Source organism: Henckelia pumila, chromosome 2, assembly GCF_033568475.1.
Source record: "Henckelia pumila isolate YLH828 chromosome 2, ASM3356847v2, whole genome shotgun sequence".
NCBI lineage: Eukaryota > Viridiplantae > Streptophyta > Magnoliopsida > Lamiales > Gesneriaceae > Henckelia > Henckelia pumila.
In genome coordinates this window covers 3,145,973-3,206,850 of record NC_133121.1, presented here as the reverse complement: position 1 = coordinate 3,206,850, position 60,878 = coordinate 3,145,973, and the positions used below count along the sequence as shown (strand labels likewise).

The 60,878-nt window shown below is 34.9% G+C and overlaps 6 protein-coding genes and 1 pseudogene across 9 annotated transcripts; all 7 read right to left on the bottom strand.

Annotated features, from left to right (window-relative positions):
- Positions 1–13,203: 13,203 nt before the first annotated feature.
- On the bottom strand, positions 13,204–14,186 carry LOC140885095 (E3 ubiquitin-protein ligase RSL1-like). Its single transcript, XM_073292024.1, has 2 exons — positions 13,452–14,186; positions 13,204–13,374 (listed from the first exon to the last, which is right to left on the bottom strand). Exons 1-2 carry the CDS (start codon positions 14,102–14,104, stop codon positions 13,221–13,223), a joined length of 807 nt encoding a protein of 268 aa, XP_073148125.1. The 5' UTR covers positions 14,105–14,186; the 3' UTR covers positions 13,204–13,220.
- A 753-nt stretch (positions 14,187–14,939) lies between these two features.
- On the bottom strand, positions 14,940–20,712 carry LOC140880355 (beta-galactosidase 3-like). Its single transcript, XM_073284715.1, has 18 exons — positions 20,336–20,712; positions 20,136–20,231; positions 19,911–20,023; positions 19,745–19,811; positions 19,545–19,637; positions 19,126–19,269; positions 18,895–18,983; positions 18,706–18,811; positions 18,214–18,301; positions 18,009–18,127; positions 17,471–17,635; positions 17,126–17,304; positions 16,926–17,035; positions 16,600–16,709; positions 16,212–16,322; positions 16,013–16,123; positions 15,419–15,621; positions 14,940–15,334 (listed from the first exon to the last, which is right to left on the bottom strand). Exons 1-18 carry the CDS (start codon positions 20,531–20,533, stop codon positions 15,217–15,219), a joined length of 2,220 nt encoding a protein of 739 aa, XP_073140816.1. The 5' UTR covers positions 20,534–20,712; the 3' UTR covers positions 14,940–15,216.
- Positions 20,713–26,022: 5,310 nt separating this feature from the next.
- Positions 26,023–27,132, bottom strand: LOC140885336 (uncharacterized). The gene is made up of 2 exons (XM_073292302.1): positions 26,857–27,132; positions 26,023–26,447 (listed from the first exon to the last, which is right to left on the bottom strand). The coding sequence occupies exons 1-2, from the start codon at positions 27,130–27,132 to the stop codon at positions 26,211–26,213; spliced, it is 513 nt and encodes a 170-aa protein (XP_073148403.1). The 3' UTR covers positions 26,023–26,210.
- A 2,001-nt stretch (positions 27,133–29,133) lies between these two features.
- Positions 29,134–32,570, bottom strand: LOC140882014 (uncharacterized). Of its 3 annotated transcripts, none has more exons than XM_073287726.1 (5): positions 32,481–32,570; positions 31,218–31,670; positions 30,708–30,736; positions 29,682–30,611; positions 29,134–29,537 (listed from the first exon to the last, which is right to left on the bottom strand). In XM_073287726.1, exons 2-4 carry the CDS (start codon positions 31,561–31,563, stop codon positions 29,691–29,693), a joined length of 1,296 nt encoding a protein of 431 aa, XP_073143827.1. In that variant the 5' UTR covers positions 31,564–31,670; positions 32,481–32,570; the 3' UTR covers positions 29,134–29,537; positions 29,682–29,690. The 3 variants fall into 3 exon arrangements, with proteins under 3 accessions (XP_073143827.1, XP_073143828.1, XP_073143825.1); XM_073287727.1 differs by having other exon boundaries at positions 29,134–29,503; XM_073287724.1 differs by having other exon boundaries at positions 29,136–29,506.
- Positions 32,571–33,906: 1,336 nt separating this feature from the next.
- Positions 33,907–36,109, bottom strand: LOC140882304 (AAA-ATPase At3g50940-like). The gene is made up of 2 exons (XM_073288239.1): positions 34,945–36,109; positions 33,907–34,826 (listed from the first exon to the last, which is right to left on the bottom strand). Exons 1-2 carry the CDS (start codon positions 35,959–35,961, stop codon positions 34,167–34,169), a joined length of 1,677 nt encoding a protein of 558 aa, XP_073144340.1. The 5' UTR covers positions 35,962–36,109; the 3' UTR covers positions 33,907–34,166.
- A 4,537-nt stretch (positions 36,110–40,646) lies between these two features.
- Positions 40,647–42,743, bottom strand: LOC140882825 (AAA-ATPase At3g50940-like; annotated as a pseudogene).
- Positions 42,744–52,937: 10,194 nt separating this feature from the next.
- Positions 52,938–54,735, bottom strand: LOC140883672 (very-long-chain (3R)-3-hydroxyacyl-CoA dehydratase PASTICCINO 2). 2 transcript variants are annotated; one of them, XM_073290232.1, is made up of 2 exons: positions 53,921–54,735; positions 52,938–53,206 (listed from the first exon to the last, which is right to left on the bottom strand). In XM_073290232.1, the coding sequence occupies exon 1, from the start codon at positions 54,610–54,612 to the stop codon at positions 53,947–53,949; it is 666 nt and encodes a 221-aa protein (XP_073146333.1). In that variant the 5' UTR covers positions 54,613–54,735; the 3' UTR covers positions 52,938–53,206; positions 53,921–53,946. The 2 variants fall into 2 exon arrangements, with proteins under 2 accessions (XP_073146333.1, XP_073146332.1); XM_073290231.1 differs by lacking the exon at positions 52,938–53,206 and adding an exon at positions 53,221–53,468.
- Positions 54,736–60,878: the final 6,143 nt, after the last annotated feature.

Below are 60,878 nucleotides of genomic sequence, written 5' to 3'. Positions count from 1 at the left end.
CATGTTATTATCTTACATGTAGGAACATGAATTTAATGTAAAACGATATTCGTGATAGATCGAATGTTACTTTTGAAGGTAAACGATCTACTTGATGCATACAGGTATTTGAAAAGGTACGTCCGATTTTTTATTCTTTAATTATAATATCTTATTTATAGTATTTTGTTCAAGGAAAACAATTATGAAAATTGTCTGATTAATGTTGTCCGTTCTTTTAAGAGAACGTGACAGTGCCAATGAACACAGTTGATACACTGTAGTTTAATTTTTCAAGGAAGAATATGTCATCTCGTATGAAGCGAGATGTGAATCATAAATTCACCACAAAATATTGAGATATACGTCATAATCAAGTATTGTACTAAACGTACATCGGTATCTCGTATCACTATCGTACCTGAAGTACGTAAAAAGATTTATTGATATCTATCAAGCAAAATATAAAAGTTTGTGGAGACCATTGATATCTATCCAAATCATATGTTTCATCGTATGTTGATTGAATGTTTGAAAGATCTATAAGATCGCTTGATTGACGATAAAAAATATGATGTGCTTGATATTATAAAATAGTGATACACAATAATGACGTATATGTATTTTTGAATCTAGTAGATATTGATTTGGTTTAAATAGTATATTACAAATCAATATTTCTAAAAGAGCTAAAGAGCTCCAAAAGTATCATTGATACAAATACTTTCAGAGTTTGGCATAATGGATTGAATTGAGCATTCAAATTATATAAATAGTTGAAAAACTATTGATAGTGCACAAAGCTGTTAATGAACAAGCCAAAAGTTTCTGGATCGATAAATATGGATGTTTTTGAATCAAAGATTCAGAAGATTTTATGAATTCTTATTGGCTTATCAAATTTGATATCACTATCATTAGCTCAAATTGATAGAGAATCCCCATATTATCTGGAATGAATAAATAACGTGGGTCCACAAAGCGCAACATGATGTTTGCGAAAATACGTATTGAAAAAATTTCCAGAATATGTAATCAAGACAAGCTTGATCAAAAGAGGATATGCATATCAATTTCATGATTATAAATACATTGGTTTAGTTGGTTTATTTTATCTCCAATCAACTATTAAACCATGAGAATAAATGCGTCATCTTTGGGGATATCTGAAAGATATATTATAAATATTATTTCAAATGCTCATGTACTGAAAGTTAATGTTTGTGCGAAAAATGCACTACAATAAATCTCTTGAAGGGATTTTAAATATGTTGGAAATATATTGAATCTTATGATCAATTATCTTGAGAAATGATATTTATGACGCTACATTCTCATTTATTATTCTTGTAAAACAATGTTTCCAACATTGAGGGGGAGAAAATAGAAGCTACAAGAATATTTGAGATCGATCCCAATGAAATATAAAGTGAACATGATGATCAAAATTTAAATCTCAAATACATTATTTGATCTTGTGTATAAGATCGTTTAGCTTCATTTATGTTCAAGTTGAATAATTTAAATCGTCTTTAGTGACGACGAACCTCTTAAATTAATATTTCGAGATTTGGGTTGTTTTATCAGAATTATTAAGTTATTATGGAGTTTTAAATAATTAATTAGGTATGATTTTATTTCTAAATTAGTTAATATCCTATTTTAATTCTATTTATCAAATTTTAAAAAAACCTACCCTATCTCTCAACCCTAATCAGCCGACTCCCACCTTCTTCCAAACCCTCTTCATGCCTCCATCTCAGAAAAAATAGTCCTCCATAGCCTATCAACTCGTTCTTTGAAGATTTATCGAGTTTTTGGTCCGTTCGTCGTCCCGGAGCCCTTATACGCATCAACCTACTTCAAACAATTATAAAGGCATGTTTGATTCCTTTTCTTCTACACTATATAAGCTATTAAATCTCTTTTCATCAGAATCACCACGATTTTTACGTTAGAAAATCTGGAAATTTGAAGCATGCATGTTTAGTCATGTTTTTATTCATGTTTTGCTTGTTTTTCATGCTAAAGCTCACGTTTTTGCCATGGGAGACGGGCTGGCTACTGGTCCGAGGTTCATAGGGGTGTGTTAGGGTTCTTAGACTTGGGTTGGCTCGGTGTTTAAGGTTGGAAAGGGATGGAACCGAAGCCAGTCCTTCTGATGCGCAGCAGATCGCGCAGATTGAGCGGGGTTGGGAGATTGGCTCGTTCTCGGTCCACAGAGCGTGTTTTAAGGTGATTCCAGTTGGGTTAGAACCTCAAGAAATTGGCAAAGGTATTACAGGTAGTTCTCCGGCCAGTGGTGGCCGGAGATTTCCGGTCGATCGGCCGGAATTCCGTGCTTGCGTTCTGCGCGCGAGCAGAAACAAGGCCTGTAGTGTTTTGGTTCGTTCTCCTACTACAAGAATTGGTTTGAGGTCAAATTTGTTGGGTTAGAACCGTCTTGATGTTGTATAAGTTTGGATGGTGGTTTCAAAGCCATAGGTGGTCGGAGTAGGCAGCACGAACGTTTTTGGTGAAGCCGCTCAGCTGGGCGCAGGTTTAGAGAAGAAGGAAGATAGAATTCACGGTTAGGGTTACGGAGATGGGTTTTTTGGCGGGCCGGGTTGGGTCAGGTCCGTCGGGTCATGAGTCAAGTTAGTTGGGTCTGGGTTTGGGTTAAGTGAGTCGGGCTCGGGTATTTTTATTTTTAAGTTTTAAGTTTAATTAAGTGTTAAATGGGCCTAATTAAATCCAAAAATTTAATTGGGTTCCATTTAATTATTTGGATTAAATTTAATTATTATTGGGCTTAAATAAATTTAATTAAGTTAGTCCAATAATTTTTATGGGCTTGGGAGCCCATGGAAGTTATTGGGCCAATCTTTGGGCTTTCGGGCCTATTGGGCCAGATTAAGTTGTTATTGGGCCAAGTATGTGCTAATGAGCTTTAATTGATTTATTGGGCTTAGAAATGTGTTAATGGGCTTAAGAATATTAATGGGTCAGTCTCAGTGTTAATGGGCCAAAATTTAAGAAAATAGGCTTGAGTGTTAGAGCCAGCAGTACAGCACAAACCATGAGAAATTGCATGTGTCCTAAATATATATTTAATTATTTTATGCATGAATGTTATTTTAGTATTTATATGTTAGTATAAAAAATTAAATTAAATATATAGGAAGGACACACATTTTATTTAAGTACATGCATTCATGAAATAATTTTATGGCATGATTTAATGTTTAAGGTTGAGCTAAAAAATAATTTTATGTTGGAAGTTGAAGTAGTGTGACAATTTAAGGGGGACCAGTCCCCACATGTTAAGGGAAGTTTACTGTCAATTTAAGGGTAGTTTACTACCAGTAAGAGGTGATTCGTCACCGCCGCGTACGTTGGTTTTAAGAGACTGATCAGTCGAACTTTTAAGTTTAAAGTTACACTACAGATATGACCATGCGATGTTAGAAAATGTTATGCTCAACAATGTTATGTATGTAATATATGATTATATTTAAGTTCAATTTCAAGTAAGATTTTAAGTTATAATTCATAATTTTTTTTTAAGCATGCTCATTCATGTATATGTTATTTATTAGTATTCCAGTGATTTAAATTATTTTAAACCCTTGTTATGTTAGCATGTTGGGCCTCTAGGCTCACTACACTTATATGGTGCAGGTGAGTACGTAGAGAAAGATGTAGTTCCTACCGGTGGTGAGGACGTATGAGCGGACATGCAGTGATCCCCCGTGACCGCCGGCTGAGTCTTGAGAACATTTTAAAGAATTTTTAAACTCTGTTTCTTATTTATTTCTTTTAAGTCTTTCTAGTGGTGAATTTTATAATTATTTTTTAAATAATTTTTATTGCATGCAAACTTTTAAGTGGATGGTTTGACAGTATTCTATTTAAGTTTGACTCAGTTATTTAAGTAAGAATGTTGCATTTTATTTATGTTATTTTTAAATCTGTTTATTTTGTGCATATATGTATGGGCATGTATGTACATCTATTTTACTAAGTATAATTTTAAAAAAAAAAATTCCGCATATATTATTTTAGTATGTTTGGGTAGTTTCAATTGGTATCAGAGACGCGTTCTTGGAGGGGTCATCACTGCTATGCGAGCTCAGAAATCCACGCTACCGGTCTGTAAGTTTTAATTGCTTTTAGTATGATTTAGTAGTATCATGTTTAAGACTTAAGCATTTATGTTAGCAGAAAATCTTTAAGTACTTAGTTATGCATGTCGATTTACGTAAAGAAATATGTGGTGGTGCAGAATGCCTCCGAGACTAGTTAACAGACGCGGGGGAACTCCACCTCCACCTTCGCAGAATCCGCTTTCCGCATTGGAGCAAGCCAATGCAAACATGATGGCCGGGATTACTGCTCTGTTGGAGCAGCAGGCAGCACGTCCGAGACTGTCTCACGATGAGGACGTGGCGGAGAGGTTCCAAAAGAAGGGACCTAAGGAGTTCGCAGGTGCCACAGATCCACTCATTGCTGAGGGGTGGATCCGTTCTTTGGAGAGCATATTTGCTTACATGGGGTTGACTGATGCGGACAAGGTGAGATGCGCAGTGTACAAGCTGAAGGGTGATGCAGACTTATGGTGGGAGAGTACATCACGGGGAGTGAATCTGACTACTATGCTATGGGCAGATTTTCGGAGAATGTTTTTCTCCAAGTATTTCACTGAAGACGTGCGCAGTAGGATGATTCGAGATTTCATGAGTCTCCGGCAAGGAGACAAGAAAGTTGTGGAGTACATCTGTCAGTTCGAGAGGGGCTGTCACTTGGTGCCATTGATTGCTAACAGTGCACCTGAGAAGATGAGACAGTTTATCGAGGGACTCAGGGCAGAGATCAAGCATGACGTTCGTATGTCGGACGTCCTTACTTATGAGACGGCAGTCAGTAGAGCCTTGCGTTCGGAGGATGGTAGGAGAGAGATCCACAGGGAGCAGCAGGGTAAGAGGCAGTTTCAGTCTGGATATCAGCGACCATCTTCGCAGCCTCCTACGAAGAAGCAGTATACTGGGCCGTCTAAGGGCCCGAACCAGCAGAAGCCACAGCAGCAGAGACAGCAGTCTAGGGGCGGGGCCCCTAATGCTGGAGGATATCCTACTTGCCCGAAGTACCAGAAGATGCATCCAGGACCATGTCTTCTAGGAGCGGGCGTCTGTTTTCATTGTAAGGAGCCAGGGCACCAGATGGCCAATTGCCCGAGGAAGAAGAACACTACAGGGAGAGTGTTCGTGATGCAGCTGAGGAGGCAGACCCAAATACCTCCTTGATCACCGGTATATCTTACACCTAGTATTTTATGATTTATTTCTTTGGTTAAGAATTTTGATTTCTCTTTGTGGAATAATTTGATATTTGGGATTTCCTATCTGCATGTTAGAATAGGAAGCATGTTTTACTTGTGACTAGAATTAAGGGTTATTAGTGACTCATCTTTGGGGGAAAAGTTTAGTAGTGGTATGAAGTTGTTGGGATTCTTCTGCGTGCAGGGAGAATTCTAGTTGGAGGCAACTCCACGTTTGCATTGCTAGATTCAGGGGCTACGCATTCGTTTATCTCCCTAGAGTTTATCAGACGGATAGGCATCACACCTGAGATTGCCGACAGTGGTTATGATGTCACTATGCCGTCAGGACAGATTATTTCTACCTCTAGTGTCATTCGAGAGCTGGAGTTGGAGCTACAAGGGCACTCCATTCGCGCAGATGCAGTGGTTTTGCCGTTGAGCGGATTTGATTTGATATTGGGTATGGACTGGTTGACAGTCAATGGAGCTTCGATTGATTTTCGTCGGAGGACAGTGTCAGTGAAACCGTCGGGAGGCGACCCGTTTACTTTTCATGCATCTCAGAGCAGTGATATTCTTCAGGTGATATCTCTTATTCAGGCGAGGAAGCTGTTGAAACGGGGTTGCCGAGGTTTCCTAGCGAGTATTGTCACGGCCTCAGAACCAGCTAGTAGATCATTATCAGCGATAGAGGTGGTTCGTGATTTTCCGGACGTCTTTCCGGAGGATGTTGCAGGGATTCCACCAATGAGAGAGGTGGAGTTCAGTATCGACTTATTGCCAGACACTGTGTCTATCTTAAAGGTACCGTACAGACTTGCTCCTATCGAGATGAAAGAGTTGAAGGAGCAGATTCAGGAGTTATTAGAGAAAGGCTTTGTTCGTCCTAGCTTTTCTCCATGGGGAGCTCCAGTGTTATTTGTGAAGAAGAAGGATGGCAGTATGAGACTGTGCATCGATTATCGAGAGCTCAACAGAGTCACGGTGAAGAATAAGTACCCACTGCCGAGGATAGAGGACTTATTTGATCAGTTGCGGGGAGCTTCAGTGTTCTCCAAGATCGATCTGCGATCTGGTTATCATCAGCTGCGAGTTAGAGATGCAGACGTGTCCAAGACTGCTTTTCGGACACGTTATGGGCATTACGAGTTCTTAGTGATTCCATTTGGGATGACCAATGCTCCAGCGGTTTTCATGGATCTCATGAACCGGGTATTTCAGCCGTATCTTGATCAGTTCATCATAGTCTTCATTGATGATATCTTGATCTACTCTAGGAGCGTTGAGGAGCATAGGCAGCATCTACAGACAGCCTTGCAGACTTTGAGGGAGCATCGTTTGTATGCCAAGTTCAGCAAGTGCGAGTTTTGGCTTGAGCAGGTGGCATTTCTTGGCCACATTATTTCTAGAGATGAGATTGCAATGGATCAGTCGAAGGTTGAGGCAGTGCAGAAATGGGGTATTCCGAAGAATGCTTTGGAGATTCGCAGTTTCTTGGGTTTGACAGGATACTATAGAAAGTTCATCAAGGGTTTTTTCTCTATTGCAGTACCCTTGACTTCCTTAACCAAGAAGAATGCGAAGTTTGTTTGGAGTCCAGACTGTCAGAGGAGCTTCGATCAGCTGAAGGAATCACTCACTACCGCACCGGTTTTGGCGATGGCAGTACCACACGAGGAGTTAGTGGTGTACACCGACGCGTCTAAGCTAGGTTTAGGCGCAGTACTTATGCAGGGTGGTAAGGTTATTGCTTATGCGTCGAGGCAGTTAAAGATTCACGAGCAGAACTACCCGACACATGACTTGGAGTTAGCAGCAGTGGTCTTCGCTTTGAAAATCTGGAGACACTATCTGTATGGCGAGAAGTGCAAGATTTTCACTGATCATAAGAGCCTCAAGTACTTCTTCACTCAGAAGGAGTTAAACATGAGGCAACGGAGATGGTTGGAGTTGGTTAAGGATTATGACTGTGACATTAGCTACCATCCAGGTAAAGCTAATGTAGTGGCCGATGCTTTGAGTCGAAAGTCGTCAGTAGTATCGTGTTTGACAGTGCAGTTACCACTGCAGAGCGAGATTCAGAGGTTTGATTTGGAGTTTTACTCGAGTGGTCATGCACCGAGCTTGTCATTGTTGACGGTGCAGCCGATTCTACGAGATCGGATCAGAGATGGACAGTCTACGGATGAAGAGTTGCAGCGTTTGAGGCAGAGATATGAGGCCAAGGGTGGTCTTCTGTATACAGTTGTGGATGGCATTGTTCAGTACCGTGGTAGGATGTGGGTATCGAACGTCGATCAGTTGAGAGTTGAGATTCTAGCAGAGGCTCACACATCTCCGTTCTCCATTCACCCCGAAAGTACGAAGATGTACCGAGATTTGCAGCTATTGTATTTGTGGCCCGGGATGAAGAGAGACATCGAGAGAGTTGTGTCAGAGTGCTTGACTTGTCAGCAGGTCAAGGCTGAGCATCAGCGTCCAGCAGGACTTCTTAGACCTCTTCATATTCCGGAATGGAAATGGGAGAACATTACAATGGACTTTGTAGTTGGTTTACCGAGGAGTGCCAGAGGTTGCACGGCTATTTGGGTGATCGTGGATAGACTCACCAAGTCAGCACATTTCTTGCCAGTGAGGACTACCTACTCCTTGACACAGTATGCAGAGCTTTACATCAAGGAGATTGTTAGACTGCATGGCATACCAGTGTCTATCATATCCGATAGAGATCCGAGATTCACATCCGCGTTTTGGAAGAGTCTACATACAGCATTGGGGACCAGATTACTGTTCAGCACATCTTTTCATCCCCAGACAAATGATCAGTCTGAGAGGGTGATACAGGTTCTTGAGGATTTACTGAGAGCCTGTGTCATCGATTTTCAGGGCTCATGGGAGACGAGATTGCCGTTAGTGGAGTTTACCTATAACAATAGCTTTCAGGCGTCTATAGGTATGGCTCCTTATGCAGCTTTGTATGGGAGGAGATGCAGATCTCCTCTTCATTGGGATGAGTTTGGAGAGAGAATCCTATTGGGTCCTGAGATAGTGCAGCAGACTGCTGATATTGTGACCCAGATTTGGGATCGCATGAGGACTGCTCAGAGTCGTCAGAAGAGTTATGCAGATACTCGACGATGAGATTTGGAGTTCGCTGTAGGTGATCACGTATTCCTGAAGGTGTCACCTATGAAGGGAGTAGTGCGATTTGGCCGGAGAGGCAAGCTTAACCCTAGATATATAGGGCCATTCGAGATCTTGGAGAGAGTTGGCACGTAGGCCTACCGTTTAGCTCTACCACAAGGGCTAGCGGCAGTGCACAATGTATTCCATGTATCCATGCTTCGGAGATACATCTCGAACCCGTCACATGTGTTGGATTTTGAGCCTCTTCAGTTGATACCGGAGTTAGCATTTGAGGAGAGGCCTATACGGATCTTGGCTAAGGAGGAGCGCAGTTTGAGGACGCGGGTCATACCGATGGTCAGAGTCCAGTGGCTGAATCACTCGAAGGAGGAAGCTACTTGGGAGACCGAGGCAGACATGAGGACTCGCTACCCGGAGTTGTTCGGGTAAGTACTTTAATTTAGAGGACGAAATTCAAATTAAGGGGGGGGGGGGGGGGAGAGAATTGTAACACCCAGTATTTTTAGTACGTAAATTCGCATGCATAATTAGGAATTTTATTTATGTAGAATTTTAGATTATGGGTTAAATAATTATGTGAAATTATGTGTGCATGTTTTAAGTTATTTTTAAGCATTTAACCCATAATTAGTGATTCTTCATGATTTATGAAAATTAATTGTTTTGATCGCGTAGACGGGATCGTGGACGGACGAGATACCAAAATATTTAGCCAAAAATATTTTATGAGTTTTATGAGCCTTAAAATAATATTTTAAGATATTTTGTCAAGAAAAATTTAGTATTTAGTTATATATTTATTTAAGGGTTTATTTTTAGCCAAAATAAGTCATTTTAATAACTTTTATTAAATTTTAAAAATCCCTTAAATTAATATTTCGGGATTTGGGTTGTGTTATCAGAATTATTAAGTTATTATGGAGTTTTAAATATTTAATTAGGTATGATTTTATTTCTAAATTAGTTAATATCCTATTTTAATTCTATTTATCAAATTTAAAACAAACCTACCCTATCTCTCAGCCCTAATCAGCCGACTCCCACCTTCTTCCAAACCCTCTTCACGCCTCCATCTCAGAAAAAATAGTCCTCCATAGCCGATCAACTCGTTCTTTGAAGATTTATCGAGTTTTTGGTCCGTTCGTCGTCCCGGAGCCCTTATACGCAACAACCTACTTCAAACAATTATAAAGGCATGTTTGATTCCTTTTCTTCTACACTATATAAGCTATTAAATCTCTTTTCATCAGAATCACCACGATTTTTACGTTAGAAAATGTGGAAATTTGAAGCATGCATGTTTAGTCATGTTTTTATTCATGTTTTGCTTGTTTTTCATGCTAAAGCTCACGTTTTTGCCATGGAAGACGGGCTGGCTGCTGGTCCGAGGTTCAGAGGGGTGTGTTAGGGTTCTTAGACTTGGGTTGGCTCGGTGTTTAAGGTTGTAAAGGGATGGAAATGAAGCCAGTCCTTCTGATGCGCAGCAGATCGCGCAGATTGAGCGGGGTTGGGAGATTGGCTCGTTCTCGATCCACAGAGCGTGTTTTAAGGTGATTCCAGTTGGGTTAGAACCTCAAGAAATTGGCAAAGGTATTACAGGTAGTTCTTCTGCCAGTGGTGGCCGGATATTTCCGGAAGATCGGCCGGAAGTCCGTGTTTGCGTTCTGCACGTGAGCAGAAACAAGGCTTGTAGTGTTTTGGTTCGTTCTCCTACTACAAGAATTGGTTTGAGGTCAAATTTGTTGGGTTAGAACCTTCTTGATGTTTCTAAGTTTGGACGGTGGTTTCAAGGCCATAGGTGGTCGGAGTAGGCAGCACGAATGTTTTTGGTGAAGCCGCTCAGCTGGGCGCAGGTTTAGAGAAGAAGGAAGATAGAATTCACGGTTAGGGTTATGGATATGGGTTTTTGGCGGGCCGGGTCGGGTCAGGTCCGTCGGGTCATGGGTCAAGTTAGTTGGGTCCGGGTTTGGGTTAAGTGAGTCGGGCTCGGGTATTTTTATTTTTAAGTTTTAAATTTAATTAAGTGTTAAATGGGCCTAATTAAATCCAAAAATTTAATTGGGTTTCATTTAATTATTTGGGTTAAATTTAATTATTATTGAACTTAAATAAATTTAATTAAGTTAGTCCAATAATTTTTATGGGCTTGGGGGCCCATGGAAGTTATTGGGCCAGTCTTTGGGCTTTCGGGCCCATTGGGCCAGATTAAGTTGTTATTGGGCCAAGTATGTGCTAATGAGCTTTAATTGATTTATTGGGTTTAAAAATGTGTTAATGGGCTTAAGAATGTTAATGGGTCAGTCTCAGTGTTAATGAGCCAAAATTTAAAAAAATGGGCTTGAGTGTTAGGGTCAGCAGTACAGCACAAACCATAAGAAATTGCATGTGTCCTAAATATATATTTAATTATTTTATGCATGAATGTTATTTTAGTATTTATATGTTAGTATAAAAAATTAAATTAAATATATAGGAAGGACACACATTTTATTTAAGTACATGCATTCATGAAATAATTTTATGGCATGATTTAATGTTTAAGGTTGAGCTAGAAAATAATTTTATGTTGGAAGTTGAAGTAGTGTGACAATTTAAGGGGGACCAGTCCCCACATGTTAAGGGTAGTTTACTGTCAATTTAAGGGTAGTTTACTATCAGTAAGAGGTGATTCGTCACCGCCGCGTACGTTGATTTTAAGAGACTGATCAGTCGAACTTTTAAGTTTAAGGTTACACTACGGATATGACCATGCGATGTTAGAAAATGTTATGCTCAACAATGTTATGTATGTAATATATGATTATATTTAAGTTCAAGTTCAAGTAAGATTTTAAGTTATAATTCATAATTTTTTTTTAAGCATGCTCATTCATGTATATGTTATTTATTAGTATTCCAGTGATTTAAATTATTTTAAACCCTTGTTATATTAGCATGTTGGGCCTCTAGGCTCACTACACTTGTATGGTGCAGGTGAGTACGTAGAGGAAGATGTAGTTCCTACCGGTGGTGAGGACGTATGAGCGGACATGCAGTGATCCCCCGTGATCGCCGGCTGAGTTTTGAGAACATTTTTAAGAATTTTTAAACTCTGTTTCTTATTTATTTCTTTTATGTCTTTCCAGCGGTGAATTTTAGAATTATTTTTATTAAATAATTTTTATTGCATGCAAACTTTTAAGTGGATGGTTTGACAGTATTCTATTTAAGTTTGACTCAGTTATTTAAGTAAGAATGTTGCATTTTATTTATGTTATTTTTAAATCTGTTTATTTTGTGCATATATGTATGGGCATGTATGTACATCTATTTTACTAAGTATAATTTAAAAAAAAAAAATTCCGCATATATTATTTTAGTATGTTTGGGTAGTTTCATATACCCTCTCAAAATTTTCTTTTTTAAAATTTTTTTAGCTTATTTTTTATTTTTTATTTCATTTTTTGGACTTTTTTTTGGACATCGTTTTTTTTTTCTCGTTTGGGAGGAAGACATAATTTGTATTTCATTTTTACTCATTTTTCACATGTTTGATTTTTTTTTTTTCTACTTCTATTTATTTTTTAAAAAATTACAATAGGAAATAAGAATATTTGAATATAAAACATTCGATTTTTTATCATTTGCATTTCAGTTTTTCTAATTTTTTTGTTACCGAACTTATTTATTTTTGGATTAAAACGTATGATTATTTATTTTTGTTTTCAAATTGACATATTTTATTAGTTGATGTATTATTTTAATATATATTGTTAAAGGATAAATTATAATAAAAAAATTGATAATATAAAAAACTAAAAAAAAATAGATTGTATTAAAAAAAAGGTAAAAAAAAAAAACAAAAGACAAATAAAATCAAATCAAATTCTATATAAAAAAAAATTAAAAAAAAAAAAAAGGAAAATAGGCACCCCCTACTGTGGCCACAGTAGGGGATCCATTCCCCTCCACTTCACCTTTTTAATTCAATGTTTGAAAAGATCTAGATTACCCTCTTCTATTACTTCTATTTGATTTTTTTTGTCCATATATCAACGCTTTACTTGTTATAAAATATAGATTTACACCCAAAAAACTTAAATTTAATATTTCTTTATATTAACAAAAAAATTCCATATTTAAAGTATTTGGTCATTAATTTTTTGTAATGTGTAAATATAAAATAAACTAACTAAACTATATCTATCTATTTTTAGAGGGGAAATTTAAATACAAAATTTGTTTAAATTTCCTTTATTTAAAATACTTAATAATTTTGGTGTGTCAAAATTTTAATTTAACCAGCTGAATATAAAATATGAAACAAATTAAAATTTGAGATTAAAATTAAGGTATTAAGTTATTATCTCTACAAAATATATAATATACCTAACAAACATTTTTGTCAATAGAGACTATTAACAAACATTTTTTTTTTCTGATTTACGTAATAAAATAAGAGCAATGCTACATGTATAACCAAATTTGTACAACAATTTTTACATTACAAAAAATTCAATACAAAATTTTAATTTATCAAATCTCATGATACATTGAATGCAAAATATGACGATATCATATCAAAATCTCACGAGATAATAACAAAATATCACGACATAATTGTTGTAAATATCGTTGTACGATATTTTGGTTGTACCTCTAGCATTATTCATAAAATAAAGACGGTTATCAGAAACTAAATAATTAATTCATGATCATCTTTTCCAACATATAATATACATCTCCAATTTTTTCTAAATTTTTTAACATAATTTTTATATATTTCCGTTTCCCTCAATTTTCGGCTATATGGATCTTACAGCTTCAGCCATAAAATAAATAAACAAATGGCGAAAATTCCATAATAAAGACAAACAATCGCATAAATAGTGGATTCACCATCGTAGAATGGTCCATTCCTGCAAGGACAACATTGTTGTCCGCATGTGTAGCAGAAATCCATCCCGCATCTACATTCGGAACATTGTGTCAAATTTAGTACTAAATACTTGCCAAAATTCAAATTTGAGTCGATAAATGTACTAACCTGCACCGCACTGATTTACAGCCTCCGAGCCGTTCGACGAAATGCCTACAAGAAGGGCACCTTCTCCACCCCATCCGCTCCACCAGCCCTCCGAAAGCCAGGTCGTTCGCATCCCTCACTTCACCCATGTCTTCACACCGAAACCCCGCGTGCCAACCCGTTTTACACCTGAAACAGAACCACCTCTTGCAATTCGGACACCTCGACTTCCTCGGATCCTCGCCACACTCGTCCAAGATCACCAGGTTGCAGTTTCTATACGGGCAGTAGCATTTATCCACACCCGAAATCGCAGCTTCGCATAGCACGTCGCACCAGCGCGTGAAAAGGGAGGGGCCGACGAGCGTGGCGCAAGCGAGGGGGTCCAGCGTGTGATCGCAGTTCAGAGCCGGGCATTTGATGCGTCCGGCATTGTCATCCTCGAGCTTCACGCGGATGTACTTGATCACACAGTCGGTGCAGAAGGGGTGGGCGCATTTGTCGCCGTTCTCGAATCTTTTATCGGGAACTAAAGTTGGCTCGATGCAGATTTCACAGGTGAATTCTTGATCGCTATCACCCGCGTGATCACGTAGCATTCCTTCTACATGGTGTTGAGCATTAGCCGGGTCGGAAGGCGACGGGTTATCTGCAAGTGTAGGAGAGTTTTCCATAGTTCTTTCCTTTGCTTTTGACTCAAGTGTGACAATTAAGCTTTGCGTCGATGATGTATAATCTTTTTGTTGAATAAAGACAGTTAACCAATTGCAGTTCCGAGGTATGAACCAAAGAGCAGTTGTCTTAGGACAAGTTTTGCCTTATGTAGCTACTGATTAATTCTACTACCCCTTAAAAGAATCCCCAATATCTTCAAATGGAAAATGGTCCCAAATTTTGATTTATTGTCATTGCCATATATGCTATATCGAAATTAATATTTTTGGTGTGGCCGGCCATACAAAAACAGGTACGATCCACATGGTTCAAACTACATTACATGTCGTGTAGCATAGAATTTTTCCTGAAACATTAACATTCACATCATGTATTAGTTAGTCTACTTGAATTATTAACACCCAACTATATAGTAATTCCACGACCTTCAACTATTTAAGGTCATGTCCATTGAAATATGTTACATGATCACTACTGTGTGTACGAAAATTGGTGGTGAGTATTGTGAGGAACTCCCCAAAATTTTAATATTATAATTATAATATAATATTCAATATAATATAATATTTAATATATAGTCAAAAGATAAGCAATTGGACACTAAATCAAAATTAATTAACATCAAAGTATTATCGTAAACTGTAAAAATTGATGATTAATACTGCAATTTGAAATGATTTTATTCAAATATGAGTCGTACCATAATTATAAAAATTAATGAAGGACTATACTGTAATTTAGAATTGAATTTTTTTTTTTTAAAAAAAAAGGCAAAAACCCCACATCAAAACCATCATTTGCCTCTATTATAGAGATTCCTAATAATAGGAATAGATAAATAAATAAATAATACAATAAATTTGACAGATCATTTACAAGTTTTTTCAGGTGCAATAAGTAAAGTTTGAAATAATATTGAACGCACATTAGGCTTGAATATCTCCACACTTTACAAATAAATAGATCAAAGAATGGAGTTGTATATTCACACAAAACACAGTAATTATCTTCTTTTTTTTTCCTTTTCAGACAGTGTCTCATTTTAACCAACCTTTACACTCTTTCACAAGTATGTATACGTAGTCTATATATGATTTGCTTCTTCTCATTTCTATACATATGTAAGTGATCTTTGAACAAGAGATATTCTGGAAGCATCCCCACCAATTTCCTCGAAAACAACCAACAAATTCTGTGTCGGCTTCAACCATGACCGAGGGATGTGATACCTGAGAAACCCGAGTGAAAGAACTGCGAGAAAACAACTGAAAACGATACAACGTATTATGCATATGTACGAAGAAAGTGTTTACCATCTTTGCGTCGGTTTTCCACATCCGTATTGGCACTTAGGCTGTCTATATGTTCCTGCATAGCTGCAGCCGTTGCAAGTGCCTGTAGCAGAAGCAGTCCAATATCTTCCGATGCTCTGTCCATTGATCCACACTTGACCTTTGCCCATAGAACTTAGGTCCAATGCCAATGGCTCGTTTCCTAATGGTGCGTTGAAATAAGTCTGCAAGAAAGGTGCCAATCTTATATATAATGCTCGAGACAACTGAAATCATGAAGCAGAACATGTAGCTTCAAGTTTTGTACTTCATTCCCTTTTTAATTATCATATCCAAACGCAAAAGTGAGTGCTTTGGTATCCGACTTGCCTTAATTTTTAGGCAAATGTCCCTAAGAAGGTCGACGTAGCCACTTGATCATGTGGTTCAAGTCATTAAATAATTACAGGTTATTTGGAAAATCTATAGTTTACAACAGTAATGGGTTCTTCTAAATTTATATCGTAGAGAAAACCAAATAACTAACATTATTTGTTGTTTAGCATTTTATTAGCTTTCTTCTTGTGAAATTCTAAATTCTAATGCTTGACTTAAGGCTAAAGCTAATATGAGTACCTTATACCAAGTCAGTGGCTGGTTGTTTGCGACCAAGGATTCTTGTATCCAATCAATGGATGAAACTTGCCCTGGTGAAGCTAAGTTCATGGCTTCTCCTTTCAGCCCAATCTGAATGCATAAACAAATTACATCCCCGTTTGCAAACTTAAATGTTCATTGAATAAATAGACGCGATAAAAAATGAAGAATAAATTACCTTGTATGACCATTTTTGTTGGGATAAATCCCACACTCCATGATCTAGTCCATGTATTGTAACTGGTCCCGAGATTCCAGTGCTCCAAGTTTCAAAATGATGGCCGTCGTTCTTTATATACAAAAGGGAGACACTCGTGTGAGTGTGAATCTGAATAAATAACTACAGGCAGCTAGGAAGTATATTCATGGTGGGGAAATTTTTTTAGAGCCAATGAATCAACAGTTGTTGAAGAAGGGGTCTTTAACAGAGATAATTTGTTTTCTAGGAAGAGAATCACACCCTGTGACTCTAATCCAAGAACAGGTGTCCTGAAAACCTGTAGCATTACTACCGGGTTGATTTCAGAAAGTGCAATGTTACAATATAAAAGATCAAGAAAACTAACTGGTAATCCAACTGCCACACTAAGCAACACAATCGTGTTCATTCCAGCGTGCAAGTTGACATAGCTTGAGAAAGTAACTCTCCAGTTTCCACGAGATCCATAGACTGAACCTGTAATGAGATATTATTTCAGCATATAGATACTGGCAAATTCTCAAATGTTATGTTTTCTGTTTTGCAAGAGTGTAAAATAATGTAACATTTACTGGAAAACAATGACCAAGTTCAGCAAATTCTAGGTCCATCTCCACTTATAGTAGAATGATCTGATTATCCTAGCGGTTGTTTTTAATTTCCATAACCAAAAAGAAGAAAAGTTCGTAGAACCTGAAGATTGTCCATTAATAAACACATGCAAGACATGGCCTGCAGAAGCCACAGTGAGAATCGGCTTCTGCCCTCCATGTAGAAAAGATTCAGTAGGACCAATGTTGATGCTGCAATGATTCAACTTGTATAAATAAATACATGAAATTAATGACAAAATTCAAGAGCCGTTGTCTTAGATTGTTTATTTAGTTATTTACCTGGTTGTGTACCATAAATAATCAGTAGCATCTCTAGTGACATTTAACTGCTCCAAGAGACCAAACACGGTGATTTTTGAATCAAAGTTAGTGGTGGACGTGTCTTCGCTGAACGTCTCCCACAAGAGCGTTTTAACATTTGTAGGCAACATTTGTGCTTGGGAAGTTCGAGCTGCAACCTAAATGGATTAAATCAAATTGTGAGAAGCAGAAGATGATAAGCAGGGAGGAATCCACAAGAACTTGAAAATTGTAACCAGAAAAAAAATACCAAAATGTGGAAGGGAACGTTTCAAGAAATCAATTGTAGCTTTACTTCTCTGCACAGGAAAATGCTTAGCTTACCTTGGCAGTGTTAAAAACAACGCTTCTGCAATTGGGAAGTATGCTGATTGACCAAGGTGGTAGGTCGTATTGCACGTTATTGAATTTCACCGTTACAGATGTCTCCGAGTGGTAATTTGATAGAAAAGCAGCACACTGGCCGGATTTTGAAGAAAATACATGTGCCTGAAGACAAAGCATCAAAAGTCCCAATAAAGAAAGAAGCAAAAAAATGATCTCATACCACAAAAGACCAAAACTACCAGAAAAATTAAGAAATATTTTCTTCGGTCCCGAATTGGATGCCACAAGTGTTCAAACTATTTAATTTTTCTACTTGGTTAACACTTAACATATTGGTTATTTGATTATTTCTTATTACAAATACTTTCAAGTGATAATACCTGTCATGTCGATTAATATAATTCAATTATTTAACAATAATTAGTTTGAAGTTCACAATTGAGCTCAATAGGTTAAGTTAGGACTATTGTATTTTCCAATGCCTCTTCCTTTAAATGAAATGCAAAGAATTACAATATCAAGCAATAACACAAACCTGCTCATAGTTTCCTAATTTAGTAATGGTAGGATCCGAAGCAATCAAGGCAGGCTCACATAGCTTTATGGCCTTGTGAAGCTCCTTTAAATGATCATATTTTGGCTGCCTAGGTAAGCCTGCCCAAATATCAGGGAACCAATTAGCTAGGATAAAGAGCATAATACAAAAGAAAAAACATGGGCTTGAACTACTTGTCCCTCACCATATTCATCAATTGGAGCATCATAGTCATAGCTGGTAGTGATGAAAGGACCTCCGGCAGTTCTTCCAAAATTTGTTCCTCCATGATACTGTCGGAAATAAACTAAGATGAGTTCATGAATGTCCTATAGCATATTAAAAACTACATATCTTTATACAGAATAAACCATTTAATATTGTTCCATAAGACCTGGCCAAATATTTGAATACTCGATCTAATCATTAACATTCCAAACAAAGGAAACTCAAATATAATAGATAAATATCTATCAAATCTATCCATATATTATATGCAAATCAGTAAAAGACTCCACACCCACTAAATCAGTACTGTTACAATGAACTATATCAAATTTTAGCAGTTATTGGAGAACCATGATTTTTTCATACTCTTTAATTGATGTGGATGTGATCTAAAGTTTTATTAGACTCCAAAATATTAAAAGCTTGAGTAAAAAGTCATGACTTGAGCAGCCAAGAGATGTTTACAAACCATGTAGTAGTTTACAAAGGAGCCTCCTTTCTGAATGAACCTAGCAACTGCAAATGCCAAATCTTCTACAGGACGATGATGAATAGGCCCACCAAAATCTTCAAACCTTGAGAAGGAACAGCAACAAAAAACATGGCGTTCATATGTCAGTCATAAAAAAAATGAGGGATGGGAGAACTTCAATTGTACCAGCCAGTCCAAGCCTCGGTCCATATTGTGGGCTTGTACGGTTTGTTCGGGGAAAAATAATCGCAGTATAAACCATTGCATGTGTTTATCTGTTACCAAAATTTGAAGGATCTCAACAAAACACAAATTACCACAATTACAAGAAATTTGATAGCATTGTTCAACTAAATGATTTAAATGAAATATGATGTCAATATTTTCTAGAATATACACAAAAAGAAAGAGTATTACCACCGGATCTGGGGCATCGTCCTCCTTGCACATAAGCCATGGAACCCCGGTGTTCAAGTCGACAGCCATCTTAGCTGCCCAAGTCATATATGCATGACCAGCAGCACCAAAATTCTTGCTCTCAAAACCATACTCGTTTTCGATCTACATCATTAACATCGAGCTCACAAGAATCAAGGACACTCATTCCAAATATTAGAACATATCATGGATTTAATCACTTGTGTGTTTTGAAATATGTAAGGTAAGTTCACAAAGTACATGTTCTGTTTAGTTTGTTGGTATAACTTTTTTTATTTTTTGACAAAAGTTTGATGGTATACATGACTTAACTTGTGTAATTAGGCATAACTTGTGTTTTCTCAAAAAAAGAAAAAAAAAATTTAACAAGAATGTTATATTTTTTTTACTGAACATACCTGGGAGAGAATGATAGGGCCACCTTGAGACTGAAACAATCTTTCATCCTTCATCATTTGGACAATTTTTTGAGTAAACCTTTGCATTGCCATCTTCAAGAAACCAAATTCAAATTTATCAATAATGTTAGAGCAAAACGAGAAAAATCTCAGAAAATGAAAATTTACTCCTGGTCAATGAACACTATGCACATACAGACCTTGAAAGGCCCATTGTCAGTTCTGAAGCTAATCCCTGGAACATACTTCAACCAAACTGGGAACCCACTGAAACCATAATATAAATAAAACAAAGAATAAATAAAGAGAGACAATAACAAAGAGTAGAAAAAATCTTAGTACATAGTGGGAAAAAAATCCCATTACCCAAATTTCCACTCCGCACAAACATAAGGCCCAATACGCAGATTTAGGTACAATCCTGCTCTCTGGACCAACTTCACAAATCCAACTAAATCACACCTTCCCTCAAAGTTATACTAAAAACCCACAAGAAACAGCTCATTAATTTCCAATTGAATGAATGAAACAGCAAGAAGTACAGTAAATAAGGTAGCATTGTCCAAGAAGGTAAGAAATTAAATTGAGTACAATGCCAGGTGAAGGTTCATGGAGGTCCCAAAACACATAGGTGTCTATTGCATCCAATCCTCCATCTTTAGCCTTCTGAATGAGCCCTTCCCACATCTGCATTATCAAGCCACTACTTTATCAAATCCCAGAGGGGGGGAAAAAAGGGACTTCAGAAGAAATCAAAATGAACAATTTCAAGAAAATGAAAATTTGTTTACATCGGGGGTGCTTCTTGGGTAATGAATGGAACCAGAAAAAAGAATTCTCTTCTGGCCATTGATGATAAGCGCCTTCCTGTCGTAGGTGACACTGCCAAACGAGAGACGAGCAGCAGAAAACAAAAGTATACAGAGCAAGAAAAAGCTCGGAGAAGCTGAGGTAGCTTCCATGTTCCCACCTTTTTTCTTTGATAGCATAAAGCTTCGATTTTTGTGAAGGAAATACAATGAAAATGGGAAATGTATGATTCACTGATCCATGCTTCAACAGCTAAGAAAAATTGGTACTTTTTAACTGCATGGCCAGAGACAAAAATTTTGAGGATTTGTGATTTTGTTCAGAGAGATAAAATAAATGTTTTAGTGTGCTTTTTTATGGAAATACATCTAACTTGATGGCTTTGTGTAGTTGATTTATTGCTTACATTCAATTGAATGTATTTTATTTTTATTTATATATTTTTCTCTTTTTGTCTAAGTTATTGGCTGCGGAGAGCGAGAGAATATCAAATCTAAGTGTATATTTAATCCAAGACAAAAATTTTCATGAAATTGTTCACGGAATAATTTTATAGCACAGATTGTTAATCTTGTTCATGATATGAGTATTATTTTTTATATAAAAATATTATTTTTCGCTATATATATAAATCAGATCGATGAATATGACCCTAGCTCGGTTTAGATCTCACAAAATCTTGCTCTTGAAAATGTTGTTGCCAACTTTATTTTCTTGGATGGGATTTGTGATGATGGCCTCTTGGTTGTCCCATATAATGCTTTCTTAGGTAATTGTACTTATTTTTGGTTAACTTTCTTGGATTGATCAAATATTTTTTTTCCCCTAGCCATATGAAAGTTATGTATTCTTTTCTTTTCTTTTCTTTTCTTTTTTTTTTCTTTTTTTTTTAATTGCGTTTCCAAAGTAAACTATCGAGGCTTTGGCTTTGAGACCCGTGTGAATTTGTGTAAATTATATTTTTATGTCTTAATTAAATCGATTTAGTTAACATGTAATTGTCACATTTTTAATGATATATAATTATATATAGAGTAGTTGATAAGTTTCAATACCCTAATGAATTATAATTTGAATTGGGAATTTACAATTCTGACCTACGTGTGTGTATATATAATTGTTTTACGAACAAATAAAAATTTTCAAATTATACTATATGTACATATTTGATTATACACATGATTACATCCTACCTCTGAATTTACAAAATTATTCCATATGCACTAACGAAAATGATAGTTTATAATTTCAAAATTAATGTATAATCGAATGTATGACCGAATGTATATGTATAACATTTTTTAAAATTTTATTAACCCAATCCTTTATTGCCATCAAGATGGACTGTCTTTTTGGTTTCGACAATTTTTTACGCTAGATAATTAAAATACAATTTAAAAAATAATTTATTATCTTTTAAGTTTTTGAGATCTCTTCTAAAATGTAAACTTCAGATGAATTAAACAAATAATAAAGTAAAAATTAACAGAACTATACTTAAATTCATTTAAATATCATTTTATTAAATAATATGATTTAAATACAAAAAATAAATAAAATGATTAATCTAATTAAAGTTTGGTTTTTCCAATCAATTCATTTTTGACATAACTTCAGTTTTAACATTATATCCAAAATTAAAAACTCACTTCGGCTCGGTTTAATTCTTGTTTTTTTCGATCTAACCAAAAATTCGAACACCTTAATGATGGTTTATTTTTGTCCAAGTTGGTCTCGATATAGTAATCAATTATGGTATGGAAATTAAGAAAAAATAATCAATCAAAAAATTACACGCATCGTAGTTTTATAGTAATCTTATCGTGTAGGGCCAGAAATAAGATGGGTCATGCAATGAAACGTCGATTTCTAAAGCCAATATAACCCATAAATACAGCGTTTATTTCCCAAAATATACATGAAAACTTGTTCACGAAAAAGGTCAATTTTGAATTCAAAACTTGTGAAATAATCACACTTTTTTTAGTAAAGGATCACTTAATAACTAATAACTAGTCTATAACAACATACCGATATAGCATTTTTAAAATAGTGATTAATAAATCCGAATAATCACTTGGAAGCTTAAAAATAATAATCTCTTGAAAGTAAAACTAAAAACTTCAAAAAAAAATTATTATTTATAGAAAAGAATTCGATTACGAAACCTAAGATGGTGATGATCCTACGCGTCACTCACGGATTCCGCCACTAGACTATTTATTTCATCATAATATATCATATATAGTAATATTGGGCTTATCATGATAAATTACTTACCAAAAATTTCAAAATTAATAAAAATATAAAACAAAGATTGTTTTTGTCTTTTAGATGTATAATTATTTGTTTCATAATAATGGACCAAAAACGGTCTAAATCAATTAATTCATGAGGCCAATTATTTTCATGCAAGATTAAGAGCAATACCCACTCTGTCGGCCAACAGTGTCCTATCAATGCGATAAAGAATATCATAGTTAATATATATATATATATATATATTAGCTATAATTTAATTTCAATTCAATTATTTTAGTGGCCATGCAATTATATAATCAAGCCGGCCCCCAATTACGTTTAAGTTATGAATTTTGGAAGAAAATGATTTGAATTTTTATTATTTACGTTTTATTATTATTTAAATATTATATATGGTTTGAGAATCGAGTATATGCCCATAAATCCATGCTGATAAAATGCAATAATACACCATAATAGTTAAGAGCAATGCTACATGTACAACGAATTTTGTGCAACAAATCTTACAACACATGCAAAAATTAAATATATTAAAATCTTACGATAAATTGAATACAACATTTCGCGATACAATAACAAATCTCACGATATAATTGTTGTATATATCATTGTACACGATATTTGTTGTACCTTTAGCATTATCCAATAGTTAATACTGGATACTGGTCGTGAGCGAGTAGGTTATAATCATTTTTATTAGACCACTCACGGAGGGAAAAAAAATTAGAAATTACAGTGTGTTTTTGTAAATATTTATTTTAAATACTTCTAACCTTCCAAGTTTATATATAGTAAAAAACATATAATTTCATCTGGACAAGTATTTACAAAAATGTTTTAAAATTTTTGTATAAAAATTTTTAAAAATTATTTTAATAATAAATATATGATGTACATACAAATATGTTATAAAAATATTTAAATATTTCAAAAACAACGTTGTTTTGATTTTCATCATACATTTCATTTTAAAAATATTCTCAATTATTCTTTAAAAATTATAGTCGATAAACACTTTTTTTAAAATATTTTTCAAAAATAGTTTGCAAAAAATTTATCCGAATAGACAGCTTAAATTTTTCACTTATAAAATATTTAAAAATACATATACAAAACTGCAAACATTAGCTTTAAATGTGTTTTCTTGCTCTGATTCCTATAGTCACGAGTGAGAAATGCGGCAATACAATTTAACGTAGGCGAGGTACCACGTGAAATTTTAAAATTCACTTCAACCCCCAAAAACTTAAATGCGGAGAATGAAAATCCACAACTTATATTATAAATAAAGAAATAGGATGAATGTGACATGTATTTACAACTTATATTATAAATAAATAAATAAATAAATAAATAAATAGGATGAATGTGACATATATTTATATAATGAAATGAATTTTAAAAATTGATAAAATTAAGATGCCCCATGTGATGAAAGGGGTGCATGATTAAATGAGGAGTCCCTATCCCATTACCTTTTGTCCACACTAAACGTGATCCAGAATATTGTGGTGTGGGTTACGAACTTACGTATATATATATTATCCTATTCATAATCTGATAATCACACCCAAGGCATATTTTATTGTTTATCCAAACTTGATGTCACTATATATGTTACCAATTATATTATATAAATATTAAATTATTTCTGCGCGTAAATTGTTAGATCAAACTGCAGTGATTTCATCTAAATAAGTTTCTTTAAATTATTTGTCTGAACAATTGATTTTTTTTTTCCAAGACTGAAATAATAATATGTAAAATATGCTAATATAATATACTTGTAAAAACTTGTGTTTTAATTCTTTGTTTGTAGGAATTTTTGTAAAAGTTAGCTGGCTGGATATGAGGATATAACAGGAAATTTGTAAAAGATTAACGCCGTTAGACGGCAAGAAACGGCGAGGGCATTTATTTTATCTTTTATAAAAAGGTCACAAATCACAATGCAATTCAATGAGTGTGTATACAATAAATACAAACGAGCGTCAAACTATATTTTATAAAAATTATAGAGATGATCGATAATTTTCAAAATTATGACGCATAAGCAGTTATTTTTTATATATATTTATTTCTAAATTTATACGTAGAATTTATATTTTATATAAAATTGATAGTATTTAGTTATGTTAAATTCAGACAAATTTCTATCCCCATTATATCTATACAATAAAATAAAGTATATAGAACACACATGGTGATACGATATGGACCACAACGAAACCATGATATAATTTACAGAACGAAAATCAACCAATTCAAATAAAAATAGAGTTAAATTTTTTTTATACAAATTAAAAAATACATGTATTTAATAGACAAAAATTATAGATATATTCTTGCAACTCTTCATATAATTGTTGTTGTTGTTATTTTTTGTAATTCGAGCATTTCTTTATTTTATTTTGCTTGAATTTGAGCTTCTAATAATTTAATATAAAAAAATATAGATATTAATGTGCATATAATGATTGGCATTTATTAATCTTTGAAAAGAAGCAACAACTGTGATTAATGAAGAGTTTCTTTTCTAACTCAATCATCACCATAACCACGGTCCACGATGGCATTTTATTGTGGCGTAAAAAATAAGTAAAATAGCATCGGGTCAGTGACCCATTTAAAATTATAATGGGCTTCAACAAGGCCCAAACCAAATAATCGGCCTATCAAGTTTCTAATGGGCCTAATATTCTCCCTAGTGGCAAAATTTGTATTTCTAGTCCTGTGTTAAAAAAGTGCGTTAGACCCACTGTCATTAAAAAAATAAGCGAATATTAAGCTCACATGGACATAAGTACCTTGGTAAAGTCGGAGCTGACATAGAAAGATATTTCTCGACGTTTCGAGTTCGATCCTCATGTACGATCTTTGTGTGAAGCATATATATTTCCTACTAAAAATATTGTGAAATATGCTCTGAGAATTGATTATATTACTCCACATTCAAATCAATGTCGATCACACACATCACTCGATTTAACCTCCGCATAAACCAATAACCCTATAACTCATTTGAAAACGAGTATTAAAAACTTCTATCTATGAGCGAGTATTAAATCATGCCATCATGCATACTCGTATTCTTTTATTCGATTCTGACAGCTAAATCACATTATATTTTAAAATCAAATTAATATACTCATCCCCTTATTTTATTCCATTCTATCACATTATTATTTTATAACCATATATACTCACATTCTTTACATTCTTTTCATCGGCCATAAAATTTAGCTCTTAAAACTACTAATATACATTTCTTTAAATTCTACCATTTATTTTCGTCTCTTCTACGGACAAACATAACATGTACTTAACACATACGTTCGATGAAAAAAAATATGTACAATGTTGAAACAAATGATTATAGACATCAACGAAATCACACTCTCAAAAACCATAGAAGTCCAAATAAGTACAACCAAAGACACACAAACTCTCAACCATCTCAAACATATAAAAACCTCAAACCTTATTGTAATTATGATATTCAACCAAACCTTAACCGGAAAAGCATCACATACTAAAGTTCTTGAACCCGATCGAAATTTATTACATATATATATAAACTAGCTAGCTAGCTAATTAATGAGTGTGATGGCCGCCGGGGAGTTTCTCCTTGATCTTCTCGAAGACGCCCTTTTTCTCGTACTCCGACGACGGCGTGGTGGTGGACGCCTTGCTCTCCGCCGTGGTGGTGGCTGCTGCAGTGCTGCTGCTGTGTGCGGCCTCATCCTTGTTTTTCCCTACGCTCAGTTTCTCCTTTATTTTCTCCTTCAGTCCTTTCTTCTTCCTCCTCCCACCTGCTCCATCATCCTCCGACTATATATACATATATTAAACAAGGATACAAATCAATATCACATTTCATGTATTAGAGACCTCACTTCCCGTGTAATTTAAAAACGTTTTTAGTCTTTTATAAATCAGAAATTAATCTTAAAATGTTATTGAAAATTATTTTTTAAAATATTCTCTAAATATATTTTTTTAAAAAAAACTTGAGGGGTATCAAGCATTACACGTGATTTTAAATGTTTTTAAAATAGAAATATAAAATGAAAAGATGAACAAAGTATGTTAAAATGTTTTCACAAAATATTAACTAAATACATATTAATTCTTGAAACAACTTTCAAAACATTTTATAATTGTTTTAAAAAAAACACACAATGTTCCAAGAATTTTACGGGCAGAAAAAAATAAAAAAAATAAACTATAGAGTGCTGACCGAGCTAGAGCTCGAACCCGAGGACCGCTTGATTTCCTCGTGCTGCGGCGGCTGCTGCTGGATCATCGGCGGCGGCGGCGACTCCGGCTCATCCGTCGGAGCCTCGAGACCACCACCACCACCACCACCGGCGGTCACCGGTTCGGGAACGGGGTGGGAGGTGACGACGCCCTTCAAATGCATGGGGTTCCCGTATTCATCGGTCAGCGTAACAGGTTTACTGTTCTGATCCACAAGCTCAATGGGATTCCCATGCTCATCTCTCAAATCCGCCATCGACTCGCAGATTTCACTCTAAATTAATCTTCTAATTAATAATCTAGTAATGGAATATATATATATATATACGTTACTTGAATATCACAAAGGTTCAAGGATGAGAATATATTTTGTTTATATAAAATAAAAAAAAGTGACCCACCGATTGATATATAATGAATGAATTAAGATGCTAATAATATTATGTGTTGGTGTTCGTCTTTAAATGGGTATTATTTTAGATTTGAAGACGGTGGAGGAAGATGCATGCATGGCGTTTGGGTTTTCACACGTGTACAAGAATTTAACACGTGTGTTTGAGTGAGGATGTATGTGTGTCTTTTATTACGGCGATCATTATCCTTTGACATTAGTGTCTGCTCTTTTTTTTCTTTTTTTTTTTTTTTCTTTTTCAGTGTTTTGGATCTTTATCATCATTCTACCATTTTTCAAAGATTAATTAATTGATAATTAATTCATTCTTGGAAGGAAACAAGTACTATTATTAGTCGTGGATGGATGGAGTGGAGTCAAACCATTTCATTAAAAGTACGAAATTTATTATTGTTTTTTAAGTAAATTTATTTAAAATCTTTACTATTTTATAAGAGTAATGCTAGATGTATACCTCGGTGTACACCTTGGTTTACACTCTTTTTTATTAATTATAAAATTTTTCTTGATCAACTAGATATTTATTTCTTATCATGGATATTTTGCAATTAATGAGGGAAATTAGAAAAATTTTAAATAAGGATGTAAACCAAGGTGTATACTACAAGCTGTACATCTAGCATTTTTCATTTTATAAAACATGGACCTACTAGAAAAACCAATTTTGATGTCATGATGTAACAAGGGAAAATTCCAAAAATAGTGTTGCTACTAATCAACTATATTTGGGGGATAAATTTGAAATTTAAAAATGGAAAAAAAACGTCCAACCTAAAAATGCAAAACCAACCTAGCAGATTAATTTAAATTTTGAAATTTAAAATTTAAATAAAATATGATAGTGGAAGTTTGTAAACGTGTTTAGCGGGTTATGCGAATAGTGGTGATTTATTTCATTCCAAATCACAACTAAATTCACATACGCAAGATGTGTGATTCTATGACTAGTAGTAAAAGAATGGGCGCGATTGGTTGGGTTGGTAGTTTTTTAAAAAATAAATTTTATAAATTAAAGAAATACGTATTTAAGAATTAGTTAAATTGAAAGGAATTTTGTAAATTAAAGAGAATAAAAAAACTAAAATTATTTAAAAATATATATATAATGTCTTGATAAAATAGGATAGAAGGAAATAAACTGAGAAGAGTCGAGTGGTGGGGGTGCCGACTGCCGACTGCCGGGGGTGGTCACATTCACTATATTCTTTGGTTCTCTCTCTAAATATGAGAAAAAATTATGCATTGAAAAGATTTAGTATACTGTAATTTGCATCATGATATTTGTACTCTATTTTGAAATACACATATTCTTAACTTTCAAGTCATCTGTAACTCATTTACCTCATCGCTTTATTTTAGCCTAACCTTTTTTTTAAAAAAAAACTTTTATTTTATCCTAAGTTTTACACCAAATATAAAACGTTTTTCGACAATTAATTTACGTCTTACTCCAAACGAAATATCATCAAAATATTTCATGTAGTTTCATTTACAAAAATTAATTTATTCCACTAAAATCTTAAAAAAATTATTAATATATATCAGTATATTAATATTAAATTAATTTTTAATGAACTAATACATTAATTACGTGAGTAAAATAATATATATTATTTTATTTACATATTTATCATTGTATCAGTATTTATTTATATGTTAAATAAGTAGATTATATAAAAAATTCAATCTAATTAACTTAATTAAAATTTAAAGCATAAGATATAATTATTTATTTGTGTAAAAGATATGCATATATAATATGTCATTCCTCGAAATGAATAAAATAACAATTTGACTAATTTAAACAACTTTGGTCTTGAGAAATGAGAAGTAAGGTATGGATGGACAAGTACAACCAGAACTCAGAATGCTAAGAAAAAAAATTCAAAAAAACATTAGTGCAGCAAAATATGGCTGTACATGTATAAATCTGATAACAAGGCTTTACAAAACACATAAAAAGAATGGTCCAAGAGGATACAAACCCGTTGTATATGTATGTTAACAATCTGAATTCTTCAACTACAAGGCCATAACCAGAATAAACGCCGTACAAACGTGACAAAATACAACTACAATTCAATCCTTTTTCATATGTATTATGATGCTCTCTAATCGCTTTTTATGGTGTGTCTGCTGCACCTACACTACTACAATGCGGTTCGTCCCGATGATCAAGCTGATAACCCGCACCACATTTCCTTCATAGACAAATCTTCTGTAACCAACAGAAATTGTCAAATCTGAGACTACAAAACATAAAAGGAAACACATCTCAAATAGAGAATTCGATTGCAAGAATGTTGTTATACCGCAGTTAGTAACAACTGATCTGGAATCTAAATCTTTAAAGAAAATATGTATATAAGCCACTGTAAGAGATGGATACATACTTTTTTAGCTCAATTCTTGCTCGATCTTGACCAGAAAGAACCCTTTATCTTAGGGGAATCATTCTCAGACAATGATATGCCACCCTTTGAGCCAAATGAGAAGTGACGGCTGAAGAAAGACTTTCCTAGCGAGCTTCTCATGTTGGTACTTGAGCTTGTCTTGAGAAACCTTCCCTCTGCACCACTACTTTTATTATAAGCACGCATGACATCTCGCTTTGGACTACTACCAGCAAGACACTTTCTTGAAAGTTTTTGAGCCTTCAACTCCAACGAGGTTTTTAATGCATTTTCAAAAATCTTCAAAGTCTGTTTCTCCCCAAGAGTACACACCGGGCAAATTGGATCAAACTTGTGGATTTCAGGAGTCATACAATCCAAGCATTCAGCATGGTAAACATGTTCGCAGGTTAAGACAGATACAACAGTTAGTTCATTTGTCGATATTAATTTTTGGTTGTTCCACCCCCACGCAGATCTCTCTGTTAAAAGCCTAGCACAAATACCACATGTTTGAAGATCAAAAGAAGGAAATTTTGAATTTCGTCCACTGGATCTAGTAACTTTTTCCAAACCGAAGCTCGACGTTTCACTATCAAAAGACCACCTTTCTCTTCGAGATTTCATGAGCTCAGAGGAGGCAGGGATTGACACACTGTCTGAAGATCCATCACTGGATCCCCTGGTCGATTCATTGGCCAAAGGTGAAGGCTGAGGTGAAGGCATCTCTTCAGAAATTGAGAATGCTTGTTGCTTGCATTCTGGAATCCGTGTATCAGAAACTTCTTGTGACAAGTCATGTTCTGGAGAATCGTGATAACACCTTGAAGGAGTAGAGATTGGAGGATGCAGATGACTTTGGGAAGACAGCAACATTGTTGGTGGACATGAAACTGAAGGTGCTGAAGGGAATTCTGTTGACCCCTTCGACTGGACAGGAAAAAAGAACACAACACACTTTAGAAGACAACTTCTATACCACAAACCCATGCTTCACAAATTAATCAATTAATGCTCTCTACAAACCTCTACTGGCTTCTGTGAGATCGATTGATCTGCAAAACAACGAAAGAGATATCAAACACACAACATATAACATTTTTACATATCTACATAATAATTAATAAATAATTTAGGCTAGCCAATACATTTCTGGGCCTAGATCTGTAGTAATTAATAATTATAGTTGTCAAGCAAAAAATTCTTTCCCTCCTGCAAGAGCTGCTCTGATGCTTAGATCACATTAAAATATATGTACATAAACCTAGTCTGAGGGCTATTGGGCTGTATCCTGCAATTTAATGCTTAAGGGACCTTTTTTCTTCCTATTAGCTTATCTAATTATCTACTACATGCACCCATTTCTTCCACGCTTCGCTAGCTAAACATGATATGTTGATAACCACTACTTGATTTCAACCATGTGAAGATAATCAAATTATTATTTCTGGAAATAGCATTTCACCAATTTACATTCACGTCAACATATCATATATCCCATTAATTGAACAGAGTAACATCGAAATGAATACTTACCAGCTTTTTCTTTAGAAACAGTTGGAGCTTGGCATGCAAGTGACTGGGAACTCTTTAATGTACTACCCTCATCAGAAGCAAATGCAGTTCCACCAGTCCTAACATTTTTTACTTCCTGTTTGTCATTCTTACAACCTCCATCTTGGGAGCACATTGTAGATGCTTCTTCCCCGGTTACTCGTCCACGATTATCCCATCGGAAACTCCACGACGGTGAATGGCGGACCTGCCTCCATAAATGTTGATTAGGTGATCCATTTGTTACAGTTCCATTACTTTCTGTGACACTGGCAGGTCCATCGGTTCTAGTTACAACCTTTGCAGCAACACAACAAGCAGCTCCCATTCTTTTCCAAACAGACACCAAATGACTTATAGATTATTCACAACAGTTTTTCAGATCCATGACATCAACAAAAAGATCATGGTGGATATCAGCCAAACACACAATATCTGCAGCAATAAAGTACAACTCAATGAATGTCTTTTAACCAATAACAAATTCTACAAACCCAGACTTATCAATATACATTAGCACACTTAGTTTCCTCCTCAAAATAGAAAAAAAACCAAAAACAAACCGACAAGGATCAGGAGATGTGAAAACAATGGTGCATGTGTTAATCGCATCACAAAGGTCAAATTGGAAAAACAGAACAAGATATACTCCTCCAAAACATGGTTTTGACATGAGCACATACCACATTCGGTAAAGTAGTTTTGGCTTAATAATAAACCAACTTACGAATTAAATGATCAGATAAATCAGAATTTCGGTAATATTTTAAAGATTCATTTTTGCTGACAACGAACCCTTTCGTGACAGCTGAATGCTGTTCCCAGTCAATAAATGATGATGAATCTAAGTTACTGACAGATCAAGCAATGTTACCATTCACGCATCTCTGTGGCAAACAATAATCACGCCAAAAACGCGAAAATTAGATGAAAACTGAGGCAACAAACACTACACTCTATACAGTATTCAACGAAGTTGAAATTATACATGAACCAATTAACTTTACACCGGGGAACAAATCAATAATCCAAAAAAGGAAGAAATCGGAGTGCACATCTGACACCACAGAGATTCCAAATTGATTCCCAAACTCTTGAAATTACGCTCCAAATGCCGCGCCTATCAAACCCAAAATTGATCGCGATCTCCAAACCACACAATTTCCTCCCAATTCCAACAAACTTACGGAAAACATACACGTATATTTTCAATTAAATCAACAAAAAACAATGAATGAAACTTACGTGATCAAACCGCGAGGCAGAACCCTAAGGCGAAAGATGAGTGTAAAAGACCGATTCATTCACACAGACAAGACGGCCCTCGAATATGAGCTTATATATAGTATCCACTTCCCACAAGCAATCCGTATTCTTTTAAAGACAAAATAAAATAAAATAATAATAAATAAAAATTTATATAAAAATATAATTAAAATTGGGTTGGTGACGATTTATGTGACGGCGACAGTTGGCATTAATCGACACTGCCCACATTTACCGGAAAATGTGGTACTGATTTTAACGGAGTTAATTGACGGACACATATGTTTTTTTGATCCACAATGGAGGGTCTTGCATGTATTTGTAAAATAATAAGGAAGTAGTTATTCTTTTAGAAAGAAAAATGATCAATTAATCCTAGGATTGTGTTCTGTAATTTGGATTAGTTTGAAGAAAATGATTTGTATCTATCTCAAATATAATTAGAGCTCAACAATATTAATTTGATAACTTCAAGTGTGAATAAAGCAAGCAATCATATGCAATTTAGTAAAATACCTCGAAAAATTTACTCGATTTCTCTATGTTCATATGAAAATATAGTTGAATAAATGATGCAAATGAGGTCTTGGCCTAGTGGTCAAGACTGAGACTCGTGGTCTCAGGTTCGATTTGCGGGTAAATTTCTTAATTTATTTAGATAAATTTAGGTACTTTCTTAACTCGAAACAAAACACATCTTAAATAAACGACACCTTATTATTATTATTATTATTATTATTATTATTATTATTAATGTCAGCTGACGCAAATTCAGTTTGACGACACCTTATTATTATTATTATTATTATTATTATTAATGTCAGCTGACGCAAATTCAGTTTGGTTCTAATCCACGCCGCATCAATACATTTCGGACACATAAGGAACAAATTATAACCATATTTAATTCATTCTAAAAGTCACTCCAACGATTCCTTTAAAAACTCATTTATATTTCACAAAATTCATATCTGTATAGTTTTTTTTTAATGCGATTTCATAACAAGATATGTTGTTTTAGAATGCACAGTGTCCGGGGAAAAGAAACTGTGCAAATCATATAATTATGAGATATGAAATATGAAAGTTGAAGAGCCTCTAGATATATTCAGAATTCGTCCTTTCACATTCACTAAACTTTCATGACTTGGGGAAGTAGTATTCGGGCTTGACTCACTTGAGGTCGATTAAACACAAACTTTAAATTAGAAATATTTGTTTATCGTATAAATATATCATGATCAACTTCTATTAGATAAAAGCTTAATTATAAATTATCTAAGAAAATATAATAAAAACAACGAGCGTGGAACTATTGAATAAAAAAATTTAAGTTCATATGCTTTACTAGCAGTGTCTCTGTCTTAGTAGTTAGTAGTACTGCTAAAATATTAGTTCATATTACTTGCCAAAATATTTCCTCCATTAAAGTTAGCGATTGCACTTCAATGCAGATCAATTCCATGTGACTAAATTTTTTTGCCTCGTAATGTTTGTTCCATGAGTGGATCTGTAGATGGCACTGGAAAGTAAACTTCATCTATGATCTAAAGCAATATTTTTTATTATGCAGAGAAATACATTGTGAATGTATGAAGACAATTTGAACTTCTAGTCAATTTGGTTATGGAGTATCACATAATGTGTTCATATATTCTCTTCAATTCACTCGGCATTAGCCTCATCTCCTTTCCCGGATTCTGGCACAGAGACTACTTCAGATGAACGAAAACCCGAATCAGAATCTTTCACATCCTTGATCCCATTTTCACCTCCAAGAAGTCCAATCAAAACCTTCAAAGCTTTCATGGTTTCATCGTTCTTCAGCACTTGATCCTTCGCATTTGCAGGAGTCATCTTTGTCAGCACTTTGAGCCCATTTTGGCCTTGGTAAGTCTCCACCACTTCATTTTCCTCCAGTATTTGTATAACTTCTTTCTTAGTCTCTTCAAGACTTTCCTTTTTAAGTTTGTCACTTTCTTTCTTGTGCTCTAGGAACTCAATCAAGCCATGGAGGGCAACGTCAGGGTCGTCGCACTTCAACAACTGCTCCGCGACTTCGGCTGGAGTCACTTTGGTTTCCCCTATCAATCCCTCTGCCCCTGATAACAGGGGGTGATCCACGTCTCCAAGATAGTTGGTGGCAAGCATTTTGAAGCCGCGAGGCGTGCAGTATGACATGTGGATGTGCACGTCCATACGTCCAGGGCGTAACAGGGCAGCGTCTAGCTTGTCTATGTGGTTCGTGGTGAATATGATGATCCTTTCATCTCCACAGCTCGACCACAATCCATCTGTGAAATTCAGCAATCCTGACAAGGTAATCTGCAGTGTATAACACTAAGCATAAGCTAAAAGCAATAAAAAAAAAATCATAGTATGATTTAAAAAATGCACAATTTATTCACAAATTTCAAAGTGGAAGCTAGCCCGGAAAACTTGCCTTTGGTTCTTGAAGTTGATCATGATGAGAAAATCTTCTTTCAGGCTGCATCGTTTTCCTTTCGGACAGATCGATTGATGCATCGATATCCTCCACGACTAGTATGGATCGATTAGCAGTCCAAAGCAGCAATCTCCTAAGATCCGAATTGGACCTTAGATCAGCCAGTTCCAAGTCATAAACATCAAATTTCAGATAATTGGCAATTGCAGCAATCAAGCTCGATTTTCCAGTCCCCGGAGGCCCGAACAACAAGTACCCTCTTTTCCATGCCTTCCCAACTTTCCTGTAAAATTCTTTCCTCTTCACAAACCTTTCAAGATCATCAATTATCATGTTCTTCATATCATCATCCATTGCTAGAGTTTCCAAAGTTGCTGGATGATCAAGATTCACAGATTGCCATGGAGTTATAGGTGGGTAATGATGAAACCCGTCACTTTTCAAAGTGTGCAGTTTCAGGGTCCTTTTTTCTTGTTTTGCAACTTTGGATCTTTCCACAACATAAGGCAAGTACTCATCAAGAACCTCGTTTTTGTGCTTCTTGTGAAAGGTCAACTCCAAGAATTTGAATTCAACTTGCATGGTGGGATGATAGTCATCGTACCGAGCGCGACGAGTTTGATTTTGCTGATGGACTACTCTCCATTTCAGCCGGAACCCGCGAAACGTGTCGATCAGATCTTCGTTACCTCCCATTGAAACTTGGATGTTCTGCTCTTTCTCAGGGATCGATGCTTTGAATCTCTTGGTGGAGGGGTTGATTCTGGTGCCCAAGTAGATTTCTGCGGCGGTGAAAAGGTGGTTTTTCTCTATGCCGTCGAATTCCTCGATGGTTATGGTGATGTCATTGCTGAATCTGGCGAAGAAGTTGTGGAATTTGGTGACGAAATACTGGCTGAGCTCCGGCGGCACGACGTCTGTGGCCATTGATCGGACTAACATGGCGGTGGCCGCCACCGAGGCAGCCGTTGAGACCATTGTTTTTGTCGAAGGTAATTCCATCTTCGAAAACATTTGGGTTTCAAACTTGATTTTTTTTTTTTAAAGAATGATTTATGGGGAAATTTCTGATTAGCAGAATTCTTGAATTTAAGGAGGGGATTTGTATTATATAAGTTATATGAAATGAGATTTGAGTGCAATGGCCGATGGAGGATAGGTTGATTTTATAGTTTTGAAGTTCTATAAGATTGACATTTTTAAGACACAAAAATTGCCATGAAATTAAAGTCTTTTCATCACCTTTTTCTTATTTTATTTATTTTTGAAATATATATTTGTCAACAAGTACATTAATTGCGTTTGAGGAATCTTCCTTTAATTTTCCCATTCCTCCAATTGGTTTACTAACATCTCTTTGCACTCAATGCGTGTATACATGTACATCAAAAAATTTATGTTAATAAATTTTTATGTTATTTTTAGAACTCACGTCATAAATTAGATTTTCAAAAGTATAAAGTGATTAATCGAAAAACAAGGTTGTTTCTAATGACAAAAAAATATGATATCATATAAAATGACTAATTTATCTACTAATTTTGGTTTTTGTGGGAATTATGTTCTGATGTAATCGTAATTTCATATCAAATTTTACTAATTAATTGAAATTTAGTTAATTATAAGGTCTCTATTATAATAAGATATATATTAAGATATATATTAAGATAATTGTAATACACATATACATATTTTTTAAGACATTATAATATACATATTTTATTGACTCAAATATTGACCTCTAAATTCCACGCATTGGGACATTATTTGAACGAGACTCTTTCCGGGAAATTGGAAGTGGTCCATTATTGTACCGTGTTACATTAATAAATCCGATTATGCGTTAGATTACAAAGTATATTTGAAATTATAAATTTATCATAAACGCATTTTTTTAAAAAAATTTAAATAAAATATATTGGTAATTTGGTAATTTCAAATGCATTTTATAAGCCAATTTGTAATACTTAGGCCCCGTTTGGTTTCAAAAGTCAGGCCAAAAAAGCATTTTTTAAGTGTTTTTCAGTTAACAAGGTGTTTGATTGACCAAAAAAGTGCTTAAATAAGCATTTTTTTAAGTCAAAATTAAAGCTTTTTTAAAAGCCAAAAATTGCAGCTTTTAAAAACACTTATTTTAAAAAATCTCTACAAAATCCAAACGGACTCTTATTGTACACATATTATTTTTCTCCAATACCAATAACGGATAATTTCATCATACATTCACAAGCATTACTCCAATGATGTATTTAAGGGTGCAAATTTATCAATATTTATGGGATCCACTGAAAAAATATATAGACCTTACATCCATTAATAAATCTCAACCATTAAATCTGGGTTGATGATACATGTATGATCTCATTTACCATACATAACATACATTGAAGCTAAGTAATATTTTAGGAAAATACTATATGTATACGTTGGAATATACATTAAGTTACACATTCAATTTGAAATTACAAAAAGGTGATGATATTTACACTCCAAAAATTGATAATCACACTTCAATTTTGATATTTAATGTGTTTTGTTATAAAACTAACTTCTTTTAATTATTTCAGATTTTTACAAGACTAATTTGACCTTTTGATAAGTATACTTACGTTTCCAAAATGATTCACTATATATTTATCGGGGGTTATAGAATTTCTCAAAATTTTTTAGCAAAATTAATTTCTTGAAAAGATTTTGAAATACAATAAATTAATAATTACTTCGTGATTTTTTTCCAAAAAATATACTTTTTAAGTATATTGTTTGCATAAATTAAACCATTTTTTAGCTTAAAAAAATATTTAAAAAAATTATTTGTCAAAGATATTTTTTAAAATATTCTGTATTGTTGTTTGTATTATTGTATAATTAGAGAAAATTCTAAATATAAAGTGATGCCAATTGCTATTAAATTTTTTAAGTCAAGGTAAATTAATGTTTACGATTGAGAATATTTTTAATTTTGAATATTATTTTTTGGTTTAAAATGCTTCGTTGGTGTATTTGTTATTTATTACTTATATGTTTTGAAAGTTTAATTTAAGATAGTAAAAAAATAATATCATTAGTAATATATTGTAACAAATGAAAGTATTATTTGTAGATTTGTTGGATTATAAAAAAAATACAGATAAAACAAGCAATACTCGTGATTATGAAAATACTAATAAACAACTCAAATTAAGTATTTTTTATTTTTGTTTAAATTTTTTACATTACTTTAATCAAACCAATTTCATGACATAATAAATCTTTTGCTTCTTTTAGTTATACTATATCTAATTTGTGGATGTTCTTGCAACTTAAAATATTTAATAATTAAATTTTGGAAAAGATTAAATATCTAATCTATTTAATTAAATTCAAAATCCTTTCAAGAAATATTTTTGAGAAGGGAAAGTAAGATTCTTTTATAATAATCCCATAAATAAAGTGACCTCATTTTAAAACTCAAGTATTTGTAAGAGAACACAATAAATGTAAAAAATGGAGTGTGATTATAAATTTTTGGAGTGTAAATATCATCTCCCATTACAAAATTATCACATCACTTTATTTGTAATTTTTTTTTTCCGAAATGCAAAGTGCATTTAAGATAGTTCGATAATTTCAAGTGTAATACGTAATTCAACGTGTAAATCTCAATATACATGTAGCATAACTCATATTTTTAATGAGAAAATAAAATAATATTTTAATATTTCACTTTTTATATTGAGTTGATCACACATATGACATCTTTACATATTTGAAAAAGACCGGTTAATTCGCGACATGAACGTGTAAGAAATTTTTCCCCCCTTAGACCATCCAATACTCCTCGACTCCTCGTTAACATGCCCAAATAACAAGTTTCTAAATAAGATTCATTTCCAAGTAGATTTTCACATTGTTTTCTTCTTGTCTAATTGGCCCTACTCTACTAGCAAGTTATTCAACCCACGTTAGGTGTGAAAGTATGACTAATCGACCATGTTATTATAAGCTTAGAATCAAAATCAAAATCAAAATCAAAATCATTTGTACATTTCATCAACTAAAGGATTGTAGTTGAAATGGCGACTAAATTCACTGTCGGGTCTTATTCATTTTACTTCAATAGAGTTGCCAACGTGGCATGGGGCAATCCTTTTTTTTTAAAAAAAAAAACCTTTTGAAGATTATTAAATTTATAATTTTTATTCTTGGAGATAAAGCACATGCAAGTGATCTTGACAAGGATGTTTGCTCGTTCTACCTTGATGACCAAGAATATGTGCGTCACCGACTCACCCGTCACAATCTTGGATTTATTCTTCATTGGGTCTACTTTATTAAACAATTTATTTTAATTTTAGCATATTCTCATTTAAATTATGGACAAATTTGTTGCATTTTCATTAATACGTCGTACAAAGATTTCCCTCAAGGCATTCTAATTGTTAGAGTATGTGTTCAGTTATCTACTTACTATGCGCTTGATTTTAGCAGTACTTTCTAGGACGATTATGTCGTTTAGATTTTGTCTAATACGATTTACATAGCTAGTCTGACTTACAACCTACTACATCAATCCATATGTTTACCCAATTTACACCAAATGTTAGCGTCAACGAGTTCATCATGATCACACATAACAACAACGTAACGATGTGTTGTTTGTGGTTGATACTCTTGTTTTAGTTTATATATATATATAATTTTGATCCCCTGCACCCTAGGGTGCAGGAAAACTATGTGCGATCACTAAAACCCAGTAGTGGGTTTTAGTGGTGCAAAAAAAAAACCACTAAAACGTACTACTGGGTTTTAGTGGTCGCACACTGTTTTCCTGCACCCTAAGGTGCAGGGATCGGAGCTATATATATATATACTATGTACATAAAAATAAAATAATCATCTATAAATGTATCTCTGTTTTTGGAGTAATTATTATGTTATTTCACGTTTTTACTCGATAATTACATTTTATTTTATTTCACATCGCATCATGAATCATCCAAACTTCCTCTAATTTTAAGTGTGAGTCTATTATTTTATAGTGATTAACCAAGACAATGGAGGATGAGGGAGTTGCATTTACTTTGTCCACACACCTAGAGTTGACTAATCCGAATTAATCAATTGAACCAATTCGAAATTTCGGTTTTACTTTAGAAAAAAAACAATTAAATTGATTCTTTATTTTAAAGAAAATATGGTAATCGATATTTTAAAATATATATATATATATATATTAATTTTTATATTTGCCAAAAATTACTTGTAATATCCATAATTTATTTTTTTTAAGTTGTGGGCTTTAGCCTTTATAATATTTTTATTTTAATTTATTTTCCAAAAAATCTTTACCGACGAATGAACCGGTTTTGTTTCTGTTTTATAAAAGAAAAACATCGGTCTATAATCTATTTGGTCTTATGAAATTCAACTCGGTCTATAATCGAACCGACCGAATTGTTCGCCTCATCTGGTATTTGAATATATTTGCTATAATTCACCGTCTTTTAGCCTTGGAGAGAGCCTTCTGTCCTCCATAAGGATGCAAGAGTCAAGACAGCATTTGATTTAAAATAATTTAAGTATGTACTAATGTTATCTATATCTTCAATTAATTAACCATGTGTTATATATCCTCTATTATCATATCTCAAGAACTAAGTTGGGTTATCTACCATGCAACATAGATCCCCAAAATTAAAGTTGCATTGTAATAACAATGAAACAAAAGAGAATCCATTCGTCGGGCATTTTCAAATCGCGTTTCCCAGATACAAATCATACAAGGCAATAAGTTATAGATCACTTGTGATTCAAGAATCGAAATGAACAACTGTTATTTATCATAGAAATGCATTATGAATCAGAGTCTTTCACTGTCACATCTTTGATCCCATTTTCACCTCCAAGAAGCCCAATCAAAACCTTCAAAGCTTTCATGGCTTCATCATTCTTCAGCACTCGATCCTTCGCTTCCGCAGGAGTCATCTTTGCCAACACTTGGAGCCCATTTTGGCCTTCATTGTTCTTCGGCAATTGATTTTCATCTTCATTTTCCTCCAGTATTTGCACTACTTCTTTCTTAGTCTCTTCAGGACTTTCCCCTTTAAGTTTGTCACTTTCTTTCTTGTGCTCTAGGAACTCAATCAAGCCTTGGAGGGCAACTTCAGGGTCGTCGCTCTTCAACAACTGCTCCGCGACTTCGGCTGGAGTCACTTTGGTTTCCCCTATCAATCCCTCTGCCCCTGATAACAGGGGGTGATCCAAGTCTCCAAGATAGTTGGTGGCAAGCATTTTGAAGCCGCGAGGCGTGCAGTATGACATGTGGATGTGCACGTCCATACGGCCAGGGCGTAACAGGGCAGCGTCTAGCTTGTCTATGTGGTTCGTGGTGAATATGATGATCCTTTCATCTCCACAGCTCGACCACAATCCATCTGTGAAATTCAGCAATCCTGACAAGGTAATCTGCAGTGTAGAACAGAACTATAAGCATAAGCTATAAATCATAGTATGATTTTAAAAAATGCACAATTTATTCACAAATTTCAAAGTGGAAGCTAGCCCGGAAAACTTGCCTTTGGTTCTTGAAGTTGATCATGATGAGAAAATCTTCTTTCAGGCTGCATCGTTTTCCTTTCGGACAGATCGATTGATGCATCGATATCCTCCACGACTGGTATGGATCGATTAGCAGTCCAAAGCAGCAATCTCCTCAGATCCGAATTGGACCTTAGATCAGTCAGTTCCAAGTCATAAACATCAAATTTCAGATAATTGGCAATTGCAGCAATCAAGCTCGATTTTCCGGTCCCCGGAGGCCCGAACAACAAGTACCCTCTTTTCCATGCCTTCCCGACTTTCCTGTAAAACTCTTTCCTCTTCACAAACCTTTGAAGATCATCAACTATCGTGTTCTTCAGATCATCATCCATTGCCAGAGTTTCCAAAGTTGCTGGATGATCAAGATTCACAGATTGCCATGGAGTTTTAGGCGGGTAATGGCGAACCCCGTCATTTTTCTAAGTGTGCAGTTTCAGGGTCCTTTTTTCTTGCTTTGCAACTTTGGATCTTTCCACAACATAAGGCAAGTACTCATCAAGAATCTTGTTTTTGTGCTTCTTGTGAAAGGTCAACTCCAAGAATTTAAATTCAACTTGCGTGGTGGAATGATAATCATCGTGTCGAACATATCGAGGTTGATTTTGTTGATGGACTACTCTCCATTTCATTTGGATCCCATCAAAAGTATCGATGAGATCTTCGTTTCCTCCCATTGAAACTTGGATGTTCTGCTCTTTCTCAGGGATTGATGCTTTGAATCTCTTGGTGGAGGGGCTGATTCTGGTGCCCAAGTAAATTTCTGCAGCTGTGAAAAGGTGGTTTTTCGCCATGCCGTCGAATTCCTCGATGGTTATGGTCATGTCATTGCTGAATGTGGCGAAGAAAGTGCGGAATTTAGAGACGAAATACTGACTGAGCTCCGGCGGCACGATGTCCTTGGCCACTGATCGGACTAACATTGCGGTGGCCGCCACCGAGGCGGCCGTTGAGACCATTGTTTTTGTCGAAGGTAATTCCATCTTCGAAAACATTTTGAGTTGCTTGTTTTTTCTTATGGGAAATTTCAGATTCTTGGAATTTTTTAGGTGGGATTGTTTATTTGAATGTAAGGAATTGGCAGAGTTCTTGAAATTTAAGGAGGTTTTTGGGTTATACGCAATGAGATATGTGTTTGAAGTTATAATACAGTGTTATTGGAAAATTTGTCAAGAAAGTCTTTTTCTTCTATGTTTTTTTGAGTAAAATTTTATCGAAAGGTATTTTAATTAATTGTGTTTGAGGAATCTTCCTACGGCCTTTCCTATGGTTTGGTTTGGTTATATATTATTTATATTTGATTGACTCGTAGATGGACTTCTCATTCCACAAGGCATTGGAGTCACATTGTTTAAACGAGACTTTCTGGGAAATAGGAATTGGTCCATCACCATCTTATACGTCGAGGCTGAATAACATTATATTTTTTTTTAGAAATGATCTCTCGATATTTTCCTCCTATATTGAGTTAAGGAGAACCCAAAAAAAAAATCCACAAATTCAAATACGGTCGTTTAATTTGAGAAATAGGAATTGGTCCAATTACCACTGTCTCTACCGACTCTCTGCTGCTTCTATGTCTGAAATCCACTCTAAATGCATTTTTTTGTTACATATTCTCTTGAAAATTTTCAAATATTATAATTTCTTGCCCGATTTCTTACAGAAAATCGTTTGCAAAGTTGAAACCGAGGATTAGATGGCAAGAAAAATGATAGTTTTGGACGTTTTCCATTCATTTCCAAGCAGATTTTCACATTGTTTTGTATCGTCTAATTGGCCTTAATTACTCTACTAACAAGCTGAATTTTTCAACTGGCGTTAGGTGTGGACTTGGATCATTCATGTACTATGAGCTTAAAAGTCAAAACTAAATCTAAATATGAGAATTCTACCGACTACACATATAAGACATCATTTAACTAATTTGAATGATAAATATGGATTATATATGAATATATATCATAATTATTTATAATTTTAATATTTTGTAAAACTTGATTCAAACCTTTGTACGAAAGAAGGATATGTATTTAATTAAAATTTTATCCTTTACACCAGATGATTACTTAAATTATAGCTAATATGACGACTAGATTCAGAGTCATTCCTCATTTCCTATTGATTTTACTTGAGTAAAGTTTGCTTACATTGAGTCGGGGATTTTATTTATTTATTTTATAATTTGAGGAGAATTCGGATTTATTATTTTAAGTTGTTTAATTTCTAGGCTCCGCAGACTGATTTGGAAGAACTTACAATGATTTTTTTTAAAAAAAGTAACTTACTACTTACTAGGATTTTTGTTCTTCCTTGGTAACCAAGAATCTGAGTCACCCGTCGGCCGTCACAATCTTCAGATAGTTCCTCCATTGACTCTGATTTATATAATAACTATTTTATTTATTTATCATATTCTCGTTTAGTATTAGGCATTGAATGTATATATTCATGAATACATGTCTTTTAAAATAATAATAACAGTAATTCTTTATTTAGAAAAACTTGTAAGGGGATTTACGCTAATGTCGTGTATTTTGATTTTTTTTACAGATAAATTGTAACTTTTATTAAGAACTAATAAAGTCTTTCGTTATAATATTAACCAATAAGAAAGAAAAATTCTCGGGCTTCCAAAAAAAAAAGAAGCACGGGAAGAAATAGCAAGTTTAGCAAAAGAGTTGGGTCATTTCATTAGCTGTTTTCTTAACATAATACAAAAAGAAGAAAGATAATCAAGCTATAATAAACTTTATTTTTGTCGCACACAAACCAACATAACTTAGATTACTTAATGACCACGTGATTGCTTTCACTGCCAAAAGTGAAACAATTGAGATCGTGACTTGCTGAAAGAATGATTTATTATCCTAGTGATTAAAAGAGAGAATATATTAATGTGTTATATGATAAGATAAATTATATTATGTTTGATTTGTTGTGATTAAAATCATAATTTAATATTAAATTAATGCACATTACCGAAAATGCCCTTTACTTTGGGAGAAAATTACGCAAAAGTTAGTCTGCATCGTTCACGCATATCCACAACCCACAACCCCAGCTGCTTCTTTCTACCTACCACCATCAACAATTATCTTCCTCTCGTCAAAATCACTCCGATTAATTTAGAACAAAATCCGATGAGCTTATTTTTCGATCTGCAAAATATATTAGGGTTTGCATTTTTTTTATTTGTCCGTCCCTGCTTCATATTTTTTATTCATCCTCATATTTGAGACGAATAAAACCTCAAATCTTTGGTAATTTTTTTGAATATCACCAAAATTAGCATAGGATGTAGATTGGCTTGGCTTATTTCATAACGACTTCAGAAATCCACAGCTTTGATGCTTTAAAGTACCTCGCCCTTGCTATTATTTGAAGTTTCTTCGCCTTCATCGCCATACTCGCATCCCTTACATGAAGTTAAATATGCGGTAGGGTTTTGTTCAATTATTTGGGGGAAATTAAGTAAAATACATACCTTATCTGAAGAACTGTAGCATTCATGAGAAGTCATCTAGGTTGGAAAATGGGTTGTCTTATGCATAGAATACAATGTTTTCAGACCGACTCTTAGATAACTCAAAGAGGTCTTAAAAATGAAAGGAACGAAAGATGAGAGATGATGTATCATCCGGTCCACTACTCATCTATTGAGACAAACGGTCCCTTATAAACTCAGGCCCCGTTTGGATTTGATAGACATTTTTTAAATGAAAAGCACTTAAAAAAGTGCTTTTTTGGCCTAACTTTTGAAACCAAACGAGGCCTCAATTCACTCATCCAATTCTTTTACGAAAATCGTTCAAGGTCAGTGGCATCTATCGTCACAATTTGAACACTTTCGAGTTTGAAACCTATGTAAACCCCCTTTCCAAAGGATTTTCTTTTTCTTTTTCTTTTTTTAACAATACTTTTTGTCTTGTTTATTGGGTTTCCATACTAATGAGTCTGTTGAAAATATATATAAATATATATTATTATTTATTGTTGAATGTTGAAGGTTGAAAGTTGAAAATTGAGTTGTAAAATATTGAAAATTAGTGTGTGATGATGTAATTAATGATGTATTAATTTTTGACTAATCTCCAATTGAGATCTATAAATAGGTCTCTCCATTTGTGTAGAAAAACACAATTGTGAAGAGAGAAAAATTTTATAAAGTGTAGAATTTGATAAATTTTGAGTTTTTGAGTTTTTACTTTTTACCGTAAATTTTTACTTTTTCACAACACGTTATCAGCACGATCGCTCGAAGGTTCTCTATATTTTCCGACGCTCCAAAATACAAGAAGAAGTCAAAAATATTCAACAAGTAAGAATTTTTATTTTACTGTTTATATATTTTTATTGTGTATATATTATATCATGTTATGAAAAAAATAAGTTTTTTTCAAAACTTGTTATAAATCCTGGGAGGATGTTAAGACGACATCCCACACTCCCGGTAAGGGATACGACAAGTATAAAAGCCTCTAAGGTTTTTAAACAATAACGTGATATATATTTATTATGTATATATATTAACTATATTAATATATAATTTCATGTTATTATATAAAAGGTTGTCTATGACACTGACCTTATAATAACGTGATATGATATATATTATTGTGTATTTATATACTAACCATATTTGTATAATCTCATGTTATTATATAAAAGGTTGTCTACGACACCGATCTTATAATAATGTGATATGATATACTATACCTGACTTTATACTAACTATATTGGTATAATTTCACAACATTATATAAAAGGCTGTCTACGACACTGACCTTATAATAATGTGATATGATATACATAATTATTTAATTATGATTATCATTATATGCATTACATGATTATCACGAATTTTTATTCAACACATACTCAATTTTTTCTTTACCCCCATCGGTCACAAACGGTAACAAAACGGCTAGTTTTTGCCCTATAAATATGTTCACTCAAACTCATTTTCAATCACACCAAATTCATTCTTTCTCTCAAAATATTTTATCCTCGGTTTTTTCGAAGATGGAGATGATGACATTTATAAGGATATTTTTCATAACGACTATGATCATCATGCTCACAAGTCTTTTACTCACCAGCGATTCTCCAACACATATTTTTTCTCTATTTGTATACGCACTTGTAATTTACGTTCTTTCATTATTTTGTATTGTCATATTTATGGAAATTAACTAATAAAATGCATTGTTATTTTCTAGTACCACCATGTCGAACTTGGCGAAACTCGAATTCATTGCACTTGATATAACCGGAAAGAATTATATGCCATGGACCCTCGATGTAGAAATGCATCTCGAGTCATTGGGTCTTAACGAAACTATCAAAGAAAATAACATATCATCCTCACAAGATAAAGCAAAAGCGATGATATTTTTACGCAGACATCTTGATGAGGGGTTGAAATGTGAATATTTGATCGAAAAAGACCCAATGATTTTGTGGAAAGGGTTAAAAGAACGTTTTGAGCATATACGGGAAGTTATACTTCCGACCGCACGAGATGAATGGAATACTTTAAGATTCCAAGATTTTAAAAAGGTGAGTGATTATAATTCTGCGATGTATCGAATTGTCTCACAGCTGAAATTTTGTGGGCATAATATTACTGAGATGGAAATGCTTGAAAAGACATTTTCCACATTCCACGCATCAAATATAACTCTACAACAGCAATATAGAGTGCGTGGATTTTCAAGATACTCAGAACTCATCGCATGTTTACTCGTGGCGGAAAAGAATAATGAATTGCTCATGAGAAATCATCAGTCCAGACCTACTGGTTCAACGGCATTTCCTGAAGCAAATGTCGTAAGTAAAAATGAAAACCAAAATCAAAGATATAGACAAGATTTTGGTCGAGGTCGTGGACGTGGGCGTAGAAATGATCGCGATCGTGGTCGAGGCCGTGGATTTGAAAATAAAAGAGATAGTTATTTCAATAACTCATCTCAAAGGAACGTCACGAACCACCCACAAAAGAGGCAGCATGATAATACGGGTGAAAATGAAAATCATCCAAAAAAAACTGAGAGTGTTTGTTATAGATGTGGCACTCCAGGACATTGGTCAAGAACTTGTCGAGCCCCTGAGCATCTGTGTAAGCTCTATAAAGATTCAATAAAGGGGAAAGAAAAAGAGACCAATTTTACTGAAAACATTGACCATGCAAGTGGTTCAATGAATTTAGATGCTGCCTACTTTTTGAATGATTTCGAAGATATTGATTAAATGTACTGGTGGGAAAAGAATGTAACAATGTAATTTTTATATTGTAAAACATATTATATTTTGCATGTATTGTTTTATTCTGCAATTAAATTGTAACATATTATAATTTGCATGTATCTTTCTTAATTCATTTTATTGCATATTGTTTTTGAAGATCATTATGGAAAATGCTATGATCAAAGATGGAAATAATGCACTGGAAGTTTGCATACCAGATAGTGGTACAACGCACACTATCCTCAGAAATGAAAAATATTTCTTGGAATTAAAACCAACAAAAACAATGGTGAATACAATATCAGGTCCTGTAGACTTGATTGAAGGATGTGGCAAAGCACAATTTTTGTTACCTAATGGTACAAATTTTTTGATAAATAGTGCTTTATATTCACCACGATCACAAAGAAATTTGTTGAGTTTTAATGATATATATTCTCATGGTTATGATACGGAAACAATAACCGAAGGAAATGAGAAATATGTGTCTTACTACATATAAATCAGGAAAGAAATATGTAGTTGAGAAATTATCAATGCTCCCTACTGGATTGCATTATACACATATAAGTCCAATCGAATCAAATATGGTTATTGGAAATTCTTCAATACTAACAAATTGGCATGATCGATTGGGACATCCTGGTTCAATAATGATGCGAAGGATTATAGAAAATACAAGTGGTCATCCACTGAAAGACCAGAAGATCTTTCAGAATAATAAGTTTCAGTGTAAAGCATGTTCTCTGGGAAACTTATTATAAGACCATCACCAGCTAAAATCCAAAAGGAATCACCCATATTTCTTGAACGTATTCAAGGTGATATTTGTGGGCCAATTCATCCACCATGTGGACCATTTCGATACTTTATGGTATTGATCGATGCCTCTAGCAGATGGTCACATGTATGTTTATTGTCCACTCGGAATGTGGCATTTGCAAAATTGATGGCTCAAATAATAAAATTGCGGAATCAATTTCCCGAATATACGATCAAGAAAATAAGACTTGATAATGCTGGAGAATTTACTTCCCAGACTTTTAACGACTATTGTATGTCGATGGGAATTACTGTTGAACATCCTGTAGCTCATGTTCATACACAAAATGGATTAGCTGAATCATTGATTAAACGTCTGAAGTTGATTGCTAGACCAATGATTATGAGAACGAAACTCCCTATTTCTATATGGGGACATGCAATTTTACATGCTGCTGCATTGATTCGCATCAGGCCAAGTGCATATCATAAACACTCCCCATTGCAGCTTGTATTTGGCAAAGAACCAGATATTTCTCATTTGAGAATTTTTGGATGTATGGTGTATGTGCCTATTGCACCACCTCAAAGAACAAAAATGGGACCTCAAAGAAAGAATGGTATTTATATCGGCTATGATAGTCCATCAATCATTAGATATCTTGAGGCTCAGACAGGCGATGTGTTTACAGCACGGTTTGCTGATTGTCATTTTGATGAAAATAACTTCCCAATGTTAGGGGGAGAAAAGAAACACATCGAAAAAGAAATCACATGGTATGTACCATCATTATTACATTTGGATCCTAGAACTAAACAATGTGATAAAGATGTACAGCAAATTGTGCATTTGCAAAGAATAGCAAATCAAATGCCAGATGCATTTGCAGACACAAAAGGGGTAACAAAATCATATATACCTGCTGTAAATGCCCCTGCTCGAGTTGAAATTCCAAAGAAACAAAATGAAGACATTCATGATGTCATAAAACGCCTGAAGCGTGGAAGGCCAATCGGTTCAAAGGATAAAAATCCTCGGAAAAGAAAATACATAGAGAAAAATGATGATCAGAAAATAGAAAATGGTGTTCCAGAAGAAACACACGATGATGAAAATATTTTGTCAGAACCACAAACTGACGAGAATCATGAAATCTCTATCAATTATATTAATACTGGAAAAATATGGAACCGAAAGAATGTACAAGATATTGATGAGATATTTTCGTACAATGTGGCATGTGACATCGTAAATGAAGATAATGAACCAAAATCTTTTGGTGAATGCAAAACTCGAAAGGATTGGTCAAAATGGAAAGATGTCATCCAGGTTGAATTAAATTCGCTAAATAAACGTAGTGTTTTTGGACCTATAGTCCTTACACCTAAAGGTGTTAAACCTGTTGGGTACAAATGAGTTTTTATTCGAAAGAGAAATGAGAAAAATGAAATAGTGAGATATAAAGCTCGACTTGTTGCACAAGGTTTTTCTCAAAGACCTGGAATTGATTATGAAGAAACATATTCTCCTGTTATGGATGCAATTACGTTTCGGTATTTGATCAGTTTAGCAGTGTCTGAAAACTTGGACATGCGTCTATGGATGTTGTTACAGCTTATTTATACGGATCACTTGATAGTGATATATACATGAAAATCCCTGAAGGATTTAAGATGCTAGAAGCACAAAGTTCAGAACCAAGAGAATTTTATTCTGTGAAATTACAAAGATCATTGTATGGATTAAAGCAATCCGGCCGAATGTGGTATAATCGGCTAAGTGAACACTTGATGAAAAAGGGATATGTAAATGATCCAATATGCCCTTGTGTTTTCATCAAAAAAACAACATCGGGATGCGTGATTATTGCTGTATATGTTGATGATTTAAACATCATTGGAACGAATAAAGAAATTCAAGAAGTGATGTTATACTTGAAGGAAGAATTTGAAATGAAAGACCTTGGAAAAACCAAGTATTGTCTTGGTTTACAAATTGAACAAAAAGAATGTGGAATTTTTGTTCACCAGTCTAATTATACAGAGAAGGTCCTTAAACGTTTCAATATGGATCAATCAAATCCTTTAAGTACTCCAATGGTTGTCAGATCATTGAATATAGAAAAGGATCCATTTCGTCCATGTAAAGATGATGAAGTTGTTCTTGGTCCTGAAGTACCATATCTAAGTGCCATTGGTGCCCTTATGTATCTTGCAAATTGCACTAGACCAGACATATCTTTTGCAGTAAATTTATTGGCAAGATTCAGTTCATGTCCAACGAAGAGGCACTGGAACGGAATTAAACATATATTCCGTTATTTACGAGGAACGACGGATTTGGGACTTTTGTATCCAAAAGATACAAATCAGAGAATAATTGGTTATGCTGATGCTGGATACTTATCTGATCCACATAAGGCACGTTCCCAAACCGGATATGTATTTACTCGTGGAGGCACTGCAATCTCTTGGCGATCACAGAAACAAACACTTGTTACAACTTCATCAAATCATGCCGAGATTATTGCACTACATGAAGCAAGCCGTGAATGTGTCTGGCTTAAATCAATGACTCGGCATATCCAAACTTCTTGCGGATTATCAGTGGACAAGAATCCAATCACACTGTATGAAGATAATGCCGCATGTGTTGCCCAAATGAAAGAAGGATACATCAAAAGTGACAGAACTAAACATATTCCTCCTAAATTCTTTGCATACACTCAAGAGCTGGAGAAGAATAAAGATATTGATATCTGTTACATTCAATCAAGTGAGAACTCATCCGATCTCTTCACAAAGGCACTTCCCACGGCGATATTCAGAAAACACATTTATAATATTGGGATGCGCAATCTACGAAATATGTGAAGAATCATTCATGTTGACATCAGGGGGAGTTTACGTGGCTGCACTCTTTTTTCCTTACTATGGTTTTTGTCCCAATGGGTTTTTCCTAGTAAGGTTTTTAACGAGGCAGTATACAACACGTAATGGAGATAGTCATTCTATCATGATCATCATCACAAGGGGGAGTGTTGAAAATATATATAAATATATATTATTATTTATTGTTGAATGTTGAAGGTTGAAAGTTGAAAATTGAGTTGTAAAATATTGAAAATTAGTGTGTGATGATGTAATTAATGATGTATTAATTTTTGACTAATCTCCAATTGAGATCTATAAATAGGTCTCTCCATTTGTGTAGAAAAACACAATTGTGAAGAGAGAAAAATTTTATAAAGTGTAGAATTTGATAAATTTTGAGTTTTTGAGTTTTTACTTTTTACCGTAAATTTTTACTTTTTCACAACAGAGTCAAATTTTTAATTATTTTTCTTTCTCGATGATTACATTTCATTCATTTTTATTTTTATTTTCTCGATGATTACATTTCATTTCATCTTGAGCCATATCATAAAGGATGTGGAAGCTGCACTTTATTTGGGCCCGATATTTTAATTTGGGCCAGGGACTGAAGATAACCAGAACTACTATGAAGGTATATCCAGTCTGGGCCAAGCTTCGAAATTAACAAATACCAGTAAATCCTAAACCCAAACACGTTGCATTGTTTGGTTTGATATATTATTAATTTATGTATAATTTATCCCAATTAATTTTGTCTTATTTTTGTCATATTATTTATATATTTATTAATTAATAATTTTACATCAATTAAATCAAATAAATTATAATCTATTCATCAAATCAAATAATGTGTTAACTATTTTTTCTTATTTATTTTTAATTTACATTATATTACATATTTGTGGATTACTTATCCTATCACTCAAACCAAACGGTGCCTAAGTGTATAATATGTAAATATCCTTGCACGCATGTACCAATTTTTTTTTTTAGAGAAATGCTACATATACACATTGAGTTACGCATTGGATTACACACTACACACGAATGCTACATGTACACATTGAGTTACACATTTGATTACACACTACACATGAAATTACAAAATTATCCCTTCACTTGATTTGAAAAAAATATTTCCAAAACAAATTAAGGATATTTATGTAATTTCAAGTGCAACATGTAATCCAACATATATATGTAGCATCACCCATTTTGTTAATACATATATTGTTTTCAATATTAATTAATTTTTATGTTACAAAACCGACATGATAAATTAATTATTCAAAATTTATATTTATTTATATTTAAAAAACTCATTCAAGTTATTTAAAATTCTAAAAAATAGATAAAATATGATGATTAGATCTCTTATGAGAATGATCAACTTTACCCTTACTTACATTAAAAACTAATATTTGTGGCATAAAAAGTAATAATTTTTCATATCCATGAGACCGTTTCATAACGTTTTTGTTGATAAGATAGGCATTGATGTGGACATGCTTAGCTTAATTCACTCTCTTTTTGCCTTGCAGAGAGCCTTCTTCTTCCCTTCCCACAAGTTACAAATGAGGACTTCCTAGGAACATAGATTCCCAAAAATGGAGATCGCCTATGACCTTCTACCCGACCTATCAACGTCGCAATCAACAACACAGCTCGAACTTACCAAGCTACCACACATTCAGATCACGGTGATTTAGATTCTGAGGGTTGAATTTCAAGTAACTACGAATCTACGATGCAACTTAATTTCATCGTCTTCCGGTTAATACTGTAGGTATTCCTTCAAAAAGGCAAAGAAAATTCATGAACAGGTAACGAGTGGTACAACAAGAAACAATGTTGCAGAAAAATACAACACATTAAGTCCTCGAAAAATAAAAGTATAAAACCCAAGCTAGAATAAACAGAAATCTGAATTGAAGAACTAGTTAAAAGGTCTCTCCAATTTATAACAACAACTAGGTGTTAGTGGCCATGGTGTGCGTCTGCTGTCGTGAATAAGCTCACAACACACCATTCCGATCAAGCTTCCTCGATAACATCTGCAAGCAAATACAAAATCAAAGCAATGATCCCTATAACATTCAAGATTCGTTAAAGATCATGGAGTTTGCCATAACTCCACCCAAAAGCTAACTCAACGGGACGATTGTTTAAGTCCATATGTCGATATATACAATTCCAAAGACTTTATCTAGTCGGCCATTTAACAAAGATCATTCAACAAAACATATCCATAAATACAAACATCCTGAAATTTTGCTTTGAGACAGGGGAAATCACCATGCATCTAAAAGTTATGTAATCTGTGATACAATAACTCTCGAAAGTTGCAAAAGATACCCACAAAAAGATGAGAACTTGCACTTTATAATCGCAACTCAAGCATGAAAAATTCGATAAATTCATTAACACCATGAGAGGATCGGAGAGAACTTGATTTAGTCACCCTGTTTTACATTACTGAATATGATAACAATAAAAGTAACAGTACCATCGGTGACTTGAATCTGGTACAGCTCACTCTCTTTTCGCCTTGGAGAGAGCCTTCTTCCTCTGTCCAAGCATGTACCCGTACAAATGGGGACTCCCCGGAACGTAAATTCCCAAAATCAAGATCGCATTGTAATAATAATCAAACGAGAAGTTCCATTTATTGGGCATTCTCAAGCTGTATTTCTCAGACTTCAGCATATACGGTAACGCACAGTAGATCAATCCCACTTCACTCGTGATTCCGGACGGGTAAAGTACTAGAAAAGTACTGTACCTGAGCCAGAGCAGCCAACCGGGAGCCGACCCGAATGCCTCTTTCAGCCCGAAGAAAGAGTATCGGATGATTTCAGTGATCGACCAGCTTATCACTAATGAAGAGACCAGGAAATGGGTCCGGATCTCAGGGAAGCTGTACAGAATGCCCCATGTGAGGTACAATCTGGAGCTGACCTGGGGAAGCGTGGCGCTGACCGGAGATCTGACCAGGCCGATTAGACTGTGGACGATTTCGACGGCGGCGGCGGACTGCGCTAGCATTAGTGGCGTTTCGACGGCGGAGTAGACGGACTGGTGGCCGGATTGTTTGAGGGTGGTGAGTGCGAGGTAAAGCACTTGGAACCAGCCGTAGAATACAATCCAGTTGTAGAGGGTGAGGTAGACTCGGCGGGCGGCGGCGAGGATTCCGGCCATCGGAGTTGGGGAGTGGCTGAAAATGGGGATGATTTGGGAAGAGCGCGGCGGAGTATAAAAAAAGGGGGCAATTAATAGATTTAGGTGGATAGTTCAACTACTTGGGGCCTCCATCTCACTACACATAAGACTACCCTATCAAACTATCAGTATTCAAAAGCAAGTCATAAAGTAATCATATATTACTCGAATAATAATAATTATATGTCAGTATGCATGTGTAACAAAAAAATTAATATAAAATATATCTATATATATATATATAATTTAATATATGATGATCTTATAAATGTGAAAACAAAATAAGGTATGTATTTGTTAAAAAATGAATTAAAATTGATGGGAAAATGAATAAAAGAAAAATTAAAACCATCAGGAAAGAAAACAATTTTTCTCACTCTTACAGTTAGTAACATAATGGAAAATTAATTAGAAGGTAAAATGAAAAATAAAGTTTGTGTCTTCACATCAAATCAAAAAAATTAGGTTCTACAGAGATCTTAACTATTATTAAATAGTAGAGACTAGCTGTAACACCCGGTATTTTTAAATACGTAAATCTGCATGCATAATTAGGGAATTTAATTATTTAAATTTTAGATTTATGGGTTAAATAATTATGTGAATTATTTGTGCATGGTTTAATTTATTTTTAAGCATTTAACCCATAATTAGTGATTTTTATGATTTTTAGTATTTAATTGTTTTTGATCGCGTAAACGGGACCGTGGACGGACGAGATGACAACTTTCTATCCAATTTATTTCATAAGCCTTTTAAGAGCCCAAAAATATTATTTTGAGTTTTATTTCCTCAAAATTTTTAGTATTTAATTTTATATAATTTTAGGAGTCCGTTTTTATTCAAAATAAGCCAAAATAGTTACTTTTAATTATTTTTAAAATTCCCTTAATTATGTATTTCGGGATTTTTAAATTTATTATCAGATTTTAGTTGTTAGTTAGAGTTTTAAAGTTATATATATTTTAAATTTAATATTCTTTTTAATATTTTCAATTATCCTAAAACCTATTTTAATTAAAAACTTAAACCTAAATCTATCCCTACCCCCACGTTATTTTCCATCAGCCGCCACCCCACCCCATATTCATCATCTCTTCGGCTAGCAGCCTCCACGAAGAACACCATAGCTCGATTTTGAAGCTTCCAAGTCGGTTGTCATCGTCCCGTCGTCCCGGAATCGTTCTACGCACTCCTTTCTCTTCAAACTACGGTGCAAGGCATGATTCTTTCTCTTTTTTTACCATATCAGTTATTATGTGCATGTGTGTGTGAGAATCAGAATTTTCTTCGAAAATTTCAGAAACAAAACGGGATCGGTTCGATTTTATGCATTTGTTCTTGTGTTTATTGATCAATCCCACGTTTTTCTTAGCCATGGCTCGTACCACTGCTGGTCGAAGGGTTGTAGGGTGTGTGAGGGTTGCCTAGACTCGAATGGCTCGAGTGGTTCGAGCCAAACGAGCCCAAGAAACCACCAATAGCCGATCGGTCTCCATGGAAGCGCAGCTAGGGTTTTGGGGAAGGGGGCTCGGCTGAGGGTCTGTGGGCTGCATGGGGCGTGGGCTAGGGCCAGGTCGGGACCTCCCAGACGTGGGCTACGTCTGGGCGACGGGGCTCCGGCCAGGGGCGGCCGGAGCTGGCCGGCAGCAGGTCGTGAAGACCTGCTGCTCTCGGCCGAGAGGGAGTAAGGGTAGGGGGTCACGGGTTGGGCTAATTTCGGGTCTGGTCCGGGTCTGAGTGGTCCGGGCCGGGTCAGTAGGGTATTGGGTCGGGTTAAGTTGGTCCGGGTTCGGGTTGGTGGGCCGGGCTCGAGTCTTTTTAATTTTAAAGTATTTTATGATTTAATGGGTTTTTGGGCCAATTAATTAGGAATAAAATGATTTGAGTTCCATTTAATTATTTGAGTTAAATTTAATTATTATTGGGCTTAATTAAATTAATTAAGTGAGTCCACTAATTTTTATGGGCCTTGGGGGCCCATAGAAGTTATTGGGTCAGTCTTTGGGCTTTTGGGCCCATTGGGCCAGATTAAGTTGTTATTGGGCCTAGAATGTTTTAATGGGCTTTAATTATTTAATTGGGCTTAGAATAATTTTTATTGGGCTTAAGTATGTTATTGGGCCAGTCTCAGTGTTAATGGGCCAGATTTAAGTAAATGGGCTTGGGTGTTAGGACCAGCAGTCCAGTACAATCCATGAAAAATTGCATGTGTCCTGATTATATATTTAATTATTTTTATGCATTGAAGTTATTTTAATATGTATATGTTAGTATGAAATTAAATTAAATATATATGAAGGACACACATTTTATTTAAATACATGCATTCATGAAATAATATTTATGCATGATTTAATGTTTAAGGTTGAGCAAAAGAAAATATTTTATGTTGGAAGTTGAAGTAGTGTGACAATTTAAGGGGGATTCGTCCCCATATGTGAACTATTGAAGGGCATTTTACTGCCAATTTAAGAGGTGATTCGTCACCGCCACGTACGTTGGTTTCCACGCTGATCAGTATTTGATGTATGATTTAAGGTTACACTATGGATACAACCATACGATGTTAAAAAATAATTTGTTCAACAATGTTTATGTATTATGGATGATTATGATATTTAAGTTAATTTAAGTTATGTTATGTCGTGATGTTATTTTAAGCATGCACATTCATGTATATGTTATGTATTAGTATTAAAGTGATTTAAATTATTTTAAATCCTTGTTATGTTAGCATGTTGGGCTTCTAGGCTCACTACACTGGTATGGTGCAGGTGAGTACGTAGAGGATGTAGTACCCACCGGAGGCGAGGACGTATGAGCAGACTGGCAGTGATCCCCGTGACCGTGATAGATGTCTGAGTTACATTGCATGTTTTGAATATTTCAGCATGTTATACATTTTAATTATTTTCAGTGGTTGTGGTTTGAAATATTTTACTTAAATATTTTCAGTGCATGCAAACTTTAATCATTTTATTTATGCAGTATTTTAATTCAATATTTGACTCAGATATTTATTTTATTAAAGAATGCATTTTTATTTGAGTTATTTATTTATTTATTTATTTATTTTTAAATCTTTTTATTCTGTGCATATATGTATGGGCATATATGTACATATTTTATTTAGTAAGTATATAAAAAAAAAATTTCCGCATATTTATTTATTAATTAGAGAGTCAGGGTCGTTTCAGTTGGTATCAGAGACACGGTTCTTGGAGGGGTTATTACTGCTATGCGAGCTCAGAAATCCACGCTACCGGTCTGTAAGTTTTAAGTGTTTATAATATGATTTATTTATTTAAGGATTTAAGTTAGCATTACTTTTAAACCACTTAGTTATGCATGGCGACTTACGTAAAGAAATATGTGGTGGTGCAGAATGCCTCCCAGACCGATGAACAGACGTGGGGGATCTCCACCTACACCTCCACCTCCACCTCCGCAGAACCCACTTGCAGCATTGGAGCAGGCCAATGCTACCTTGATGGCAGGAGTTACTGCTCTGTTAGAGCAGCAGACTTCACGTCCCAGAATGTCCCATGAGGAGGACGTAGCTGAGCGGTTCCAGAAGAAGGGGCCGAAGGAGTTCCTTGGTACCACCGATCCATTGGTGGCTGAGGGGTGGATTCGTTCTTTGGAGTCCATCTTTGCTTATATGGGGATCACTGATGCGGACAGGGTGAACTGTGCGACGTATATGTTGAGGGGAGACGCAGCTCTTTGGTGGGAGGGTGCTGCCAGGGGAGTACACCTCCCTACATTGTCTTGGGGGCGGAGTTCAGGCGTGTCTTCTACGCCAAGTATTTCACGGAGGATGTGAGGAGTCGCATGATCCGGGAGTTTATGAGTCTCCGGCAGGGGGACAGGTCAGTGGTGGAGTACGTGAGCCAGTTCGAGAGGGGCTGTCATTTTGTGCCTCTGATTGCAGACAGTCCACCGGAGAAGATGAGACAGTTTGTGGAGGGACTGAGAGCGGATATTAAGCACGACGTACGTATGATGGACGTCGCTACATATGAGGCGGCAGTTAGTAGAGCACTGAGGTTAGAGGAGGGTAGGAGAGAGATGCAGCGAGAGCAGCAGGGGAAGAGACAGTTTCAGTCTGGGTATCAGCGACCATCTTCGCAGCCTCCTGCGAAGAAGCAGTTTACTGGGCCGGCTAAGGGCCCGAATCCGCAGCAGAGGCCGCAACAGCAGAGGCCACAGCAGCAGAGGCCACAGCAGCAGAGGGGCGGGGCCCCTAATGCTATAGGTTTTCCTACTTGCCCGAAGTGTCAGAAGATGCATTCGGGACCTTGTCTGTTCGGAGCAGGAGTTTGTTACCACTGCAGAGAGCCAGGGCATCAGATAACTAACTGCCCAAGGAAGAAGAACACTGCTGGTAGAGTGTTCGTCATGCAGGCAGAGGAGGCAAACCCAGACACCTCCTTGATCACCGGTATATCTTATCCCTAGTATTTTATAATTTTCCTTTGGTTAAGAATTTCGTTTTCTTTATGGAATTGTTGTTCTTTAGGTTATCTATCTGCATGTTAGAATAAGAAGCATGTTTTACTTGTGATTAGAATTAAGGGTTAGTAGTGACTCGTTGGGAAAAGTTTGGTAGTGGTATGAAATTGTTGGGAATTTTCTGCGTGCAAGGAGAATTCTAGTTGGAGGCAACTCCACGTTTGCGTTGCTAGATTCAGGGGCTACGCATTTGTTTATCTCCCTGGAGTTTATCAGGCGGATATGCATCACACCTGAGATTATTGACAGTGGGTATGATGTTACTATGCCGTCAGGGCAGATTATTTCTACCTCGAAGGTTATTCGAGGACTGGAGTTGGAGCTTCAGGGACACTCCATTCGAGCAGATGTGGTGGTTTTTCCATTGAGTGGTTTTGATTTGATTTTGGGTATGGACTGGTTGACAGTCAATGGAGCTTCGATTGATTTTCGTCGGAGGTCAGTGTCAGTGAAACCATCAGGGGGCGACCCGTTTACTTTCCATGCATCTCAGAGCAGTGATTTTCCTCGGGTGATATCTCTTATTCAGGCGAGGAAGTTGTTTAGACGGGGTTTCCAGGGGTTTCTAGCGAGTATTGTCACGATCTCAGAACCATCTAGCAGATCATTATCAGAGATAGAGGTGGTTCGTGACTTTCCGGATGTCTTTCCGGAGGATGTTGCAGGAATTCCACCAGTGAGAGATGTGGAATTCAGCATCCGTGCCTATCTCCAAGGCACCGTACAGACTTGCTCCTACCGAAATGAAAGAGTTTAAGGAGCAGATTCAGGAGCTATTAGAGAAAGGCTTTGTTTGTCCTAGCTTTTCTCCATGGGGAGCTCATTTGTGAAGAAGAAGGATGGCAGTATGAGATTGTGCATCGACTACCGAGAGCTCAACAGGGTCACAGTGAAGAACAAATATCCACTGCCGAGGATAGAGGATGAAACGACCCTAACTCTATAATTAATAAATAAATATGCGGAAATTTTTTTTTTTTATACTTACTAAATAAAATATGTACATATATGCCCATACATATATGCACAGAATAAAAAGCTTTAAAAATAAATAAATAAATAAATAAACAATTAAATAAAAATGCATTCTTTAAAATAAAATAAATATCTGAGTCAAACATTTAATTAAAAATACTGCATAAATAAAATGATTAAAATTTGCATGCACTGACAATATTCAATAAAATATTCAAAACTCACAACCATAGAAAAATAATATAAAATGTGTAACGTGCTGACATAATCAAAAACATGCATGTGACTCAGACATCTATCACGGTCACGGGGTCACTGCATGCCCGCTCATACATCCTCGCCTCCGGTGGGTACAACCTCATCCTCAACGTACTCACCTGCACCATACCAGTGTAGTGAGCCTAGAGGCCCAACACGCTAACATAACAAGGGTTTAAAATAATTTAAAACAATTAAATACTAATATATACATATACATGAATGAGCATGCTTGAAAATTTCATAACATAACATAACTTAAATAACATAATACATAAACATTGTTGAGCAATTATTTTCTAACATCGCATGGTTGTATCCGTAGTGTAACCTTAAATCATACATTAAATACTGATCAGCGTGAAAACCAACGTACGTGGTGGTGACGAATCACCTCTTAAATTGGCAGTAAACTGTCCTTCAATATTTCACATATGGGGACGAATCCCCCTTAAATTGTCACACTACTTCAACTTCCAACATAAAATATTTTA

Bases quoted from the DNA above. Each gene is read 5' to 3' on its own strand.
- LOC140885095 (XM_073292024.1), bottom strand. From the start codon at position 14,104: ATGGAAAACTCTCCTACACTTGCAGATAACCCGTCGCCTTCCGACCCG. The intron at 13,375-13,451 runs GTTAGTACATTT...TTCCGAATGTAG, and splicing joins TGTAAATCAGTGCGGTGCAG to ATGCGGGATGGATTTCTGCT.
- LOC140880355 (XM_073284715.1), bottom strand. From the start codon at position 20,533: ATGCTATCAAAGAAAAAAGGTGGGAACATGGAAGCTACCTCAGCTTCT. The intron at 20,232-20,335 runs GTAAACAAATTT...TTGATAATGCAG, and splicing joins ACCCAAGAAGCACCCCCGAT to ATGTGGGAAGGGCTCATTCA. The intron at 17,305-17,470 runs GTAAGCTAAGCA...TAATCCATTTAG, and splicing joins TTGTTTTTAACACTGCCAAG to GTTGCAGCTCGAACTTCCCA.
- LOC140885336 (XM_073292302.1), bottom strand. From the start codon at position 27,132: ATGGCGGATTTGAGAGATGAGCATGGGAATCCCATTGAGCTTGTGGAT. The intron at 26,448-26,856 runs GTCAGCACTCTA...ATGTATATATAG, and splicing joins CGGGTTCGAGCTCTAGCTCG to TCGGAGGATGATGGAGCAGG.
- LOC140882014 (XM_073287726.1), bottom strand. From the start codon at position 31,563: ATGGGAGCTGCTTGTTGTGTTGCTGCAAAGGTTGTAACTAGAACCGAT. The intron at 30,737-31,217 runs GTAAGTATTCAT...GTTGTTTTGCAG, and splicing joins TGTTTCTAAAGAAAAAGCTG to ATCAATCGATCTCACAGAAG. The intron at 30,612-30,707 runs GTTTGTAGAGAG...TTTCCTGTCCAG, and splicing joins TCTCACAGAAGCCAGTAGAG to TCGAAGGGGTCAACAGAATT.
- LOC140882304 (XM_073288239.1), bottom strand. From the start codon at position 35,961: ATGTTTTCGAAGATGGAATTACCTTCGACAAAAACAATGGTCTCAACG. The intron at 34,827-34,944 runs GCAAGTTTTCCG...TATACACTGCAG, and splicing joins ATCAACTTCAAGAACCAAAG to ATTACCTTGTCAGGATTGCT.
- LOC140883672 (XM_073290232.1), bottom strand. From the start codon at position 54,612: ATGGCCGGAATCCTCGCCGCCGCCCGCCGAGTCTACCTCACCCTCTAC.